At 42.7% G+C, this 72089-nt stretch overlaps 1 protein-coding gene across 1 annotated transcript; it reads right to left on the reverse strand.

The window, feature by feature from the left end:
• Positions 1–4698: 4698 nt before the first annotated feature.
• TNFSF15 (TNF superfamily member 15) lies at positions 4699–59394 on the reverse strand. Its single transcript, XM_075260859.1, has 6 exons — positions 59263–59394; positions 38532–38659; positions 38192–38333; positions 8171–8192; positions 6896–6928; positions 4699–5332 (listed from the first exon to the last, which is right to left on the reverse strand). Exons 1-6 carry the CDS (start codon positions 59392–59394, stop codon positions 4926–4928), a joined length of 864 nt encoding a protein of 287 aa, XP_075116960.1. The 3' UTR covers positions 4699–4925.
• Positions 59395–72089: the final 12695 nt, after the last annotated feature.

Consider the following 72089-nt stretch of genomic DNA (forward strand, 5'->3'; position numbering starts at 1 on the left):
CTTTGGTGATCTCTCCATCCTCTGTCTATTGGTCACATGGCCATGTTGCAGCTCAGTCCGATTCAAATGAATAAGGCTGAATTACATTACCAGCCACTGTAGATTACATAGTACTGTGCTTGGTAAATCAGAGTCTTGGGCACACATGTGACTGTGACTTTCACACTATCGATTCTCTACAGTTATTAATACCTGTGCACCTATACAATAACCTAACCTACAATACAGAATATGTATGACCTGGGCAGGCACAGTTACTGAGGGTCTACCCTGGAGACTAGAAAGTGCCACCCACTCCATTTACAAGTTGGATGACAACACTACAAGGAAATAATGGAGGGACTTTTTTTTTTTTTTTTTTTTTACATTTTGTGCTCCAGTCCTTAAAGGGTTATCCCATAAATCATCATAGCCAAGGAATATTGCTGGTGTCCCAATTTCTCTATAGCAGACACTATAGGTTCTTCTTCAGTCCTCTCAGCTGTACTGTAACAGAGATTATATTATCTGTATGCATGCTGTAGTATATAAAGCATCATTTGTATACACCAGTACACCAGCAGTATGTGATCTTGGGGCTGTGTAATGTTGATACATAACATGTCAAGCATGTCTTGCAATTCCTGTTTCGTTTTCAAGGCCATGACATATCTGTGAGCGTCCGTCCTTATTGTAAAAGAACACAAAACACAAAGAAGTAGAAGTTTTTGTTTTTATTGTGATCCATTGCTAAATATATAACTTGCACTTTCAATGTAATGACTGAAAGCACTATAAGTACAATATGCAGACACGTTTTAATATAAAACAGATTTAACATTAACATTTCTTAAAGGGAACATCTCATGGGCAAAAAGGAATGTCTCCAGAACTGAAGTAAAGCATTTTAAGAATATCCCATCACTCTCAGCATATACAGTATGGCTGGTTGTGTGTGCTTTATGATGGCAGCTGCAATGAATGGAAGTGAAATTGATGCCATAGATTATTACAGTCTCATGTAAGTACAGCCCGCCCCCGAGGAGCAAGGAATGACGGGTGAGTTGTCTACAGACCCTATTGGCATAGTATTAAAGGGTTTATTGGCCCTAAATATAATTGTGTTCGCAGAATAGGAATAAGAATAGCTCCCTCATATAAAGCAGCCATGACGCCAGTGTGTAATGAACCTTATAGGGATTCTTTTGAGACTGAAAAATCCCGAAGAAATACAATAAACGCTCACGCTTTGTAAAGACGGACTAGCGCAGTCACTGTCGCCATAGTCTGTCCTCCAATATCTGCTCTTAAAAACTAATAAATATTTCTTAAAAAAAAAAAAAAAAAAAAGTTGCCGTAGGAACCATTAAATGGAATTTTTTTTCCAGTGTAGGTTGCAAAAATTGACATTATTTTTTGATTGGATTCTATGAGCTATATGTTACAAGGCATACAGTATGTGTGTACAGTGTTTTTCATTACAGCCCTTTGAAATGCTTTAAAGGGGTTATCCCATGAAAAAAACATTCATCACCTACCCACAAAATAGGTGATAAAAGTAAATATCGCCACCATTGATGATGACTACAAATAGGGTAGTCCTTGCCCAAAACCACAGGTCCAAAGATGTTTAGAAGGCGATGTGGTCATACATGCATACTGTTGTTCCATTCACTTGGAGCAGGGCACATGCATGACCACTGTTCCATACAGACTTCTCTGAAAAAAGGAATCTCAAGACCCCCATTTGAGAGATTGTGAGGGTCCAAGTATTAAGGCCTCAAGCAATTAAGGAATGGGGTAGAATAACTCCTTTACAGAGGACCTTTCACCACCCCTACCATCTCCAGTTCATTGCATTGTTCCATAGGCACCACTCCACTGATTCCAGCACAGTTGGAATTTTCTCTCTAGCCCCCACTGTGGTCCCGAGCAATCCTTTCTGTTAGTTTCAGCACAATGATGCTTTCTACTGTCAGGTAGGAGGTCTTAGGGTAAGTTCACATGTTTTTTTTTTGGTCCGGCCACCTCAGGGTCCAGACCAAAATACGGGTAACTGTGATTGGATGCCGGTGAAGTGCACCGGCATCCAGTCGCGCACTCCACCCCGGATTAGGTCCAAATGAAAGGGCTTAGTCGAGAGAGAGTGTCTTCAGGCGGATGTGGCGAGGCGAATCCGCCAAAAAAAAACCTGACTGTCTCCCATTGATTTCAATTTAAGCCGTCTTTTTGGTCAGGATGTTGAGGTGGATACGGCCTCAAAATCCTGACCAAAAAACCCCGTGTGAACCTACCCTTAGGCTGGAACAGAAAGACAGGGACCACCCACCTGACAACAGCGAGTATAATTGGGCTGAAACTAACAGAAATGATTGCTCAGGAAAGGTAAGGGCTAGAGAAAAAATTCTAACTGCACCAGTATCAGTGGAGCGACAACTATTGAAAAATGCAAAGAGTTGGACTTGGTGGAGGTGGCAAAAGGCGCTGTTTAAAAGCAGTAGACAGGTTGATATGTTGTTGACCACTTTAAAACAAGTGCGACATAAATACTTTAACATTTGTTGCTACTAAAGTTTTCCATTCTGTTATCCTTTACACTATGGCAGCTACTCGTATAAAGCCACCTCTCCGCATAAGGTGGGTTGTACAAAAATACTTTGGGCATAAATATAACCATCAATAAAATATTTCTATAAAGCTTTTTTGAAAAACAAAACTTTATAACTTGCATCACAAAACTGATACATTGCGGTTAATTTTGGTTAATTAATATGAATTTAACTTTCAAATGTGAAAAAAAGGAGTAAAATGCTTAACATTCATAAACATTAAAACGTGGCAAAAAATATGTTCAAAATTCAGAAATGTTCACATTGCATAGCCTCTGACTAAGGTTGGAATCACACCTGCACTTGTTGCCATTCGGGGATTCCGTCCATCATCCTGCAGGACTTTTAGGTGGAAACCTGGCGGACCCCATTATCGTTTTTTCGGACCCCACAAACGGAATCTCAAACTCAGGTGTGAACTTAGAGTAAAACTAACACTTAAAGACTCATTTATCATAAGATGTGCGTTGCGACTCTTCATAGAAGAGATTTTATTTGTTTCTTTGGGTCCAGTGATGGTATCACCACCTTCACTTATACTGTGTATCTTACTATACTTACTATCATCTGTTTGATGAGGCTGTAGCACTTGTGTGAGTGCTGTGACCCCTTCACTGTTTACTTTGCATACTGTTTATTTCATAGCGGTTGTGCAATGTAATTACTGCCCTATCCCTTAGAATGAAATGAGATGAGACTATAATTTCACTGAATGGCTACTATGAATGAAATGGTATGATATACAAACAGTGAAGAGGTCATGGGGCTCACATGAGCAACACAGCCTTTCAAAAAACTGATTGGCTGAGGTCCTCGGTGTTAGACCCCACTAATCTTTTATTGATGAACTATCCTGAGCATAGGGTATCAATAAAAATAAAATGGAAAACCCCTTTAACTTATGATACAAATATCTGTACATGTTTAGCCAAATGGACAGCTGAAGGAGGACATATCTGTACTGAAACTTTTGTAATTGACATAAATAGCCTACATAAAAAGTGGAATCATTTTAAAATACATCATTTTACTTGTACTTATCCCTGCTTGGTCTAAAATTTATTTCAGAGCTGAATTCACATTTGTTCAGGCTTCAGAGCTGAAATCTCCTAATGGTTCAGTGTCTACACAGATCTTGTATTGGTGTACTTGTCCTACTGTGTCAGCTCAGATAAACTGATAGGGATAAGTCTGACATGTGGTTGTGCTACCTGATTGGGATAAGTCTGACATGTGGTCATGCTACCTGATAGGGATAAGTCTGACATGTGGTCATGCTACCTGATAGGGATAAGTCTGATGTGTGGTCATGCTATCTGATAGGGATAAGTCTGACATGCTGTCATGCTACCTGATAGGGATAAGTCTGACATGTGGTAATGCTACCTGATAGGGATAAGTCTGACATGTGGTCATGCTACCTGATAGGGATAGGTCTGATGTGTGGTCTTGCTACCTGATAGGGATAAGTCTGGCACGTGGTTTTGCTACCTGATAGGGATAAGTCTGACATGTGGTAATGCTACCTGATAGGGATAAGTCTGACATGTGGTCACGCTACCTGATAGGGATAGGTCTCACATGTGTGGTCATGCTATCTGATAGGGATAAGTCTGATACGTGGTTGTGCTACCTGATAGGGATAAGTCTGACATGTGGTCACGCTATCTGATAGGGATAAGTCTGACATGTGGTCACGCTACCTGATAGGAATAAGTCTGACATGTGGTATTGCTACCTGATAGGGATAAGTCTGACATGTGGTCATGCTACCTGATAGGAATAAGTCTGACATGTGGTATTGCTACCTGATAGGGATAAGTCTGACATGTGGTTGCACTACCTGATAGGGATAAGTCTGACATGTGGTTGCACTACCTGATAGGGATAAGTCTGACATGTGGTCTTGCTACCTGATAGGGATAAGTCTGATATGTGGTCATGCTACCTGATAGGGATAAGTCTGACATGTGGTCTTGCTACCTGATAGGGATAAGTCTGACGTAGTTGTGCTTTTTACTGTGCATTGATAATGCTTTATGATTAGCAAAAAGTGATATACAGCATTGGCAAATGTAATAGTATAAAACTGAAATGTATAATATTCACATATCCTGAAATACTTGTCTTGTGCATAACTGACGTGAAAGGATGATGCACCATTACTTTGGTGACTGGTCATATATAAATAACTGTAATGTGAAATACAAACAATACATAGAAATGTGAGGTCTATAATAACAAATACAGACTTAATAAATTAATACATTGTAAAGATAAGGCTCAGTGATAATGTCTATCAGCAGTCTACTCACATTGGCACATTATTACCCTCTATTACAGCAAGAAAGCACCGAAGAAGCTTTTGTGATCAAACGAGGTGTCCACTTGAGTAACAGGCTTCATATTCACCTTTAGCTTATCGCCTTTCTTCAGCTCAATAAGACCCACCAAGGTAATGGGATGGTATATTTTACTGCCCTTTGAACAAAATGAAATTCCACTGAGAATAATTTCGGGCTCTGGGTAGTTGGCATTGGACCGTATGATGCTCTGTGATATCGAAGTATCGTTACATGTGCTAGCTGCGGGGCGGAAATACAACTGAGAGTAGACAAAATAGTATCCGTCTTTGGGAATGATGAGGGATTTGTTGGAATACGTCATTCCATTTCTGAGAAGCGCCAGACCACGTTCAGGTTCCCACTGGAGCTCCTGAGCACTTGCCTCGGTTTGTTTTGTGGCTGAGAAAAAAAATCAGCAATTAGTCAAATATTACATTAAAATGAAGAAAGTGGAAATGTTATTTCATAAACATCTGCTGTATTGGCCTGATCACATCAGCGTTTGGATTCCGTCCGGCGCAGTCCACATGGAGACCCCGAGATCGGAATACAAATGCAATTACAAGCATTGTGCTGTAAAAGCACACGGACCCCATAGACTATAATGGGGTCCGTGTGCTTGCCGTGCGCTGCCCACATGAATCATGCGGACAGGAAAGTAGATGAACTACTTTCTTGCCCGCATGGTCTGGCGGTGAGCACATGGACCCCATTATAGTCCATGGGGTCCGTGTGCTTTTACAGCATAGCACTGTGTTTGGTATGCCATTCAGGGGGTCCCTATGTGGACTCCCCCGGACAGAATCCAAACGCTGATGTAAACAGGGCATAAGAGAAAAGTCATCTGAACCGGATCCATTTTGGGGGTTTTCAAGAAAAGATCACTAAACTTTCAATAACTTTTGATTTTCTGGCAGTCATAAATGTTGTAATCTACTTTATTAACACATTTTGTCTCCTTTATGTGAAATCCTGCATTTCTTAAAGGGGTTATCCCAGATGAATAAACATGGCTGCTTTTATTAAGAAAGAGCTCCACTTCCTCTTCTCAGGCGGTGACATGACGTCCATTGGTCATGTGGCTATGGTAAATAGTGTTGAGCTGCAGCATGACCATTTGACCAACAGGTGTGATGTCACTGCTTGAGAAGAGGAAGAGGGCAGAGAATATTATCGTGTTTCTCTAATTCAAAGCAACAAGACTTTTGCCAATAATTTTTACACTTATAGTAAAATCTTTTGTAACCGTAAAAAAATAGCATTTCAACAATGTGTCCAAATCCTGGACATGCAATAAGCTACAGAATACACAGAAGAACACTGGTCATACACATACAATAGCTGTACAATTCTGGATATGTTATCTATAATATGTTATCTATAATATAAATGAATAATATATCTATTTTGATATCTATACATATAATAGCTATCGGTGTATTGATAAGAAAGGCAGCCGCTCCAAAGAAATTTCCTAGAGAAAATAGGAAGTCTCAGCATATTATTTGGTTTAGTGGCCAGAATCTAAACTGCAGGACTTTTTTTTTTTTTTAAATATAGATAACAACATCTGGCGTTGTCAGTTATCAGTCTGTGTAAGGACATACCCCCAACTGGTAACACCTAGTTGTCAATATATTCATAAATATCTAGTAGGAATTAACTATTGATGGTACAGAGAGTTATAAAAGATGATGTCCCGGTATAGTTATATATTGGGGTATACAATTTCACTAAAACAGACATGCCGGTCGCCGGAGGGTGACGGGTCCTCTTTAAGAGACGTTAGGTCTATGATATGAGATATTCTATCAAAAGCGAAATTCCAGTAATACGTGCAATAATGTGTTTAAAATAATAATAATTAATAATATTTTGTTTTGTTTTTTAAAAAATATACTCAAAAATTTAAATCCAAAAAGTTAAACTTGTTAATAATTTTAGAATCAACCAATTCATTACCTGGTAGGTGAGCCATGGGTCTTGTATCAGAGCCTGGAACATTGTCAAAATAAAAATAAGAATTATTAATACCAAACTAAGTAGCATAAGACAACTCCAAGATTTAGAAATGACATTAATGTCCTATCTTGTCCATCACTGTGGGTATGTACGCCCTTCACTGTGGTAGCCGATTCAGTACATTTGGCACTGCAGCAATGCACCATTAACTTGCAGGTTACGGGTACAGCAATGAAGGGGTCACAGCAATGGCATTACTATTGTTGTTATACTTGTTACTAGTAACTCGTACCCAATTAAGACATTAAACTAGATCTTCATAAGCTTCATATACGGAAGGGGAGGTTCATACTTGTGCTCGGGTTTCCGTCTTCTGCCCTGGCAAAACTGGACAGGGGACGGAAACCCAGCGGTCAGATTTCAAACCCATTCACTTGAATGAGTTTGTAAAGGTGACCATCTGTGTGCTCCTTTTGCCTGTCTGCTGGGAAACCCAAATCCTGCATGTCTGACTTTGGGTCTGGCTAAAAAAAAATGGTTTCCCCGCGGAAAGGCAGAAGACGCACATAGACGATCACCTTTACAAACTCGTTATAGTGAAAGGGTTTTAAAACTGGGTTTCCGTTCCCTGTCCAGTTGCGCCAGAGCTAATGACGGAAACCCGGCTAAATGCACAAACTGGAGAACGAGCGCAAGTGTGAAAGCCCCCTAAGAGTAGTATATTACACCTATAGAATCATACTGCCAAGAGCTATAACCACCCAATATGATTGGCTACCAGGAGAGTTGAAAGAATACACTGGACACCTAATTTATGAGTCCAGTTTCTTCCTGCCCTTCTTGGCAGTGCCATATATACACAGCTCATTAGCGGACAGAGGTCTGATTAGTGATCTGTGAATGAAATGAGTTGTGCGCCTGTGACCATCACATGGCCATGGACTGTCCATCACATGACCATGGATTGTTCATCACATGACCATGGACTGTCCATCACATGACCAGGGACCAATTATTATCTGCCCTGAGTTCTATAGAAAGTCTACCCCAGCTCTTGCCTAGGATAGATCTCAAATCTGGGACACAGGAGTACATCTAAATTATTAAGAGGTCAGCGATAACCCCCGCAGGCCAATGTATTCCAGTCTTAATACACTCCCCCCTTAACCCTGTAGGTCATGACATTATTAGATTTATACTCTTATCCTGTACTGTCCTGGCTTCCCTCATAATGTGCACATAATGAAGTAGATTTAGAAAGTTCATATAACATACCTTGAAGTCTTCCCATCTGTTCCTGCAAGGAAACATAAAAATAATGTTTAAAAATAATTAAAAAAAAAAAATTCCAACTGGTTTAGAAATCTTTATTTTTTAAGAGACACTAAATACAATAACTTGTTATTCTGCAAAATGAAAATAGTGTGTGCTTGACTTATTGGGTTATTTTTAGGTTATTACTGGGTTATTTTAACCTCAGAGAATCAGAAAAACTGTCCACAAGTCCTGATTTATGGAATAAGGCCAGCGCCGCTGCTCTACACAGCTTTTGTAGTTCCACAGTTCTAGAATCTACCATCTGCTTTGGGTGCTAGTCCCAGCCAGAGGCCTAGGGGTACGGTCACCGGATGTGAGGTCCTGACTTTTTGTTAGGGAGCTGCTGGAGAACCCTGGAGGAAGGGGCACAAGAGACAGTGAGCCCTAAGCTGAAGCCCCCCACTGTCCCTTCCTCTTGCCAGGCCCTATCCTATGTAATAGGTGGCAACTTGGAGATGATTCCTTCCTATATATGTGACACACAAAACGCAGACAAGACAAACAACAACAAGGGAGGTCAGCTAGCCAGGGTTCTGTAACAGTCGAGCAATGCAGTGCCAAATCAAAGTCCAAGAAAATAGTCAATAGGAAAAGCCAAGGTCAGGATAATTAGTATAATTTGCATATTGGTTTTTAGGGTATGAGTTTAAAACGAGAGGGGGGGGGGGTAAAATAAGATTAGCGGTGCCTGAATAGTGCATAGTTTTGCTGATAGAGCCCCTTGAAACCGCAAGTAAATGCTGAAGCTCCTGAACTTCATGGCTGAGAATTACGGGTGGATTGTTGGAGAACCATAAGGGCTATATGCTGAGAAAATGGAACTATTAATGCAAAGGGACCCCCAGCTGCCTGTGTCCACCTCTGACCCTATAAATGCAATTTAACCCACCCCCCAAAAAACCTTTTTTTTTCAGTTTTCAAGTGGTTGACATTATAAGGAATCTTATTTCTAACTATATTAAAATGAAATGATCTTGTGAATAGGAGAACATTTACATGCACCAATAGCTAAATTCACTGACTAGATTATGGAGTTGGAAATTCTGATTAGTTACATTACACACATGAGGGATTCTCCCATAACTGAGTTTTATGACATGTGAAGTGTTCATGTACAAAAGGGCAGATTTGTGGGAAAACTTCTTTCTTATTTTTTTTTAACTCCCCTTGAATTAATGTCTTTATGTAAGTGCACGATCTATCTATCTATCTATCTATCTATCTATCTATCTATCTGTCTGTCTGTCTGTCTGTCTGTCTGTCTGTCTATCTATCTATCTATCTATCTATCTATCTATCTATCTATCTATCTATCTATCTATCTATCTGTCTATCTATTATCTATCATCTATCTATCTATCTATCTATCTATCTATCTATCTATCTCCTATCTATCATCTATCTATCTATCTATCTATCTATCTATCTATCTATCTATCTATCTATCTGTCTATCTATTATCTATCATCTATCTATCTATCTATCTATCTATCTATCTATCTATCTCCTATCTATCTATCTATCTATCTATCTATCTATCTATCTCCTATCTATCTATCTCCTATCTATCTATCTATCTATCTATCTATCTATCTATCTATCTATCTATCTATCTATCTGTCTATCTATTATCTATCATCTATCTATCTATCTATCTATCTATCTCCTATCTATCTATCTATCTATCTATCTATCTATCTATCTGTCTGTCTGTCTGTCTGTCTGTCTGTCTGTCTGTCTGTCTGTCTATCTATCCATCCATCCACCCACCCCATTCATTAGGTGCCATTGCACTGATTTTTTTTTTCTCTAGCCCCCACCATTGCTGTCATCTACCATGACATAACATACACTCACAAATGAACGGCCCTTATCCGGCTATAGGGATGTCATCACTTGGCCCTTCTCCAAACCCTATTAACGGCCTGGGGCTTGTAAAGACAGATAAAGCAGTTCCTCTCGTTTTTGAGGGACTAACATACACTATAAGACAATCCCATAATATAAGACAGAACTGGACAACTCTTTGGGTAAGTTCACATGGAGATTTTTGGTCAGGATTTTGAGGCCGTATCCGCCGCAAAATCCTGACCAAAAAGAGGGCTCCCATTGAAATCAATGGGAGTCGCTCAGGTCTTTTTTCCGGGATATTGATGGATTATCCTAAGGAGAGGCCATTACCTTTTTATTCCTGGGCCACCTCTAAAATAATTTAAGGGCTACCCTATTAGTTATATTTGTCAAATTATATGAGAGACTGGCTGCAGAAAATCCAAGGACCTAAGTGGTACCACCTAGAAGGAGAAAGAGAACAATTGTAGGCTTCTCTTGCCATACTTTGCACACGTCCACACATTGAGGTTTGCAGGTATACCATAATCAGAAAACTATAGCGCTAGTATGCCAAAGTTAAAGACTTCTCTCCAGCCATTTCTATATAGCGGTCACATTCTAGTCAGCAATCTTGAGAGTAGAAATCAGTAGAGATCAGTCATCACAGAGAGGCGCCCAATTCACTATAGACATGGAGGGGCTTATAACTGGTTTGCATACAAACAGGTACATGATATTTTTGCCATGTAGATCATCTGACTTGCCTGTAACAGCAGATCCAGGATCGCATTAGCCCACATGGAAAAAAGTGAGTCTCCCATTGGGCCCCAACCATGGGGGGACCTAGTTGGCCCCTAAGCTTCCAGTTTTTACAAGTGTGGTACATAGTACAATACAGTCACTGTATTATATACTAACGTAAGTTTATCATATAGATGCATTGGGGGGCTGATATGACATCTAGGTATGGCGACAGGTCTACCACTATCCTCCCTCTTGGGTCTTGTCTCTTCACATCTACAATGGGTTGTAAAGTGCAAGAGGTTTCCCAAATTCATAAAAGTTCTCTGCTGAATGTTGCATAGCAGAGGTATAACCATTTGTCGCTGAAGTTGTATGATAGAAAATCGCACCATTACAACACCACAAAAAAACCCATGCAATATATTTCTTTTCTGCAGCCCTAAAAATACTGGATGGAACTTTAAAAACAAATTTTTAAGATGAGAGAATTTCCTGGAAAATAAATACTTAAAAAATTACAGAAACGCGGAATCTCTTGATGTTTCTATAAATTTGATATAATTAACGTAATATTGTAATTTCAGTGCTTTTCAATACCGTCTTATTTTTATAGAACTATCTGTTTGCAACTTTGCCAACAATAACTTTTATCAATAGAACAAGACGTGGTTAGAAAGTTGCAATACAATGATGCATCCATGGGCGCACCATTCATTAGGTAAGGTTAGACATTCACATAAGTCTAGGGTCACAAAAATATATAAAAATAAAGCCTGAGTTGCATTTCCAATGAACAGACAATTCTTCTTGCCCGTTTATACATGAAAGAGGCAGATCGGCGGGCCGTACCATCTGCCATACAGACTAAACTAGTGTGTGTTACAATTTTGACAGTAGTTTATATTACAACATGCGCTACTATGTATCGGTGTACTGCAGTCCATTTTACACGAAGGGCACGTGGACCAAATATGCACCTGATTGAATTTACATCTGCATAGCCCTGTCCAGTTCTGTGATCTGGCACTATGGTGGAGTGATGGTACCAATGATGGAGTGATGTATAGGGTTAAGCCAATCCTGAGATTTCAGGATCGATTTTAAAATCCGATTTCCGATCACTTTCCAGCCGATCCCGATCGTGAAATGTACTCGATCGCCGATCGGGATCCGATCTTTCCCGATCCCAATCGCTCAACCCTATTAATGATATATGCATGAATAGGGTTGAGCCGATCTTGAGATAACCTCTGACCTCGATCCTGCCAGAAAAGATCGGGATCGGAATTCCGATTGCAATCCTGAAATTTACTTGATCGCCCATTGGAATCTGATCTTTTCCGATCCTGATCGCTCAACCCTAGTGATGTACCAATGCTACAGACTTAAAATGGGGTCTGTTGGGTTCCATGATGGTGTTCATTATTTTATCAGAAAAAAAAAAAAACTACATGCATAAATATAATGGGATCTGAGTAGAAGCCTGTGACACACACGTGAACGCCTTCTCTGAATACTTGGGCTGTCGCATTTTGACAGTTATATGTCTACAGCCCATCCATGCAAATTCCCTATTTTTGGCTTGGAACTTATCATATTGTTGGAGGTTTCTAGCCCCCACTACATCACGCTAAATTTTACAAAATCCTTGCATCCTCTAAGTGCAAAAGTTTGAGAAATACAGTTACCAGACCAACAGTGAAAAGCTCAGGGTTGTGCAATACTCCCAAGCGTGAGTGCTAGTGTTAGGACATGGCCATGAGATTACTGACCTTGCGAATTACCTTGTCTTTGTCCATAAAATTTCCTCGTAATAGGCAGACCGTAGACAGTACCAGTGCAGAGATGAGAACGAAACAGAAAGCCACAGCCCACTTCAGACTCCTAATACTCCTATCCTGAGCCCGTTGCAAGTCTGATCTGGAAGTAACACGATAGCTTTCTTGCTGTAGCATTTCAACACGTGCTTCCATCTCTTTACTGAGTTCTGTGCTCTCAGCTTCAGTTCAGGATTGAGAAGGGCCCCTGGAATCATATTGTCAAGTTGCAGCCAGAGCCCTAAATAAAGGCAGCAGCCCCCTCCTTTCCCAATGTCCAGTGATCCCCTCCCTCGAATGGGAGTGTTCCGCCTACATTCGATACTCCTCACAAGTGAACTCTCTGAAGTTTGACAGTACAATGTATTAGGAAAGTCCCTGTACTGTACAGTAGGTGGTGTTAGGATAATGAAGTGGTGTGGGTTGGTCACAATGCAAACAGAAGTGGAGCAGTACACAAGGGATTTAGCACTGAGAGTGAAACACCAGCCAGAGGGAAATAGCTGATATCAAAAACAACTTTAGGGATTTTTGCTGTTACATTTTTAGTTCAAAGACGGGGTGAACACAACTCTCTATCAACCATTAATGTAAATGAAATGTATTAGGGGCTGCAAATAGACTCTCGGTCCTTTCTGGAAAGTCATACCGATAATGCGAGGGGCGCCTATACAAAATGTACGGTATTGTATAAGTTACGCACAATTTTATTCTTTCGATAAGTTTAAAGGGGTATGAAAATCATGTATCTACATACAACTGAGACCCCCCTACTGATGCTGAGAATGGGGGTATTTTACTCACAATGAGAATGTAGCTGCATGGGACACTAATACATCCGTGATCCGTTCATTGCAATGGGAGTGTCGGAAATCGCCATTGTACAGCACTCGGCTATCTCCTGTGCACCCACTGAAATGAATAGAGTGATTTGATGGATTGAGGAAAAACCATTTAAAATAAATATGTATATAAGAAGACATTAAGGGTATATAAGAAGCAGCACAGTAGTTAGCCTTGCAGCACGAGAGTCCTGGGTTCAAATCCTGCCAAGGACAACATCTGCAAAGAGTTTGTATGTTCTCCTCATGTTTGCGTAAGTAGGAAAAGAAAAGCAACATGACCTATCTTCAGGTAGATTCCATCTTGGAAAAGCCTTTAGGGGCAACACGGTGGCTCAGTGGTTAGCACTGCAGCCTTGCAGCACTGGAGTCCTTGGTTTGAGTCCTGCCAGGAACAACATCTGCAAGGAGTCTGTATGTTCTCCCTGTGTTTGTGTGGATTTCCTCCCATTCTGCAAAGACATACTGATAGGAAAAAAAAAAGTACATTGTGATCCCTGTATGGGGCTCACAATTTGAATAAAAAATTTCACAAAACGCATCAAAAGTTGCAAGCGTTTTTATTAAAGGGGCTCTATCAGCAAAATCATGCTGATAGAGCTCCACATATGCGTGCATAGCCTTTAAAAAGGCTATTCAGGCACTGTAAAAGTTAAATTAAACTACCCCCCCCGTTTTAAAATAATAACTTATATAAGAATGTTCTCTACTTACGGAACGTGCACCCTGGGCGGGCATTCAGGGTGCGCTGTCTTCTTCTTCCCTGCCTCTTCTTCCTCTGACGTCTTCGGGTCCCGTCCTCCTCCGGCGCTTGCTCGCGGACACTGATAAAAAAAAATAGCCCAGGCGCATGCGCAGTAGCACGCGGCTTCTACTACGGCTACTGCGCATGCGCCCGGGCTATATTTTTTTATCAGTGTCCGCGAGCAAGCGCCGGAGGAGGAAGGGACCCGAAGACATCGGAGGAAGAAGAGGCGGGGAAGAAGATGAAGACACACCCTGAATGCCCGCCCAGCGTGCACGTTCCGCAAGTAAATCACATTCTTTTTTAAGTTATTATTTTAAAATGGGGGGGTAGTTTAATTTAACATTTACGGTGCCTGAATAGCCTTTTTAAAGGCTATGCACGCATATGTGGGGCTCTATCAGCATGATTTTGCTGATAGAGCCCCTTTAAAGGGAAGTTCCCAGGTCCATACAGTGCTGGAGTAATAAAATAAACAAGAAGAAAACTGACAAAAATCACATAATGTAGAAAAACGCATCAAAAAACTGTTTCCTAACACCTAAGGCCTGGGCTCCACGGAAAGAAAACTCTGCGGGAAAAATAGCAGCATTTTACAGTACACGTAAAGTGGATGGGATTCTAGCGAATCCCATGCCCACTTTGCGGAAAAAACCGCTGTGTGGACATGCCGCAATTTCCAAAACCGGCGCAGTTTTGGAAATCACAGCATGTCAATTATATCTACGGAAACGCCGGAGGTTTCCCCATAGGAATAATCGCAACAGAAAGTCTGAGAACTTTCTGTTTAAAGTGAAGCAGAGCGTTTCTGCCGCGGTTTTTCCCGCAGTGCTTTATTGTCCCGTGGGGCCTTAGCCGGAAGCAAATTTTTTCAGCCTACAAAAAACTTCATGTGAACATACCCTTATTCAATCCAGAATACTACTGAGGTTAGAAAATGATAAAAGGCGCAGTGCGCTCCTACTAAGTCATGTGACACTTCTGATAACAAATCAGATCTAAGACAAAGAACACAATAAATCTTTAATATACCGTATATACTCGTGTATAAGCCAAATTTTTCAGCCCAGTTTTTATGTATAGAATCTCCGATAAAATGTGCAAAAAAAAAAAAAAGATTTAAATAAATGAAAAAATAAAAGTTGTAAATCCCTCCTTTCCCTAGAATACATATAAAAGTAGAAAATGACTGTGAAACACAAACACATTAGGTATCCTGTGTCTGACAGTGCCTGGTCTACTGAATATAGGGGATCTGCAGTGCTCCTGTTCCGTCAGGAAGGGGTTAATAGGAGCACTGCAGATCCCCTATAGTCAGCCAGACTGAATTCCAAGTGGGGGAAGAAAAAACAGTCCTCAAGCTCAGGGAAGGGGCAGACAGACAACCAAAACACCCCCTCCCCTTCCTCAGCACCAGCAACTACTGCACCCAAAAACTCCGACCATTTTAATTTTTGAAATTTTCCAGTAGCTGCTGCATTTCCCCCCCTCGGCTTATACGAGTCAATAAGTTTTCCCACTTTTTTGTGGTAAAATTAGGGGCCTCGGCTTATATTCGGGTCGGCTTATACTCGAGTATATACGGTAGTCTTCTTTTAACTTGGTCATCAGAAATTAGAAATAGTTTTTTAGGCTGAGGCTCCACATTTCAGAAACACAGCTTTTTTGTTGCAGATTTTGTTGCGTTTTTTTGAGCCAAAGCCAAAAGAATGGGAACTATATAGGAAGTTCTTATACTTCTCCTTTCTGCTCAATCCTGGCTTTGGCTAAAACAAAAAACGCAACGTTTCTGCAACATGGAGCCTTAACCTTAGAATTCATTTTTTTGTGAGGACCGTAAGTAAGATTGCTGAATATCGGACCTGTTTACTTTGTAATTTTCCAATACTTATTTTCTTGGTCTCCTCATGTACATTACTTGTAGTGGCGAGTGTTTTTGTAATTGGTCATCTGTAGTACGAGGCTTTGGGACTTTCTGTAATGGTGTTGGTGAACAGCACTAAGAAACTTCTGAATGGGTGAGCAATAAAATATCTCCATTGTAGAGTCTGATCATGTAAGACTGTGCACCCATTGACACCCCTGTACCCTGCGGTCCATTGCACCCTTGTACCCAGCGGTCCATTGCACCCATTGACACCCTTGTACCCTGCGGTCCATTGCACCCATTGACACCCTTGTACCCTGCGGTCCATCCACAATTGGGTATTAGTGCAAAAAAAGAGTGAGTAAGTCATTGTCTTCTATACTCTTCAGTTGAATTATGCAACAACTGGTCAGTTGAACAAGCAAAAAATATGAAACACGACACTAGGAAGTGACTAAAATGCAAGGAAATATTAACTCATCTATTAATGACTCCACAGGATGGTGATAATGATCAGATAATGCGGAACGTACGGATGATGTTAGTGAGATGGTGGAACCAATGGAGAATGGGGAAGGTATGGCGAACAGATGATGATACATATAGACAATAACTGACCCTGACTTGAACTTTCCATGAATCTTTGCCTAAATCTCTCCCTAAATGTTGACCCTGACACTAGACACCACTGATCTTCACCGCCCCTAAAGATAGTACTAATGGAAACTCTGATCTGCAATGAACATGAACAATAAGACAGAACAAAAAAACACCCACCCATATTTGATCATAGGGGGACCACCACTATAATTAGAGGTTGTCCCGCTATCACAGAAGAGCCATTCCTGCCATTGAATTTGATAGCGGCAGTGGCTCTTCTGTGATGATAATAGTGGTGGTGGTCCCGCTTTTATCTATCCCTGTGCTGTGACATTATGATATCATAGAACAGGGGTATTAAAAACCATTGGTGGTAGCAAGTGAAAAAAAAAAAGGTAGAGGAGCTGCTGCCACTGGCGATGTGGCTGCTATGTAGGGACGCTGTGGTTGGTGCTGGATTCTGAAGAGCCGCCATAGAACTTGGCTAATAACCACCAATAACTCTTCCCGGTGGGAGGGACTTTTGTGTCCCCCATATTAGACAACCAGGTCCACGTGATATAAATCGAGTGGTTCTGATTGCGGTAGAACATTTAGTTTATCCCTTGCCAGTACAGGTGGTGGGTGACAGAAGGATACTGTCCATGGTGAGCTCCATGCGGGAGAATAAATCCCCCCCCCATGTATGAGACCTTGATGGCACTTGGCAGCACTGTAAGTGACCGTCTTCATCACCCCAAGTATGAGCTCCCTCCCACAAGGGGAATAGCGAACCAGCAGATTCTTAGGCAATGGCTATATCCATAGCATATACCGTACTATTACCTAATACCACCTGTAAGAAACCAGGAGATCGAAATAAGATAAGCGGTGCCTTGATCAGAGATAGACCTGAATGTTTACACTGTATAAAATAACAGTAATTATAATATTACAGGGCAAGGATATACATAATAGTAATGGATATATACAGTATTACTGGCTGGTGATCATTGGAATCTCGTAGAGCAGGGACACTTCCAACGGAAGCCGGATACCTGTTACGCTTCCTCAACAATTTCTGTGATATTTTCTGTCTGATGCTAAGAATAGCACTTTTAGGGAAAATTCTTTTGTTGGTAGTGTCTCAGAATATCTATTTTTGACTACCTATAAGACTAAGGGAAGTTCAAATGCACTGCCAAAGGCCAACATGGCTGTGTCATTGGAAACGCTAGTGAGAATGTGGCGCGGTCGGTTTCTAATGACTTGCTTTTGTATGAAAAAATTCCAGTAACATTCGTAGTATAATCTAGCTGAGAGTAAAGTAGCCAAGCTCCCATAAGTATGTAGTTATACTATATTGGTATACGCAACTGTAAGACCTGCAGCAGAGACATGTCAGAGATTCCTCTTGCAACACACGTTTACTTCTTCGCCAATCTCTAAGAATAGACCGCGGTATTTCCTAATTCTAATTTGGCACCGCACCACTTTCTGTCAAGCAGGCTTTCCATTGACTGTGTGTAGGTGTATTATTAGATACAAAATGAGTACAAGCCAATTTTTAGTTTGTATGTACAGTGTACTAGTTTCTTCTGAACTCTTTATGTCTGACCTTATCTAAAAGGTTACCTTATTTTTTCAGGTGTAAGTTAGATGCCCCTCATTGGACCCCAAGTAGTATAATGCTCCCCCATGGTCCTTACACAGTATAATGCCCCCTCCACAGTCTAATGCCACCACCATGTATAATGCCACAATAGTGGCCCTCACACAGTAAACCACCACATAGCATAGCGCCCCCTGATTATGAGAACATTTAAGGCATTAGGAAAAAGATGTGGGGCTTATGCCTAGTGATGCCCCCAATAGGCAGGTAACAATAGGAGTAATATAATTTATTGCTAATGTTTCTGTCTTTAATAATATTAGGAAAATTGAATCACAAAACATACAATATAACAATAATAATGCTCCCCGCATAGCATCATGCCCCTTAATGGCTACTACAATGTGTAACACTCCCTCAGTGCCCCCTCCATAGTGTAATGCCACTTTAATGGCTGCCATAACATGTAATGCCACCTTCGAGGTCCCCATATATAATATAGTGCCTCCTGATAATGGGGACATTAGGCAAAAGATGTGTGGCTTATGCCCTGGAGCATTTGTCCTAGTGGTGCCCCTGGTAGGCAGGTAACAATAGGAGTAACACAACATATGGCTACATTATGACTTTTACATGTTTTCCCTCTACAAAATCTATCTCTATCTCTCTATTTTCGGGTTTCCCTGAGCTAGTATATGGAGACTAGCTGCTATGATGTCTCCCATACACTGCACACAGAAAGTAGAGGAAAATGTGTTCACCTCTGTCTCTCAGTCAAAGATATCAGCGGTATCACAAAAGATATATGTAATAAAGCACTTATTATAAGACGGAATCCGCCTATTTAGCTCCATCGATCTCTGACTGTGTTCTCTTCTCTCTTACTCAGCTACTGCCTACACTTTCGTATCCCTCTTCTATGGACTATGTCTTCTGTTTCCACTGTGAGTTGACTCCATCTTTCTCTACAAAGATTCAACAGAAATTTCAGAGTAAATGTCAGTTTAGGAAGGAGGGGAGAGGATGAAAAGAGACTGATAAGTAGAGAAAGCAGCAATTTAGTTAGTATCAGCAAAGTATGGCTTAGTCTCTACTAGCATACTATACCATTCAGTGGCGTAACTAGTAGAGATGAGCGAGTAGTGTTCGATCGAGTAGGTGTTTGATCGAATACTACCGTATTCAAAATACTCGTACTTGATCGAACACTACTAGCTGTTCGAAGTTTAAGATTTGATGCAGAACCAGTGTTGATTGGCAGAATGCTATACATTGCCAATCAACGCTGGTTCTTCTCTTACCTTTCCGAAGTCTTCTCTGCGCTTTGTCCCAGCGTCCTCTTCTGGGTGGAATTCACTCTGCCTAGGCATCCGCGTGCGAATGCGCAGTTGGCTCTGCTCAGGCGTCGGGCCTGGGCAGAGCCGCACGCGCATGCAAAGTCGGCTCTGCCTAGGCTGGATGCCTAGGCAGAGTGAATTCCACCCAGAAGAGGATGCGGGGACCCTGCGCTGGGAGAAGACTTCAAGCAGAATCAAGCCCGACCGTCACTCGTGGATTTGGTAAGTATGATTTTATCGAATGTTGCCTACCCCTGAAACGAGCATTTCCCCCCATAGACTATAATGGGGTTCGAAATCCGTTCGAACAGTCGAACAGTGTGCGGCTTTTCGAATCGGATTTCGAACCTCGGACACTTTAGTGTTTGCTCATCTCTAGTAACTAGGAATGGCGGGGCCCCGTGGTGAACATTGACATGGGCCCTCCCCATGTCAAGGACCTCGACCGATGTCAAATACCTCTACCAACCGACTCCCCCCCCCCCACACATTTCTGTGCATACTATTATGTCCCATAATCGCCCCTGCACACAGTATTATGCTCCATTGTGGACACCCATGAACAAGTATTAGACTTTTATTAGAATTATTAATAATCGGAGACCCAAGGGGGGGGATAAAAACATAAAAAAAACATTGTTACTTACCTATCCCTGGCTTCGCTGTACTCTGCACCGCTATCAGGGGATAATCGTACACATTAGGGAGAGTGTGTGCCTACATAGGCAGTACGGAGACTTACAAGTCATTCCTGCTCCGCTAGGGATTCCGGGTAAAAAATATGCAAATCTATTCTCCAGGATGTAATTAGGAGAACAGTGCACTCTGTACGCCGCCCTCTCCACCGCTGCCAGCCATCTTCAATGATGCCCGGGGCATCATGTGACCAAGGGGCCTGCAGCGAGGTCCGGTCATGTGATGTCAGGGACATCATGCAAGTAGGTAATTATATTCGGGAGTCCAAAAAGACCCCTGAGTATAATAGTTCTTGTGGGGCCAGTGGCCCCCTGCCAGGATCAGTTAAGTAAGTAGGGCCCGTTCCCATCTAGAGTAACTATAGCCGGTAACGGCCTATTAAAAAAAAACAAAAAAAAAAAACGCAGCGGTAGCGGTAGTTGACGGGTCGCTGGGCCCCCTAACGTCCCAGGCCCTGTGGCAGCCTCTACCACTGCTACCCCGGTAGTTACGCTCCTGATACCATTCCATATCTTGTGGCAGTAAAAGCAGATGCTTGTAATAATGCTAAAGAATTCACGTGACAATATTTGTAACAGATAAGATAGATATGAAATGAATATTTACTAATTTAATAAAATGACCTTATGTAAAGCTTTCTCTGGGACATTGATATTAGTGCCCTATCCTTAGCATAGGCTATCAATATAAGAATGATGTGGTCCGCCTTTTGGAATTCCACCCATCAAATGAAGGGTCACCATCATGGCTTATCAGGCACAGCTTTGGACTGCCAGAGTTTGACCAACATCAAACTTAAACACTGGTCAGCAATAGAGATAAGCAAACAGCGTTTGATCAAGTACATGTTCGGTCGGACATCACACTGTTCGCAATGTTTGATTCGATATGAACACCGCGTTAAAAATGCACTTACAGTTCGATTCCCCTGGGACAGGAACTACGACAACGGAGGCATTGAAAAAACTAGGAAAAAGCCATTGGCTGCCGAGGACGTGACCTCAGATTCAAATGAACAGGCGGCATCAGCTCCGATTCATTCTGTGCTTGCACTTAGTTAGAGACAGACATCTGCTGAGGGCTAGTTAGGTTTTAGATTCTGCTAGGCAGGAATATCAAAGAAGAAGAATCACAACAGCTCTTTTATGAGCTACACTAAAGGGAGAAGCTGAAACAAGCAGTGGGATATACATTCTAATTCTCAGGCTATATACGCTTTATCCAGGTTTTCACGGTGTGTACCCACAAAAAATCAGTGGGATATACATTCTAATTATCAGGCTATATACGCTTTATCCAGGTTTTCACGGTGTGTACCCACAAAAAATCAGTGGGATATACATTCTAATTCTCAGGCTAGTTAGAGGCTGAATCCACCCTGATTTCACCAAACTCTGCTGGTTAGAGGCTCAACTCACTCCAAGGGCCTCAATCTCTGCAGGTAGAGGCTGAAGTCACCTGAAGGGCCTCAGTCTCTGCTGGTAGCTCAGCTTAAGGGCCTGTAACTTAATTTGGAAGGGCTCACGTTAAGGGCCAGGAAAGTGAATTTTGGAAGGTCTTACCACATCACACACACACACACACACACACACACACACACATCCACAGTTCAATGACAGTTCAGGGTGGGTACTGTTGGATTTCCCATTGCCTATTCCATCTGTGGTTGTAATGGGCAACGTTATTTAAAGGGGCGCTTGTTAAGGTTTCATTAGAGTAAAATTTGGGTTTCTGTCATCCAACTGGGGAGGAAGAAAGGTTTCCAGGTATTTTTCCACTTTCGTAGTGGTTTTCTTGAGTGTGGAAAGTGTGTAGTTGTTAGGCTGTGATGTTGGGGTAATACAGTGACTTGGGCATGTTAGATGCCCCCAGACATGCTTCCCCTGCTGTCCCAGTTGCATTCCAGAGGTGTTGGCATCATTTCCTGGGGTGTCTTAGTGGACTTGATGACCCTCCTGAGTCGAACATTGGTTTCCCCCTAAACGAGTATTTTTCCCCATAGACTATAATGGGGTTCGATGTTCGATCGAACAGTCGGGTATTGAGCGGCTACTCGATTCGAACTTTGAACTTTGAACATTTCACTGCTCGCTCATCTCTAGTCAGCAAGTTTCTCTGTTAAGGCTCAGTCTACATGATAATGTTCAACTTTTTTGTGACCAGAAGTCACAGCCGTAATCCTCTCTGGGTCACAATGTGACTCCATTTACTAAGAAGAGGGACGCAACAATTTTTGGTAGTGTGTCAGGATAGGCCAGCATCACCGTGTAGACCTAGCCTATAAACCAGCCTGCCACCATATGTTAGAAGATATGGCCTGAAGATAAAAAATTCTTCACATGCCACAGAGAAGGACAGCCATATTGGTATAGACATCCCAAACTCCAAGTAGCCACTCAAAAGAGAAACATGACTGTGATAGAGGTGACCTTTAAATCCTGTTTTGTCTCTATGGCCTTAAGATGTGGTAATCTTTCTTAAGAGGAAGGAGTTTGTTTGCCAAGTGCGTTTTACTGAGGGGAAGGTGCGGTTAAGGATTAAATGTAACTTCTTGCCTTATCCCTCTCTTCCTCTTTTATTAATAACTGTGCGATATCTGGTATTAAGTGCGTGGTATGGTATTTGAATGTCTTGCACCATGTAAAAATGTGCTGCTTCCTTAGTGCTTTCTTCCACAGGGGAATTTCCTGTAGGAAATTTTGGGGCAAGAATATTTTCTTCAATTTTTCATAGCTATTTCCCGAGCTTCTAGTTTAAAGCTATAGATTTGAGACATGAAACCTAGGTGTTACAAGCAGCATTACGAGCGCTCCCATTTAAGTGAATGGGAAGTGTTTGGGAGCCGTCTGCTGCACTCGCGTGTACGGCTGTGAATGAGTATTTTTACAAGCCTGGCGTAACTCCGTGTGCATGCACCCTTAGAAATGCCCCCCCCCCCCTTTTGAATACAGGGGTGGTCACTCATATGTGCACTCCATTCAACCTATGGGGCTGTCGGAGATAGTTGAGTGCTGTGCTGTCAATCTCTAAGTGACTGAATAGAGCAGTAGTGAGCATGTTTGTTCTTATCATCACCCAGGGTCCCAGTGGTTGGACCCTCAGCCCAAACATTTATTAACCCTCATGTTCCTCATGGGTCTATTCCAGGGGTGAACCATGGGTTTCTGCCGCCTGAGGTGGACGTCAGAAAGCCGCCCCCCCCCCCCCCCCCCCCCGAGGAGGGAGCGGAGCTGAGCAGAAGGGGCGGGGCCACACGGAGGGGACGGGGCCGAGCGGAGCGAGCGTCTTTAGCAGGCAGAGAACAGGCAGGGAGAGGACCTGCTCTCTGCCTGAGCGTGATGGGCGGCCGCTCCCCAATCCACCGCTCAGTGACGGTGACCCTAAGCCAGTCCAGGACAGCTTGTCCTGGACTGGCTTAGGTCAGCAAAAATGCCGCCCTCCCCGGGGCCCTGGCATAGCGCCGCCTGAAGCGGTCACTTCAGGTCGCCTCATGGGAGGTGCGGCGCTGGTCTATTCCTCTAAGTCTAAGTGGAATAATACACATACCATCTGCACCATATCATCCAACCGACAATAGATAAGCAGAATGATTTGTCTAAAGCTGGAAGAATTATTGACAGACCATATCTGAGGAAGGTTGTTGCCTGGTTTGTAAATATTTACTTCTTGCAAAGTTATTTCTAAATGTTTCATCCTAGGATAGAGGGTAAGGCTGAGTTCACACGGGGTATATTGATCAGGATTTTGAGGCGGAATCCGCCTCAAAATCCTAAGCACGAAAACGGACTCCCCCGGACGGAATACCAACACAGATCTGAACAAGGGGTAATATGTTAAAGTATTTCAGAACCATACCAATCCATTTAGGAACAATAACACCATACAATGTAAAAGGATGAATTTTGCTGTTCAAAAGAAAAAACGAATGGACGGTCCCATTGGGTCAGAGGGGAAGGAAAACTAATAATGACGATGAATAAAGTAAGACTAAAATAAAAAATCTGTAGGCAACCTTAATAATGGACCAATACCTAAATGGTGTGTCTGTCCTCCCTGGTTGCACGGCAGTATATCAATCTCCTTATTAGTTACTAGAGGGAGGACCCGGCTTCGCACGGGTATATTACATTTTATGTTTGTGTAGTGGCCCCATAAGAATTGTCCAATTTTGCACTGGTGTATTTTGTATGTTGTTTCTGTGTATGTCCATAAGCGTCATGTGATTATGTGTATCTCATTTTGGATGTCAGTGAAAAACCTGTGATCAGTTGTTATGGATACCTGGAGTAAAGCTGTATCTAATCCTTCCCCATGTAGTACTGTGTTTAGACCCAAGTATCTAATCCTTGTTGGTGTGGTACTTTGTGCAGATGCACATATCTAATCCTCCCCGTGTGGTATTGTGTGAAGAGGCGCATATCTAATCCTCCAGTAAGTGAAACTGTGTGCAGACGCGCATATCTAATGACTCTGGTGTGCGGTACTGTGTGCAGATGCGCGTATCTAATACTCTGGCGTGTGGTACTGTGTGCAGATGCACGTATCTAATCCTACGGCATGTGGAACTGTGTGTAGACGTGGGTATCTAATCCTACGGCATGTGATACTGTGTGCAGACGTGCGTATCTAATACTACGGAATTTGGTACTGTGTGCAGACGCGCTTATCTTATCCTCTGGCGTGTGGTACTGTGTGCAGACGCACGTATTTAATCCTCCCCTGTGTGATATTGTGTGAAGAGGCGCGTATCTAATCCTACGGCGTGTGGAACTGTGTGTAGACGCACGTATCTAATCCTACGGCATGTGGTACTGTGTGCAGACACGTGTATCTAATCCTACGGCATGTGGTACTGTGTGTAGACGTGCGTATCTAATCCTACGGCATGTGGTACTGTGTGTAGACGCGCGTATCTAATCCTACGGCATGTGGTACTGTGTGAAGACACGTGTATCTAATCCTCCCCTGTGTGGTATTGTGTGAAGAGGCGCATATCTAATCCTACGGCGTGTGGAACTGTGTGTAGAGGCGTGTATCCAATCCCCCGGCATGTAGTACTGTGTGCAGATGCGCATATCTAATCCTATGGCATGTGGTACTGTGTGTAGACGCGCGTATCTAATCCTCTCCGTGTGGTACTGTGTGTAAACACGCGTATCTAATCCTCCACCGTGTGATACTGTGTGCTGAGACGCGTATCTAATTCTCTGGCTTGTGGTACTGTGTGCAGAGACATGTATCTAATCCTCCAAAGTGTGGTACTGTGTGCACACACATGTATCTAATCCTCCCCTGTGTGGTATTGTGTGAAGATGCGCGTATCTAATCCTTTGGCGTGTGGAAATATGTGTAGACGCGCGTATCTAATCCTACTGCATGTGGTACTGTATGCAGACGCGTGTATCTAATCCTATGGCGTGTACAACTGTGTGCAGACGCGCGTATCTAATCCTCTGGGATGCGGAACTGTGTGTAGACGCGTGTATCTAATTCTACGGCATGTGGTACTCTGTGCAGACGCGTGTATCTAATCCTATGGCGTGTACAAATGTGTGCAGACGCACGTATCTAATCCTCTGGAGTGTGGAACTGTGTGTAGACGCCTGTATCTAATCCTTCGGCATGTGGAACCGTGTGCAGACGCGTGTATCAAATCCTTCAGTGTGTGGAACTGTGTGCAGGAATGCGTATTTAATCCTCTGGTGTGTGGGACTGTGTGGAGACCCGGGTATCTAATCCTCTGGCGTGTGATACTGTGTGCTGATCTGTGTATCTAATCCTCTGGAGTGTGGAACTGTGTAGACGCCTGTATCTAATCCTTCGGCATGTGGAACCGTGTGCAGGCGCACGTATCTAATCCTATGGCATGTGGTATTGTGTGCAGAAGTGCGTATTTAATCCTCTGGTGTGTGGGACTGTGTGCAGACCCGTGTATCTAATCCTATGGCGTGTACAACTGTATGAAGACACGTGTATCTAATCCTCCCCTGTATGGTATTGTGTGAAGAGGCTCGTATCTAATCCTACGGCGTGTGGAACTGTGTGTAGACGCGCGTATCCAATCCCCCGGCATGTGGTGCTGTGTGCAGATGCGCGTATCTAATCCTATGGCATGTGGTACTGTGTGTAGACGCGCATATCTAATCCTCCCCCGTGTGGTACTGTGGGCAGACGCGCATATCTAATCCTCCCCCGTGTGATACTGTGTGCTGAGACGCGTATCTAATTCTCTGGCTTGTGGTACTGTGTGCAGAGGCATGTATCTAATCCTCCAAAGTGTGGTACTGTGTGCACACACACGTATCTAATCCTCCCCTGTGTGGTATTGTGTGAAGAGGCGTGTATCTAATCCTTCGGCATGAGGAACTTTGTGTAGATGCACGTATCTAATCCTACTGCATGTGGTACTGTGTGCAGACGCGTGTATCTAATCCTATGGCGTGTACAACTGTGTGCAGACGCATACATCTAATCCCCCGGCATGTGGTACTGTGTGTAGACACGTGTATCTAATTCTACAGCATGTGGTACTGTGTGTAGATGCGCGTATCTAATCCTATGGCATGTGGTACTGTGTGCAGACACGTGTATCTAATCCTATGGCATGTACAACTGTGTGAAGACACGTGTATCTAATCCTCCCCTGTGTGGTATTGTGTGAAGAGGCACGTATCTAATCCTACGGCGTGTGGAACTGTGTGTAGACGCGTGTATCCAATCCCCCGGCATGTGGTACTGTGTGCAGATGCGCGTATCTAATCCTATGGCATGTGGTACTGTGTGCAGACGTGCATATCTAATCCTTTGGCGTGTGGAACTATGTGTAGACGTGCGTATCTAATCCTACTGCATGTGGTACTGTGTGCAGATGCGTGTATCTAATCCTATGGCATGTACAACTGTGTGCAGACGCGCGTATCTAATCCTCTGGAATGTGGAACTGTGTGCAGACGCGCATATCTAATCCTCTGGAATGTGGAACTGTGTGCAGACGCGTGTATCTAATCCTATGGCGTGTACAAATGTGTGCAGACGCACGTATCTAATCCTCTGGAGTGTGGAACTGTGTGTAGACGCCTGTATCTAATCCTTCGGCATGTGAAATCGTGTGCAGATGCACGTATCAAATCCTTCAGTGTGTGGAACTGTGTGCAGAAATGCGTATTTAATCCTCTGGTGTGTGGGACTGTGTGCAGACCCGTGTATCTAATCCTCTGGCATGTGATACTGTGTGCTGATCTGTGTATCTAATCCTCTGATGCGTGTATCTCAGTTTGGATATCAGTGTTGTATTGTGCATGTGGAGTGACCGTGTGTATTGTAGTTGGAATATGAGTGAAAGACTTGCAGGTTTGTATTGGCTAAGGGGGGGGGGGGGCACTGTGTTTGGAATGCTGTATCTCAGCAACGGTACGTCCGAGCGAGTTGGAGTCTCGTCTTAAACCTTCCCTGATATCAGAAGTATGTCTGTACCAAATTTGGTGAAGATCGGTCCAGTCGTTTGGTTCGCATTAGAGTACAGACAGACAGACGGACGGACGGACGGACAGACAGACAGACAAGAATTCATTTTTATAAGATAGAGAGATAAGAAGATAAAAGTCTGCTAACATCTTGACCTTCCATAGAATAATTTATCAGATCAAGAACTTACCACATATCGGACCACACCTGAGAAAGGCTTGTGTCTGGGCTGATATGTGGAGTTTTTTGGCTACCATAAAACTCCATTGAAGATGCTGGTGTAATATGGAAAGTATTTGGTTTACACAATGGGGAATATTTCTCTTGTACAGTAGTGTTCTAGCAAATAGCAGCCCAAATCATTAACCTGATCAGTCAAGGTATTTGGTAAATTTAGCAAATAATTTACTTGTAAGTGCAGTGGGGAAGTAGAAAAATACCAGTGCCAACAATACAGACCTGCAAGCCACTCATTGCAAGAAACTGAATCATTGATGGAAAGGGGCTTGTCCAGAATAGTAGCAGTGAGGCATTACATTGGTGGTCATTCAATCTGTAGAATAAAAAGTGACAGTTTTGGCCTTTCTTTAAGGTAGGAAGTTGACAAATTTTGCACATCGGTGGAATGGGCCATTTCATACATTGTTTTGATGAAAAACGTACTTTTTTATTAAAAAGTTGGTCGGTGAGGGAGACCTATATACAGAAGTGCAGCAAGTGCTCGGCTTCTCAGCTAAAATTGTCTGACCACTGTATAAGCAATGCCGCCCCTGCTACCTGTACCTCATAGATTGTAAGCTCTTGTGAGCAGGGCCCTCAGTCCCATTGTGTGAAATGACTATTTCTTTTGTAATGTATCTTTTTGTCTGTACGGGAACCCTGCAAATTGAAAATGTTGGTGCTATATAAATAAAATATATTATTATTATTATTATTATTATTATTATTATTATTATTATTATTATTTGTCCTACATAAATTTTAGAACGCAAGGCAAAAAAAAATTTTTTGTTCTACAATTGATATATTGTTTTACTCTAAATACTCTGTTGTAAACTGGATTTAGAAAAGTATCTCCTACTTTTATAAACTGGCAGATGTTACGATTCCTGCATGGCCAAGTTCCCCTCACTGTTTTATCTCACATAGGTTTGTGATGGGGCATGTGGCTCTGAATGAATTTGTCTTTCAAGTTGGGAGCTACAGTGGGGAAAAAAAGTATTTAGTTGGCCACCAATCGTGCAAGTTCTCCCACTTAAAATGATGAGGCCGGCCTCTATTTGACATCATAGGTGACCTCAACTATGAGAGACAAAATGAGTAAACAAAACCAGAAAATCACATTGTCTGATTTGGAAAGAATTATTTGCAAATTATGGTGGAAAATAAGTATTTGGTCAATGACAAAAGTTCATCTCAATACTTTGTTCTATATCCTTTGTTGGCAATGACAAGGTCATTCTTCACATGGTCAAGTCTTCACAAGGTTGACACACACTGTTGTTGGTATGTTGGCCCATTCCTCCATGCAGGTGATGTTTTGGGGCTGTCACTGGGTAACAGACTTTCAACTCCCTCCAAAGGTTTTCCATAGGATTGAGATCTGGAGACTGGCTAGGCCACTCCAGGACCTTGAAATGGTTCTTACGAAGCCACTCTGTCGTTGCCCTGGCGGTGTGCTTGGGATCATTGTCATGCTGAAAGACCCAGCCATGTTTCTTCTTCAATGCCCTTGCTGATGGAAGGAGGTTTTCACCCACAATCTCACGATACATGGTCCCATTCATTCTTTCATATACAGTACATGGATCAAAAGTTCTGGTCCCTTTGCAGAGAAACCGCCCCAAAGCATGATGTTTCCACCCCCATGCTTCACAGTAGGTATGGTGTTTGATGGATGCAACTCAGTATTCTTTCTCCTCCAAACATGAAAAGTTGTGTTTCTACCAAACAGTTCTACTTTGGTTTCATCTGACCATAGGACATTCTGCCAAAACTCTTCTGGATCATTGAAATGCTCTCTAGCAAACTTCAGATGGGCCCGGACATGTACTGGCTTAAGCAGGGGGATACGTCTGGCACTGCAGGATCTGAGTCCCTGGCAGCGTAGTGTGTTACTGATGGTAGCTTTTGTTACGTTGGTCCCGGCTCTCTGCAGTTCATTCACTAGGTCCCCCCATCTGGTTCTGGGATTTTTGCTCACTGTTCTTGTGATCATTTTGACTGCTAAGGGTGTGATCTTACGTGGAGCCCCAGATCGCAGGAGATTATCAGTGGTCTTGTATGTCTTCTATTTTCTTATTTGCTCCTACAGGTGATTTCTTCACGACAAGCTGCTTGCCTATTTCAGATTCAGTCTTCCCAGCCTGGTGCAGGGCTACAATTTGGTTTCTGGTGTCCTCCAACAGCTCTTTGGTCTTCACCATAGTGGAGTTTGGAGTGTGACTGTTTGAGGTTGTGGACAGGTGTCTTTTATAGTGATAACAAGTTCAAAGAGGAGCCATTACTTACAGGTAATGAGTGGAGGTCAGAGAAACCTCTTAAAGGAGAAGTTACAGGTCTGTGAGAGCCAAAAATATTGCTTTGTAGGTGACGAAACGCTTATTTTCCACCATAATTTGTAAATAAATTCTTTCCAAATCAGACAATGTGATTTAGTGGATTTGTTTACTCATTTTGTCTCTCATAGTTTCTATGATGTCACTTACAGGCTGACCTCATCTTTTTAAGTAGGAGAACTTGCAGAATTGGTGGCTGACTAAATATCCCCCCCCCCCCCATTGTATTTAGCTGTCAAAGATGGTCTATGAGGAATTATCATCCTGATTTTTCTATCTGTGGTCAAAATTGGTCAATAGGTCTTCAAAATTGTTTGTATTTCTTGACATTGGTTACTGTAGTTAATGATGAATCTGACTCCAGAGTCTTGATCACGTTCTCTGGGTGGTAGAATTTCTGTTCTTGAAACAAATTTTAGATAATCTCTTACGATACCCTCTTTGACAGAATCTTTCAGTCATCTGCGATAGTTAGATTATAAAATCATTTTTATCTGAGCAGATTAACTTGAGGCATACAAACTGACATTTTGGCAGTGGTGTAACTAGGAATGGCGGGGCCCCAAGGCAAACATTTGACATGGCCTCTGCGGACAACCCTCCAGACCAACCCCCTGAAGATCCTGACCAACCGACCTATCCCCTCCCCTGCATTCCTGCACATACTATTATGCCCCATAGTGGCTCCTGCCCACAGTATTATGCCCCATAGCGGCCCCTGCACAAAGTATTATGCACCATAGTGGCCCCTGCACAAAGTATTATGCCGCATAGTGGCCCCTGCACAAACTATTATGCCCCATAGTGGACTCTACACACAGTATTATGCCTAATAGACCACCCATAAACAATTATACTCTGGGGTCTCAAAAAAACTCCAGAGTATAATAATCAGAGACACAGGGGAGGATACAAACATAAAAAACAATGTTACTTACCTCTCCTGGTCTCCAGCACATTCCCTGCTGATGTCGTCCATCTTCAATGATGAAAGAGACGTCACTTGAGCTGGACTTGCACCACATCACATAAGGACGCAAGCTGGGCCCATGTGATGTCTGTGACATCACCAAGTAGGACCAAAGCCTGCCATAGCTCAGGAGAGGTAGTTAACGGAGTTTTTTAATGTTCCCTCACCTCTCCTAGCCCTCCAATCATTATACTCGGGGGTCTGAAATTTTTGAAGTTAATGGTATATGAAAGTCATTGTGATTCAGTTTGTTAATGAAATCAACACAAGTTACGTCATCGGCTTTCCATAGTATCACGTAGTATCACATAGTATCTCAGAAAGGAGATACTTCAACACCACAATGACACCCATATACATGGTTTTCTAAAAATAAATTCTCTGCTTTGTGACTTCTTCAGGGCTGTAACACACGGTCTGATCATACCCCTATTGCCATAGATCTTACTGCCTCTAGATCCGGCTCTGAACTCTTAGTACTTAGCTTAGATGCAGAGAAGGCCTTTGACTGTCTTGGCCTTTTATATTTGCTTCACTGAGGACCTTTGGTCTTCAGGGTCCTTTTTTTACTGCGATTCAGGGTTTCTACTAGACCACCTCAACCACCGTTAAACTTCCCCATGCCTTTTGTTCTTCCTTTCCCCTACATAATGGAACACGCAAGGGATGTCTGCTTTCTCCTCTCCTATTTGCCCTTTGCATTGAACACCCGCCTGCAGCCATTCGTTTAAGGGAGTTTAAGGTATCCCTGTTGCTAATGACAAACCCCTCACGCTTACAAACCTCCATGTCACCCTTCCTAATCTACATGCTCAGTTGCAACACTTTGGTTGCCTCTCAAGCTATAAAATCCATCCATCCAAGACTGACGCCCATTCCAATCTCTCAGGCCCATGTGTTACAACTAAAATTAACTTTTCAGTATATCTGGCAGGACTTGGGTATTAGGTCATGTGTTCTTTTCTCTCATTGTACCAGGCCAATTTCTAAGCAAATTAGGGCCCTCCTTACTAAATGGTTCCTCCCTTATTCTATTTTCATTTGGATCTCCACAGAAAACATTACCATCTTGCCTAAACTTCTTCATTTTCTGAGACCCTACTGATTCCTGTTATCTTGAGGGAGCTTCGGTCCTTACAGAGCTTTATCCCGCAGTTTATCTGATCCGGAAAGAGACACTGACTATCTAGATAATTGCAGATGGCTCTGAAAGCTAAAGGAGCTTTTGCCTCTCCCAACCTAGTCTTATATTACTGGACTGGCCAATTGCGGAGACTGCTGGTGTAGTGTACACTCTTGGCTTATTCTAAATGAATGGAAATTGAAGTTATGGTTAGTTCCTTACCATCCTATATCCCTCCTCTGGACAAACTTTTATGTTTTCTCATCTGGCTTGCCCCGGGGTTCTATGTTGCTTACCGGAGATGTGGGGCACACATGCATTGCTTCTCCTTGCCCTCCCCCTCCTCCTCTATGTCAGCCTTTTTGCTCCATCCACAATTTCTTCCAGGATTGACAGCAGGAACAACAGGCCCATGGCTACAGATGGGCTTGTTCCACTTTTCTGGCATTACGGATCATCGTACCTGTTCCCTGCTTTCATTTGCCAACTTGCAGTCTAGGTTTTCTCTGCCTCTCTCTAGTGAATTCACCTATATTCAAATCAACCATTTGGCAAACTCTATTTTCCAAGGCCTCCAAGTCTGATTGCTCCACTGCAAGTCTATTATCTGATACATATTTCCCTGATCCAAAACCTAAGATTTTACTTGCTCATCCCTACATGCGTAAATGGGATAATTATTTGGCAGAATCCATTTCTGATCCATCGTGGACCATCATCTGGAAGTAAGCAGCTAAGACCTCCCATCATGTCATGTTCAAAAAAAACTTTTGCAAAATGCTCATGCAATGGTATCACAACCCAATCTTACTCCTCTCCTTCCCACTTGCTATGTCAGATAACTGCTGGAGGTATGGTGTCTGTCCAGCTGACATATTCCATTTGTTTTGGTCGTGCATAGTTCTTCAGCCAGATTCAGACCCTGATTGGGCGGGTGTTGGGGGTATGTCTTCCCCTTCTACCCAATACATTCATTTTTTTTTTTTTTTTGTAGATTGTGAGCCCCATATAGGGGTCACAATGTAAATTTATTTTCCTATCAGTATGTCTTTGGAGTATGGGAGTAAATCCACACAAACATAGGGAGAACGTACAAACTCCTTGCAGATGTTGTTCCTGGTGAGATTCAAACCCAGGACTCCAGCGCTGCAAGGTTACAGTGCTAACCACTGAGCCACCGTGTTGCCCCCTCCCCAAGACAATCCTACTGAAATTGTCATTTGAATGTTTTATTAAAACTTCTTTCCCACTCCACCTCTATAGTCTTCTCTTTGTTGACTCATTGCTAAATATTGGAGGCATTAATCTCCCCAATCCCTAGATGATCTTTGCTCACAGATATAGGAGACTAATATTCTTGAGAACCTGACAGCTCTTATGCATAACAGGAGGAGAAGTCTGATAAGATCTGGAGGCCATGGGATATTTTTTGCACCCTTCATGATCCTTAGACCTTAGATTAGGGTCCTACACTTCCCTGGCTCTATTTTTGTCTTTGACTGTGATTTTGAGACAAGCCCTTCCGTCCCCTCCCTTTTCTTCCCTCCCCTCCCTTTCCTTCCCTCATTTCCCTTTCCTCTCTTCCCGCCCCTTCCCTCCCCTCCCTTTGCTTCCCACATCTTCATTTCCTTCCCTCCCCTCCCCTCCCTTTCTTTCCTCCTGGTTCCAGTCATGTGTCTCCCCCCTTTTTCATTATTGTCCCTTTCTTTGTATCTTCTTATATGTGATTTGTGTCTCCCTTGCCATGGACCTGCTAAACTTCATATGACTTTCTGATCGTACTTTTCCCGTCAAAAAAGAGGAAGCCACACACGTCAACTTGTAGGTGGTTGGCACAAAAAAAGGAACTGCCTGCAAAAGTGATCTTCAACACACTGTTTCTGTAGGAAGAGATGAGCAGTGTCCTGACACTTGCTATATACTGTATGATTATTAGGTTCTCACATCAGAAATATTATTGGCAGACACATCAAGGGAAAAAATTAATTGGAATGTAGTATATTATTATACCATATTTTGACATAATGTCATAGTTCTATGATACATTTCCTGCAGCGCTGTCATATACAGTAGGTTAATGGTTATTCTGCCTAGATGATAGTGCTCATTCCTATATAAGAAAACACCTCCCTGCTTTATTTCTTCATAAGAATAGGTTCTGGGGATAATATCACTCCTTAAGGAGAAATCACCTTCACAGGCATATGGTGACTTACAAAAAGTCTTTTTAGCTCCACTGGGGGAATTATGGGAAAAAAATTGCAAATCTGTTTTCCAAGAATAGTGATATTTATACATCCTTTCTATATTGCACAGTGTAAATGTATCATTGTAGTGTATATTTGGGACAGATAAAGGGATAATTTCCTCTGTTTTCTTGAATTTAGAAACAATTATTTATATGGACAGAAAATCAAAAGTACAAAATCTAATTCAGCAACTATTACTGGCCACAATCCAAAGAGTGATCAAACTAAAACGTAACCTTTATAAAAGTATAATCAGAAAGAATCTTAGGTTAAATAGCGGCCGCAAAGGATCATAAAAATGGTAACTTGGTAACACATTGGTAACACAAACCAGTCCTTAAATAACCAGTTATATGGAATGGAAAATCTGGTTCTGACCATTTGCATGTTCCTAAGAAGTGTCCTCCGACAAGGAGAGGTCTGTTAAATTGTTGCCAATGCTAACATATTTGAGTGGAACGGTCTAAAAACAACCTATAGTATGGATTCAGGGATAGGTGTGGACCATTCTTCCCCATTACACCCTACCAGAGGTCTATCCCACCCTAAAGAACCTCGCTTTGGAGCCAAGCCCTAAACAACTGAAGACCCTAATGCGATAGACCCTGTAATGTCCCTGTAAACACACCCTGATGAAGGCATTCATGTGCTGATATGCGCGTCAGATCCGACCTGCGTTCACTAGACCACCATGAACTCTTTCACTTGTCACATCATGGGTAAGCCCTCATGCTAATTCCTATTCACTTTGATCTGTTAGCTAGTTTGCTTCAGTAGTTGCACACATAGGATAACAGTTTGGTCTGTATGCCGCATTTACTTTCATGCTGGCATTGTTAGCATCCGACCCTACATTGCTCTGTTCTTCACTTTCAGTCCTGCAGTATACTGCTTGTTACTATATAGATTTTCATGACTGAAATACTGCTATCTTTATTACCATTTTTGCTGTGTGGGTCGTGCATGCATTTTGGCATCCATGTTTGTGTCATTTTGACTGCATATATGTTTTGTCACGCTGTCAGCACTTTGCTAGTGCAATACAGTGGTCTTCCCATTTTTTGCCACATTATGTGTTGTACTATCATCATTTTTCCAGGGATGACCTCTGAGTGGTGGCTGTGATACTACAGGTCTTTTATATGGTTGTGTTTATTGTCCTCATTGTGCCTTGGTGTTTTTAATCTTTATTAGTGTTTTTCAAATAAAATGATTTTGTATTTTCCCATTTCAATGATGTGTCTTTGGATTTTTTCCATTTCAGTGTTATACTTACCTGACCTTCTGGGTTCTTGTTTTATTTCCTGTAGTGTCCCTACCTATACAAGGAGGTTCCAATCTCACAAGTCACATTAATTAAGAAGACAATAGAATATAAATGTAACCAATTACCAAGTAGGTGTAGACAAAGTATCCAATACCCAACCTCTGGTCAAAATGCATATGACAGATTACACTTGAAAGCAAAAAATCAGAGTATGCACCAAGTACCAACGGTAAAAGGAATGGACACATATAACTAAAGGTTAGGGTTGAGCCGATCTTGAGATTTTAGGTTCATTTTTAAAATCCGATTTTCGATAATTTTACAGCCGATCGCAAAATTTGGCCGATCGAGATCCGATCTTTCCTGACCACGATCATTCAACCCTAGTTAATTTATGTTTATGGAGTAGGGTTGAGCTTATCTTGAGATTTCCGATCATTCTCCAGCCGATCCCGATCGTGAAATTTGCTCTATCGCCGATCGGGATCTTTCCCGATCCCGATCACTCAACCCCACTGAAGGTCATACAACAACTAAGTACAGCCAAGGTATAGTCAGAACCCCAGCAAAGCTATTGCTCAGGAGGGCAAAGAAGGGGCAGTCAACTAAATTCCTAGTGTGAGGAATTACTCACATGTTCAGGGTCTGTGGTTGAAGCCTGATGGGGACATCTTGGTCCAGAGTACTAATACTGCATTGTTACCAGTTCTGGTTGGAGGAGCTCACTGTAACTAGTTCCAATGTGAATGAATAACATGACATGCCCCTAGCACCAGTCTGAGTGGAAGTTAATAAGTATGAAACAATTAGCAAATATAAAAGGCAAAGGTTACGCAATGGTAGCGGAATCCTCATATATTTATATGGTAATAAAGCCATATAACCATTAGTTGGAAGCAGCAATATTAAAAGTAATGGTCAATAGATCAATACATTCAAAACTGAGAGTAAGGGAGAAGGAAAAGGATAAAAATGACAATATGTGTCTTATAGAAATGGAGAAGGTGGTGGTGGTGGAGGGTCAAATGAAACAAGCAAAATGAAGCTACTCAGTGAGCACTAGGGGAGTTGTGGATTTTAAGTGAGCACTGAACTTTTCTTTCCAATACTGAAATTCCACAATGATTGGTGAATGTGTCTTGCCAGTGGGCTGTCTCGATTAGTTGAATATCCCCTAAATGTTCATCCACCATCCTCTGAAACTGTATGGTAGTCTTCCCAACATATTCCAAATTAAAGGTGCAGGTGATCCCTCTAGTGCGACAGCTGAAAAAATCTCTGATCTTGTATTGTAGGTCCATGTTATAACCTACAAAGGATTTTCCCTCCCACCTTCCCCATCTTCCTGGCTAACCTATTCTACCACCAAACAACTAACAGGCAGGAAGATAGGGAGGAGCCGTCCCCGAACACAGGATGGCTTAGTTAGTATCGATGGGGATAGGGGAGGAGGAAGAGTGACGGTGACGTTCCATTTGGGAAGTGGTGAAACGGAACATCACCAGATTATCAGAAACAGTCCCCGGAACGGTCACATGACCACTCTAGGGATATGGATAATTATAGATTTTATTTAATTGAAGTAAATTAGAAGTTAGGTAGGGGGAGGGTGTTTAGTTTAGGGGTAAATTAACAGTTTATCCTGGACAATCCCTTTAAGTGTTTCAACCAGAATCCCAGAGTTTCTATAAGACCCTTCCCAAATGACCATAACATTGTCAATGTGCTTTGCCATTAGGTGAATATGCTCCTTACCTAGGGCCTCCATCCTAACCAAATACAAATGATCTCTTGAAACCAAGCCAGTAAAAGGTATGTGTAGGTGGGTGCATATGGACTCCCCATGGCACATCCTCTTAGCTGGTGTTAGATCCTTCCATTGAAGGTGAAGTAATTGGGCGTTAGGCAGAATTCAAGGAGCTGAAGGACAAGAGCATTACGGGACTGGTACTTAGTCCCCTCATGTTCATAAAGCACTCCACTGCCTTAAGTCCATGCTGGTGGGGGATGGATGAATAAAGTGCCTCGACATCAACATAAGCCAAAATACAATTATCTCCCACAAGGATCCCCTCAGGCTTTTTAAGGAGATCCATGGTGTTCCGGGTGTATGAGGGTAACAATTGGACAATGTGGTGGTCAAAATTTGATCAAGGTAGATGGCTATGTTTTAGCAAAGGAACTAAACTCATGAAACTATAGGTCTGCCTCTTAGTGGGATTGTGCCCTTGTTAACTCCCCGACCTAGCAGGTGGCACAGCCAGTGTCATTACTACTTCCATCCTCTGGTCTCCTCCTTTGGGTTGCAGCAGTAGAACTATCATAACAAAATCATGTTGCTTTTTAGAAAAGCTTCTTAGCTTGTGATACATATAGTTAGACATGTCTAGACAAGAGGACGGATAAGGAAGGACACATCTGTAAGGAAGAAATGATGAAGACCACATGGAATACCCTCTGGCCTATGTCTGTGGGGTGGGATGCATATCATAGTTTTAAGCTGGTCTCCAAAAATCTCTGTATTTCTAATGTTTTAATTGATGGATGTATCTGTATTTGCTAATCTCGCTGTGAGTAGTCTTTTTATTGCCTGTTCATACCTGACAAGTAGATTACTTGGCGTAGATTTCTGTGGTATTCCCCATTCCACAGTTTAAGGCTCCATGCACAAGACCATGTACTTTGTCGGTGTGCCAGCCACATTTTAGAAGTTCCTCATACGGGTGAATTAAAAGCATTTCCCTCTGATAAGATAAGATATATTAAGATGCCAAATAACTGTCTGTACTATTGATTTATGCAAAGTTTGTTGGAATAGAAGTGACCATTTAAGATGTGTACTCTACTTTTTGGAGGCCAATTTGGATCGATGCTTTTAGATGTTGGTATTATATCCATGCACAGCTCTAGTCTGTGTGCCCCCTCAATTAATAATTCACCTTGTGATCTTTGAATTAATAGTGCAACTAAATTAATAATAACCGCTAATTAATAATGCCCACGTGCCATCTTAAATCAATGCTGCCCAGTGGTTAGTACTCTCGAATGCCGCCTTATATTATGTTCGTGGTGCCACCCTGCATACATACTGCTCCCTCATGCTCCCCTTATGTTAAATGGTTTGTCCAGGATTTAATGTATGCTGTGCGGATACACTGCACCGATCCTGCTAGAGCCGCTCCGTATACAAACAGAGCAGCAGAGGAGGTGGAGTGGAGGCGAGGATACAAGTAAGTAATAATGCAGGGCTATCTTTTCATTACCCTACGGCCTGCATACATTTTTTGATTTAAATTTTGGACAACCCCTTTAAAGTGGACTTTTCATGTCCTCAGGTCTCCTCTTTAGCCAATCCGGCAGGTTTCTGTCTTCTGCTCCGAGAAACTGGACAGGGGACGGAAACCCGGCAGTCAGTTTTCAAACCCATTCACTTGAATGGGTTTACAAAGTGACCGCCCGTGTACATCTTCTGCCTCTCCTTGGCAAAACCGTTTTTTTTTAACTGGACACAAAGTCCTGCATGTGTGATTTTGTGTCCGGTTAAAAAAAAACGGTTTTGCCGCGAAGAGGCAGAAGAGGCACATGGGCGGTCACTTTGCAAACCCATTCAAGTTTATGCAGCTTCAATTTGAACTGGCTGCAACCAAGACTGCCAGGGGTTAAGTGTCACCCCTGGTCAGAAATACAAAGGGCTCCGCAGCAGCTTTGGAGCTACAACAGTACTAGACAGAAGCAACAGGCTCTACAGTTCCCTACCAGCAGTACCCAGGCATCCTACCCTAGAATACCTGTATTGGCAACCTGGCATTGACAGGAACCTATCCCTGAACCTTTCTGTCTAAACCTAATAGTCAAAGTTTGAGCACTCGGCGGGCGTCGGCTCACACCATATAAAGGCAAATCCCCGCCCACAGGGCAGTGGCCATAACCTCACTGGGCATGCCCAGTACGGGTGGAATGGGACTTAGCCTCAGAACGTCTCCAAAAAGTCTGAGCATGCTCAGTAGGGTGAGAATGAGACAGCCTCAGAGCGACTCCAAAAAGTCTGAGCATGCTCAGTAGGCCAAATGCTGGACTTAGGCTCCACAAACCTCACCGTCCGATGCCAAGGGCGAGAACTGGATTGACCCGCAGGTGGCGCTGTGCGCCGGAAGGAAAACCTGCGGGACCCCACCCTAACATTGTCTTTGCTGGGCAATGAGGAGCACCCCCTGACGGTACACTCCTATAGTCTTGTAGTTTCAGGGAATTTTCCTTACATTTCAGTGATGACGCTGAGCGGTAAGACCGGCCCCTCTAACAGTGGTGGGATAGCTCTGCAACTAAGGCACATACTGGAAAAACTGAAGTGCACTGAAATCCACATACCCGAATAGTTCTCCCCTAGGTATTAGTCCCCCCACAGGTTATAGTCATCCCCACATATTGTAGAGGGTATCCATCTCACACACAGAACTTTATGGAGAGGGGAGCGGGGAGGAGACTGTTGCTAGGTAGATAATTTATTTATTGTCTCACTCGTTGCACTGTAGTGCCTTATCTGGAAGATATAGCAATGTCAAAAGAGCTAACCCTCGCTCGCAAAGTAGTAGAGTGTAGCAGCAGCAGCAATTATTTGAGTGTCTTTTCTAGCAGCCTTCTCCTCTCCTCTCCCCTCTCTATAGACTTTTATGTCGAAAGTAACTCAGACATATTACAAAGTTTCTTATATCTGCCTGCACTATTCATTTACATAAAGTTGTTTGTAACCGGAGGTAGGCTTTAACAAACCTACACCATATTCAGAGATACAGACACAGTGCTGTAATCTGACTTAATGCTGCTCTTAGACAGGGCAGGATAATAGTGATAACAAATTCCCTTTAAGATGTTTTGATTGTTGTAGGATATCATAGTTAGATTTTACATGTGACGGATTTGTGGTTCATTATCATATATTCCAGTTTTACTCATTTATGGCAATTGGTTTGTAAAGTCACCAATACCAATTATTGAAAAAAAGCTCTTAGCTCTTGAGCCATCCAGACAAGCAATCGTGCACTTGAGAAAGGACCATTAGTGGTCCGAAACGCGTTGTGCCATGACCTCATTCCAATAATAAAGAAGTTTCTGGTATGTCCGGGTGAGCGCTGTCCTTCGGCCAGGTTGGTCCATCCATTGCATCCATGTATTACGTTCTTGTGACGTCACTGCAGCTGCTGCCCATTGAACTGTCCTGCACTACCAGCATTGACTTGTGTCTAAAGGCTCCGTCAGGCTGTTGTGACTTCATCACAACCCAACTAGGTGAGCAGACACTAGCCTCTCTGTGTTTCCATTTGACCCTGTGATAATACACGAGGATCGGCTCGGTGTCTCTCCTTGTTTTCCAATCATTGAAAAAGTCTTTGTAAAACAGGTATCTGCCATAGATCTTATTATACTTTGGACAATTAGATCTAAACGCGTAGGTTCATATGATCATGTCCTGCAAGGCTATTTGGAAAGAAGGAACTTCTATGCACACCTATGAGTCTCGGTATTGTGTAGGCGGCTGGAAAACCCAACATGATTGCTTAATGTGATGCAGATAAGTCACAGCAGGAGTAAATAGAACTGTTGCCACTTACTGTGATTTCCAAGTTGATTCCAGGGGATTAACTTTGCAGATTTTCCAGATTTTAGATAAAGGAGGCTGGAAATTGAAGTTACAGTACTGTACTGGAGACTGATATGTGAAAATCCTTTAGATGAGATATAGGTCCTATTTGTGGCCCCTAAACCAGTAGCATGTCCATATGATAAAAAGGTTTTAGGACCTCGCAAGACCATCTGTCACTCCATTTACACAGTCCAGTCACATTAATGTGATCATCTGTCAAAATCCAGAATAACCACCTTTGGCAGAGCGGACCGCTGCGAGACGTGCAGGAAGAGAGGGGATGTTGTGATGATGTCACTGGGATGTTGAGCCATGCCAACTCCAGTGCCGTGTCCAGCTGCACTAGGTTACGCGGTTGAGCATCCATGGCGTGAACAACCCGATCGAGGTGGTCCCATAGATTCTCAATTGGGTTCAAATCTGGGGAATTTGCTGCTCAAGGGAGTACGGTAAACTCATCCTGGTACTCCTCGAACCACGCACGTACACTGCGAGCTTTATGACACGTCACATTGTCCTGCTGGTAGATGCCATCATCCTGAGGAAAAACTATTTGCATGTAGGGGTGAACATGGTCCGCAAGGATAGACGCATACTTGTGTTGATCCATCGTGCCTTCCACAATGATGAGTGCACCAGATGCCTGATGACACGTGCCTTCTGCGATTGATTATTTAACATTGACGTCAAAAGTAGGCGGTGGTCACATTAATACGACTGGACTGTGTATAAGGTTGATAACCTTTGGATTATGAGTCCTATACTCATATCCTGAACTGAAATTGCCAGGTTGAGGCTCTAAATAGACATATTGGTGGTTTAGGGACCCCAAATCTTGTCAAAGGTTCCCTTTAATCAATGTTATTTATTATCATGAAAATTCCATTTGAAAATAATTTTCAATTTTTAAAATATTTGGATTAAAAAAAAAACAAAAAAAAAAACAACAACAAAAACCTAAAGCTATAAGTGTGAGAATTCAGTAAAATGGATGAAATGAGACTGAGCGCAACCTTACATGGACCAGCCCCGAGGATTCTCTGATGAAATTATAAAACCAGAGCAGAGACATTACATAATTGATGATGCCTGGGAGGAAATCACATAGAACAGTTATTAGTAATATCTCTTACAAGTTTGAAAACCATCAGAGAGAAAAAATGATATTTCAACGTATTCTCACATTGAGATTGTTCCACATTAATATTTCAGCGATCTTCATTTGACTCAAAGTAATGAATGCAAAAGTTTTAGATAAAACGGGTCCTTTGTGTGACCTCGATGGAAATGTGAACCAGAAGCCGATGAGTTTGATGTAACCGTACCGTATTTGACGGCTGGGTAAAATATTTATTTCTTTTATAATTTTATAATTTATGGTTTCGGTTTAATTCACATCAATTGTTGCTGTAGTCAATGCCGTCTCTAAGTTCTGCACTAAAAACAGGGGTCTCCGTTTTTTTCTCGAAACAGCGCCACTCCTATCCATATACTGTGTCTGCTATTACATAATCCTACAAATTGAAATTCCGAAATCCCACAATCTATTAGTTTGGTATTCCTCAGTTAAGTGCTACTGATGTAGAGAAAGATACTAGCTTTGTCTTAAATGTGTTCACATCTGCATTTGGGGATTCCGTTCCCCTCTCCGCACAAAAAACATGGAGAGAAAAGTGGTGCAAACACCACTTTTCTCTCTGCATTTTTCGAGTGGAAACCACACAGATCCCATTATAGTCTATGGGGTCCGTGGGTTTCCTAAGGTAACTGCTTTTTTATATGGATTAGGTTTCTGTTCGGGGGGTCCCCAACGGAACGGAAGCCCGAACGCAGATGTGAACCTAGCCTAATAGATTGACCAGTACTTTTTCCTGCACTGGTCAAGCTTTATTACTAATGGTCATTCCAATTCCCTGGAGCTCTTATTCATTACTTTTGGGAAGGGCAGTGGACTACGGTTCTCTTCAGTTGTCAAGTCTGTGACTCCCCATAGAATGGGGCTGTAGTTTCATTCAGTAGAACACTTATGTGACCCAGAGTTGGGGATCCTTCAAGGCAGACGTGAACCATATTTCTGGCTCACCCCGCACCCCTCCATAAAGGTGATTGATGGACTTTTGCGGGACTGGGGTGTACATTATTAATAGAACTTAACCGGTGCAACGGAATGGTAAGCTTTATTACGCGCCTTTGAAATATACCTATAAAGGGATTGCCATTTTCCAGGAGTTTGATCCTTAGACTAGGTCATTAGTAATATGATCAGTGGGATCTGATACCTGAGACCTCCACAGATAAGATTTTTACATTAGCAGCTCATCTTACTCATTTCTTGCCCGGGTTCTTTATATGCCAACCCTCAGGTATTTGGGCTAGTTCCGACACCAGGTCAAGAGATTGGCATCTGAATTCAATACCCTTCTCTATGTGTTCAATGGTGTTACATGACTGGCAGACAAGTTCATTGTAATAGTGCAACCCACACAGTACCTGCCACACCAATGAGCACAGGGAAAAAGCAGAAGAAAGATGGAGGAACATTCCAGGTCCTGGCTCCAATCGTCGTCCCTGCATCGGAACTAGAGATGGGTGAAGCTCAAAAAATTAATTTAGTTTTGGGTTTGGGTTGATAGGATCCCTGATTTGTTTTGGGTCGAAAAAGGTTTGAATAGAACCAGAAGTGAAATTATTATACTCTACAGACCACAGACTATAATAGGCGGAGGCCAAGGATAGGTGTAAAAAAAAATTCAAAGAATATTTACACTCCCCTCACCTCTTTGGGGCCTCCTTGCAGGTGCTCTTTCATGATGCTCGGCCTGCCCAAGTGACTGCTGTGGTCCAGCAGTGACCCCGGGCACATAACATCACCAGGAAAGCACCAGATGCCTCTCCTGGGTCTACACCAATTATAGAAGAGACCCCAGAGTATAATAATTTACCCCAAGGTATGTTGTGGTAGTCATTTTAGTTTGCCCAAGACAAATTGCCAGTTGCTCATTTTAGTTAAAAACCAGCTATTTGGAATATTTGCGTTGAACCCATCTTTAACTGGAACCTGCCTGGGTTCTTTATGTGTAAACTGAGTAAGAAGAGTTCCCAAGTAATCCATTATCATAAGGCAAAGCACTTTCTAATGTGTTCTGTACACTTAGGGATTATCTATTATATTACCTGAACCCCCTCCCTTGCGTATGGATTAATAAAAGCAGTGATATAACAAGGAATGGTGGGGCCCTGTGGCAAACTTTTGACATGCCCCCCCCCACCCCTTACCGATGCCGAAGACCCTGACCACCTGCCTGACCACCCCGCATTCCTGTGTGCTCTATTATGCCCCATAGTGGCCCCTGCACACAGTATTATGCCCCATAGTGGCCCCTGAACACAGTATTATGCCCCATAGTGGCCCCTGCACACAGTATTACATCCCATAGTGGCCCCTGCACACAGTATTACGCCCCATAGTGGCCCCTGCGCACAGTGTTATGCCCCATAGTGGTCCCTGCACACAGTATTATGCCCCATAGTGGCCCCTGCACACAGTATTATGCCCCATAGTGGCCCCTGCACACAGTATTATGCCCCATAGTGGCCCCTGCACACAGTATTATACCCCATAGTGACCCCTGCACACAGTATTATGCCCCATAGTGGCCCCTGCACACAGTGTTATGCCCCATAGTGGTCCCTGCACACAGTATTACACCCCATAGTGGCCCCTGCACACAGTATTACGCCCCATAGTGGCCCCTGCGCACAGTGTTATGCCCCATAGTGGTCCCTGCACACAGTATTATGCCCCATAGTGGCCCCTGCACACAGTATTATGCCCCATAGTGACCCCTGAACACAGTAGTATGCCCCATAGTGACCTCTGCACACAGTATTATGCCCCATAGTGGCCCCTGCACACAGTGTTACGCCCCATAGTGGCCCCTGCACACAGTATTATGCCCCATAGTGGCCCCTGCACACAGTATTATACCCCATAGTGACCCCTGCACACAGTATTATGCCCCATAGTGGCCCCTGCACACAGTGTTATGCCCCATAGTGGCCCCTGCACACAGTATTATACCCCATAGTGACCCCTGCACACAGTGTTATGCCCCATAGTGGCCCCTGCACACAGTATTATGCCCCATAGTGGCCCCTGCACACAGTGTTGCGCCCCATATTGGCCCCTGCATACAGTATTATGCCCCATAGTGGCCCCTGCGCACAGTGTTATGCCCCATAGTGGTCTCTGCACACAGTATTACGCCCCATAGTGGCCCCTGCGCACAGTGTTATGCCCCATAGTGGCCCCTGCACACAGTGTTATGGCCCATAGTGGCCCCTGCACACAGTATTATACCCCATAGTGACCCCTGCACACAGTGTTATGCCCCATAGTGGCCCCTGCATACAGTATTATGCCCCATAGTGGCCCCTGCGCACAGTGTTATGCCCCATAGTGGTCCCTGCACACAGTATTACGCCCCATAGTGGTCCCTGCACATAGTATTATGCCCCATAGTGACCCCTGCACACAGTATTATGCGCCATACTGGTCCATGCACACAGTATTATGCCCCACTGTGAACACCCATGAACAATTACTATACTCTGGGATCTTTTCAGACCCCAGAGTATAATAATCAGAGCCCGAGGGGGGATACCAACATTAAAAAAAAACACTGTTACTTACTTATCCCCGGCTCCGCTGCACTCCTCGGTGGTGTCGGCCATCTTCAATGAATTCCGGGATGTCACATGACCCGGGACACAGGCGCCGGTCATGTGACATCAAGGACATCACACAACTAGGCTCGATGCCTGTAAGGAGCGCGGAAAGGTAAGTAACAGTGTTTTTTATGTTCTCTTCCTCTCCTGGGCCTCCTTTCATTATACTTGGGGGTCTGAAAAGACCCCCGAGTATATAATAATAGTGTATGTGGGGCACGGTGTCACTTACCAATCCCTGCCAGGATCGGTAAGTAAATAGGGCCCGTTACCGTCTGGAGTAACTCTATTAAGAAAAAAGAAAAAAACAAAAAAACGCAACAGTAGCGGGTGTCGTCGGGCCCCTAATGTCCCGGGCCCTGTGGCAGCTGTTACTGATGCTACCCCAGTAGTTAGGCCCCTGCATAAAAGATATTGACCCCTGACATAATGAGCCAACCTAGGCAACATGTGATATTCTTTTAATCCATTGGTAATATATATTAAATGGTAACTGAGGAAGTTTCATAAATTGGGTAGCTTGATATTAGGAAATGTAGGGAACGGAGAAAATTTCTTCAATGTGTGTTATGGACAGTAGACCATAGGAACATACTTTCATCCAGTATTTTTGTTCATCTAGGAGTTCCTGGAGAAAATATACAGCACTTCATTCTTCTCTTGTGGGGAAATCTGTGGGTTTTTCTAATGGAAAATCCTTTTAAACACAAACCTCTGTGCAAATAGATGAAGATCTTTGACGGCGAAGAGGCATGCAAACTTAGAGAGCAAATGGAAAGTGAAACCTGATTCTAAAACCTCAACTTCAGATGGTGGTAATGCTCTGCCATAGAGGTTTATTAGTATTACCTTCTGCAAGGAGCGGCCTGGTCCTTCACTTCTTTATGCTTCATCAATGTTCTAAAGCTTCCAATATTTCTCTTGTTTTCTCTTTGTCTCTCTAATCTGGTATCTCTCTCGTTTTAAAGGACATGTTTGATTCACCACCAATAGATTTCACACATAGATGCCACTGCAAGCTGCTATTTGTAGACCCCGTTGTTCTGGGCATTCATAAGGTCCCATTTATATTTCTTTGATTTGACTGCCTTAAAGGAATCCTATCTGTCCAACACATTTTTTTCTAACTAGGCTATAATGTCTGGGAATCCATTACACTTTTTGCCTCAAAAATGCTACGTGCAGTGGTGTAACTACCGTGGTAGCAGTGCTAGCAGCTGCCGCAGGGCCTGGGACATTAGGGGCCCGGTGACAGATGCTACTGCTGCGGGGCTTTTTTTCCTTAATAGATTCCTTAATATCCCCACACCCTCAAGGGCCCCATACCCTTAAGTAGAAGATCGGCAGTAGATGCAGGGCTGCAGATGCTTCTTGTAAAAGCTTCCGCACACAGCAGCTTCCTGTTCCGCCCCTCCCCCTCCTCAGTATCGGGGTGTGAGGGGAGACATCCTGTGCGATGTATCTGCTCTCTTCACTGCTAGACAGAGCCACATGTAAGTATATTTTTGGATAAAATATGTATAGATGTTTATATGTGTTTACATTATGTGTCTTATATACTGTGTGAGTCCTGTATGTGTGTAGATAGGTGTGTGTATACGTTGTATATGAATGTATGTGTGTGAGTAGATGTGTATATGTGTAAGTATATACAGCATGTAAATGTCTGTCTATCTATCTCCTATCTATCTATCTATCTATCTATCTATCTCTCTCTATCTATCTATCTATCTATCTATCTATCTATCTATCTATCTATCTATCTATCCCATATCTATCTATCTATCTATCTATCTATCTATCTATCTATCTATCTATCTATCTATCTATCTCCTATCTATCTATCTATCTATCTATCTATCTATCTATCTATCTATCTATCTATCTATCTATCTATCTATCTGTATTTTCTTCTATACATGTCTACCATTATATGTTCAGGTTTCCATTCGTGGAATCTGCTTGGGACCCCCCAAAACCCCCAAACAGAACCTACACGCATTAAAAAGCTGTTACTTTCAGGGTCTCCAATTTTTATACTCTGGGGTCTGAAAAGACCCCAGAGTATAATAACTGTTCATGGGTGTTCATTATGGGGCATAATAGTGTGTGTAGGGGCCACTAAGGGGGATAATAGAGTTCGCAGGAATGCGGCGAAGGTCAGTCGAGGTCTTTAGTGTCAGTCGGGGGGAGGGGGGGGGGGGGTGCCATGTCAAACGTTCGCCATGGGCCCCTGCCATTCCTAGTTACGCCACTGGCTATGTGCAGCCCTGAGTAAAAGTGGTGGAAAATACCACTCCTATTTCACAGATGTCACAGCAACATGAGATGTCATTTTCCGGTCTAAAAGGAATAGTTCTAAATGCTATCAAAGTTCAAAACCTGTAAAACCTGACAGTAGAAAAACACCAGAAGACAGTAGAAAACAGGCTAAGCCATAACATAAATTAAAAAGTATTAAGCAACACAGTAACAGACTCGTGTCCTGCACCAACTCATCCAAGGCCCTGGAGTTATACTCAATTGCATAAACATTTTGTTACTCTTATTGCAGACTTCTGTAATATCGTTTGCATTATTCTCTCTTCTTCGATCGCTGTCTGTGCATTGTATGTGCTTTTTGTAGTTCCATATGTAAAATTTTATTTCATCTTAATGATCGTATTGGAGCAACACATTTATACTGACCTTCTGTATTTCTTCTCCAATTTCCTAATGTGAATTATAGTAAATGCGTTGTGCCGAGATGTCCCTGCCCTCATCTTTCTTTGGTTTCCTCTCTGCTCCATACACCCAATGTGGTGCATCTTTGGAAAAAACGGCACCACTCCCCAAACACAAATGATAGATTGTGGGATCTTAGTCCATGGCGCCTTCCTGGCAAGTCACAAGCTTGGCTGCTTAGCTTCACCTTCTTGTTGAGCAAGGCAAAAGAAAAAAAAAAAAATCATATACTTGTTTAACTTTGGCACAACCCATTGCACATAATATAAATATAACAATACAAATATATGTATTCAGTGCTGACTAGTGATTGTTGAACTTCATGAGATATGATTTGACAAATATTCATAAGGTTTGGCCCTCCGTTTCGTTTTGGCGCCAATTGGAAGTGCTCTGGAGTATCTTCAGACCCCAGGGTATAATAAGTAGTATAGAGTATAGTGTAGGGTAAGGGTATAATAAGTAGTATAGAGTATAGTGTAGGGTAAGGGTATAATAAGTAATAGTATAATAAGTAGAGGCCCTTGTCTCTCTGATCATGGGCATCGTTGCAAAGTCCGGTGGTTCACCAAAGTGTCATGTCAGGGCAACAATGTGATCTCTGAGGTCCAATCAAAGGCCACAGCAATGACAATGCAGCACCTGACATCAGCCAGAGGTCACAAGAGATTGCCAGGGGACTGCCAGATGCCACTAGACATTGCGAGGATGCACAATATTGAGGTAGAATGAGTATAATTGTTATGTTGTTGCTTTATGCTATAATGTTTTTTCGATGCACCTTTTTATGGCAAATTTGGGTTGAATAAGTTTCACTCATTTCCAGTACTGACCTCCACTTAAGCAGAGACTCACCTCTACGGTGGTCCAGTCGATTCCATGGACAATTAGCCATTTCCTGTTTATGACCTTTCATACCTGAGGAAGGACACTGCTTTGTATGAAAAATTGACAAACATGTAGAGCACAACAGCAAATAAACTCATCTTCTTCTAATTCTTTTCTAACTGGGTTCATTGTTAAAACAAGTTGCATTCTCCTATCAGTTTTTTTTTTCCATATAAAATGACAAATAAATTTTGTACTTTTACAGACTATTTGTAGGTTCTACATAATCCATTCATAGCTGTATGTATTGTTTCATAGTTCATCCGAACTATGAAACAATACATACAGCTATGAATGGATTATGTAGAACCTACAAATAGTCTGTAAAAGTACAAAATTTATTTGTCATTTTATATGAGAAAAAAAAACTGATAGGAGAATGCAACTTGTTTTAACAATGAACCCAGTTAGAAAAGAATTAGAAGAAGAGACAATTAATGAACATCTACAGTACCAGGATATCTGTACCATCATAACAACCAATGGTGGACCCAATAGTGGACATAATATTATAAAAAGTCACAGTATTCATTGAACAGTTCTGTATCATACCAGTTTAACTATCAAACCACCCACCAACATACACCAAGGAAGTAACAAGGATTATTGCAAAATAGGGTAACCATCTACAGCAGGCATGTCAAACTCAGGGTACCCCGAGGGCCACATGAGTAACAAGAGGTTGTTGCGAGGGCCACACACAGCAGCTAATGGCTAGGGCCTAGGGGACTGATCACTAATACCATGAATTGCAAAAATCCGGCATTTCTATTTCAGGATACATAGAGTAGCCTACAATAGAAAGTATAGAATGACAAGCTGGAGCCTCACAAGGCTCCCGGCTGCCATAGAAATGCATGCAGGCCCTGAATCTTGCTCCGGGTGCCTGCGATTGCTGGTAAAATGGCACCTCAGTTAAAGCTGGTAGACACCATTATTGTGTTGGAGTGCTGGGGAAGGGTTGGAGTGCTGGGGGGGGGGGGGAGGCTGTTGAAGGGGGGGGGCTGGGGGGCTTCTGGATGTCTGGCCCTTCCTTGGGCCTGAGGACTGTTTTTTCCCACCCACTTGCAATTCTTGCCCTTGGGGGTTAATAGGAGCGCTACAGACTGTAATGCTCCAATTAACCCCCAAGTGAAAGAATTACAAGATGGGTGGGAAAAAAAACAGTCCTCAAGCCCAAGGAAGGGCCAGACAGACATCAAAAAGCTCCCCTCCCCCAGCACCCCCTCCCCCAGCACCCCAACCCTTCCCCAGCACTACAACCCCCTCATCATCATAAAGCTAGTATTTATCTACCATCCGTAGGATAGGGGTTGAATAATTGAAAAATCACAATTTCTTCTGCAGAAGCTTACCTGCTTCTGCTCTTCAGCCTGCGCAGCGGTCTTGTGAGACCGCGTAGGACGCAGGCACACGTCGGGTGCGGGCCTGATTACGTGGCCACGTCACCCGGCGTGTGGGAAGGAGGGGGCGGAGAGGAGGGAGGAGGGGGCGGAGCAGGCAGAGAGCAAGCAGGGAGACCTGCTGTCTGCGAAGGGTGAGAGGCGGCCGCTGGAGCAGCGCTGCATCCAGCAGGGCCGCCCCAATCCACCGCTCACTTTCCAAGTGCTGATCGTGAGTTTTGTACATCTGCGGCCCACACAAAAGTCTCAAACTTTGTCTTTAAAGTTAAAGTTGAAAGTTTAGAGACAAAGTTTGAGACTTTTGTGCGGGCCACAGAGATGCCTGTAAAGGGTCGCATGTTTGACATGCCTGATCTACAGAGTAGCATTCCCACTAACCGTCTCATGGCAGAGCTGCATTGCCAGTAGCCCTGATGCTCACATGGCCGCTCAGCAGTCACTAGAGTCATTCACATATGTCACCAGATAGCGCCCTGACTGAGCCACGTGAGTATCAAGGATTCTGGCAACGCAGCTCTGGTGCAAGACGGAAAGGAGACCGGGGGAAGACAATGGAGCTAAGGGTCAGGTGAGTATGCTTTTTTTTTTTTTTTTACATTTTTTTTTATTTGACTCCTGTTCCGGTTACCCCACAGTTTTCTCTAAATTGTAGACAACCTGATTAAAGAATATAGTTAAGATATTTGATAACGGCAGTGCCACACATTCCAGTATTTTGCGGTGATTCTACAGTCCAGAGTCCACGCTGATGCAAATTCAAGTAGTGTTACATTAAGGGGTCATTCACACAGCAGAAAATGAAGAGGAACTTTCATGGCACCCGTGGCAAGGTCGAGCAGGGCACATATTTTTTTCAGCGTCCTGCTCAAGCCCTGCCTCCTATTGAAAACAATATGAGGCAGAATCTGGGCAGAATCTGCTGCTGATCTGGGGACAGAATCCACCCCCCAAATCAGCATCATATTCCTACTTGTGAACACCCCCTTGGATCTGAAGCTTACTACCTCTCTATACCTGTGTATGATATAATGGTAGACCATTGTATTGTACTCGGAATTAACGCAGCTGAAAAGATGAATAAAACACAACTTGAAATAGCATTGACATTATCATGTTTTTTGCTCTTTGGAAAATTACTTAGTTAAGAGATATTTTTAACGTTCATATCGTAAGGCTATAAAAAAAAAAAACTCACAACACCAAAGCAAGAGCAAAAATTCCACCTTGTTTCTTTATAGTTTCAAAATTGCAAAGGACTTACAAAAGGGAAGTAAAACATAGTTAGCCAACCCAAGGATGAGGTCAGAACATTTGGAATTGTGTATTGAACCAGCGGTAACAGATATAGAACCTGGGCCTACTTGAGGTTACCCAAGACCAGAAATAGCAGGACAAGAAATCGGCTTAGCTCAATTCTATTGGAGGTTCAACTTTGGACCATTCCTGAGGGTGCTATCTGAGTGATCCCCTGGTACTCACCAAATATGGTTACCTGGACATTGCTGCAGAGGACCACCAGCTTGCTACCTCTAGTAGTGTTAGCTATTAGTGACAGGTCAAGAGACACCAGTGGCACTGAAGGGACAGGCAGGGTAAGCAAATATCAGGGTCGGCAGAGTTAATGAAAAATGTATCAAGTAAACGCTCAGGTAGGCAGAAAATGTTCAGAGTCGGGCATATAAACTGAGATCAAACATAGGTAATAATGATACACAGTAGTAGGAGTACAACATACTTTCAAAGGAACTAGTAACCTGGAAAACTTCTTCTTGAAGGGGTAAATGCCTTACATAGCCTTTGTGCAAGGGAGTGGCTAGAAAAAAAAACAATCCGGGAATTTTTTTTTTAAAGCACCATTACACAAACATTACTCAAAAATTTTATTGGCAGGAGCACAGTGTCCATGACCTGGAAGGTTAGGATGGCAGCCAAAGGGAGAAAGCCAGTGACTTTAGCAAGGTAGACCTTGCTAAAGTCCTACACCTCCTCTTTTTAGGTCCAGACTATAGATGGAATATTTGTAAGATAGTTGGCACATTGTGTCCTGGGAAGGTTCCAAAGAAACCAAAGCAGCAAGTGGATTGTGTAGATGTTGTCCATATATGATGTAGAATGGAGAACTGCTGGTAGACACAACAGAGTGGTTGTTATAAGAGAACCCAGTCCGGGGAAGCAAAGACACCAAGTTATCATAGCGAGCAGAGATTAAATGGTGTAGGACCTGGTTAGCAAGCTCCACTTGTCTATTGGACTGAGGATTCTTTCCACAAGAAAAGTCTAACTTGACATTCAGAAATTGGCAGAAGGACGTCAAGAACTGGGATGTACAGTTCATATAACCTTATCGAATTTTCATTTCACTATCTTTTAATGGCTGCTACTTATGTAAAATGGATTCCTCGATATGTGCTTGAGAAAAAGGTTGGCAATGTGGACAACACAAGGCAGACCTGACAGGAGCAGGGAGAAACGGCCCACAATGACCTGGATGAACAATGCAGGATGGAGGCAAGTCTGTAATAAAGTCCATTGTTTCCACAGACCTGGTACAGTGAGGGTAAGATGACCTGCACATTTTGTCAGGATGAACTTTTACATGCAAGAAGTAGAGAAGGTAACATTCACACACATGCCAGGAAAGTATAGACTACCAAAAGTGTCAGAAAATTAGTTTTAAAGTCTTATGGACACCAGGATAACCAACAAATTTAGATTCATATCTCTAAGCAAAAATGTATTCCATTTTGACAGAAGTAACAAATGTCAGTCCTGGAGGAATGTCCTTAACCCAAAATGGGTCAACAGTAGATAAGGAAACTGGTTTGAAACCAACTGGAATTGTCCCAAATTTTTCAAAAGCTTTGCTTTCTAATGAAACCAAAACTTTGCAAGTTTTACTCAAACAAACATTAAATTTATCACCAAGACATATAATGTGAGGTTGAGGAACATAGATGAAGAGGATCACGTGACCTAGGTAGACTTATGACATTGTCACCTGACAATTTTTTGGAATCCACTTTTCAAACTTCATATATTGCCCGTTCGATTTCTCAAATTGACTTTATGTGGCATTCTTGGAAACCTAACTTATTTGGGTTGCCAATCCAATTATGTCATTAAATGAAGTGGATAGATGATGACCTGTCAGTTCATCTATAATTCAGATAACTGGACCCTACCAGAAGGCTGTCACCAGGGCTTTGTTATCTCAGGATAACTCAGAAGACAAGATGTGGAATTGGATGGCATACTAAGTCACAGTCAGTTTGTTCCGGTAGAAACTTAGAGAGGTGATGCAGCAGATGCAGTCCAGACTGATTTCCCCAAAAATACAGAAAATGGATGAGAATTCTTGAAGGATATGAGTGTTCCCAGACCAATGTTCGTAAGTCAGGGCTTTGCTAGAGAATAGAGACACAATAAAAGCTACCTTGGCATGATCATTTATTGGTGAGCTTACAAAGTAGATTGTGCAAAGGATAAGGAAGGATGGTGCCAAAGATAAGAAAGGATGGTGCGGAGGATAAGGAAGGATGGTGCAGAGGATAAGGAAAGATGGTGCGGAGGATAAGGAAGGATGGTGCGGAGGATAAGGAAGGATGGTGCGGAGGATAAGGAAGGATGGTGCAGAGGATAAGGAAAGATGGTGCGGAGGATAAGGAAGGATGGTGCGGAGGATAAGGAAGGATGGTGCAGAGGATAAGGAAGGATGGTGCGGAGGATAAGGAAGGATGGTGCAGAGGATAAGAAAGGATGGTGCGGAGGATAAGGAAGGATGGTGCAGAGGATAAGGAAAGATGGTGCGGAGGATAAGGAAGGATGGTGCCAAAGATAAGAAAGGATGGTGCGGAGGATAAGGAAGGATGGTGCTGAGGATAAGGAAGGATGGTGCAGAGGATAAAGAAGGATGGTGCAGAGGATAAAGAAGGATGGTGCAGAGGATAAGGAAAGATGGTGCGGAGGATAAGGAAGGATGGTGCAGAGGATAAGGAAAGATGGTGCGGAGGATAAGGAAGGATGGTGCGGAGGATAAGGAAGGATGGTGCAGAGGATAAGGAAGGATGGTGCAGAGGATAAGGAAGGATGGTGCGGAGGATAAGGAAGGATGGTGCAGAGGATAAGGAAGGATGGTGCAGAGGATAAGGAAGGATGGTGCAGAGGATAAAGAAGGATGGTGCGGAGGATAAGGAAGGATGGTGCGGAGGATAAGGAAGGATGGTGCCAAAGATAAGAAAGAATGGTGCGGAGGATAAGGAAGGATGGTGCAGAGGATAAGGAAAGATGGTGCGGAGGATAAGGAAAGATAGTGTCAAAGATAAGAAAGGATTGTGCGGAGGATAAGGAAGGATGGTGCCGAAGATAAGAAAGGATGGTGTGGAGGATAAGGAAGGATGGTGCAAGAGATAAAGAAGGATGGTGCGGAGGATAAGGAAAGATGGTGCGGAGGATAAGGAAGGATGGTGCCAAAGATAAGGAAGGATGGTGCAAGGGATAAGGAAGGATGGTTCAAGAGGTAAAGAAGGATGGTGCGGAGGATAAGGAAGGATGGTGCCAAAGATAAGGAAGGATTGTGCGAAGGATAAGGAAGGATGGTCCAAGAGATAAGGAAGGATGGTGCAGAGGAAAAGGAAGGATGGTGCAGAGGATAAGGAAGGATGGTGCCAAAGATAAGGAAGGATTGTGCGAAGGATAAGGAAAGATGGTCCAAGAGATAAGGAAGAATGGTGCAGAGGATAAGGAAGGATGGTGCAGAGGATAAGGAAGGAAGTCACAGCATTGGTGAAGTTAAGACACATAATTTGTTCTTCTATAACAAGCTCTCATATCTCATAGTCTGTAGGCTTACATGAGCAGGGCCCTCACTCCTATTGTTTGATATGTTAAAGAGATCCTAAATTTCAAACACTTTTTTTTTCTGACTACCACATTGGAATAGCCTTAAGAAAAGCTATTCTTCTCCTACCTTTTGTTGTCTTCTCTGCACCGCCGTTCGCCTGTAATCCCGGTTTTTGTCGGTATGCAAATTAGTTCTCTCGCAGCACTAGGAACGGGCCTCAGCACTCAAACAGCAGTGGGGGCATCCCCAATGCTGCGAGAGAACTCTCTCCAGCGATGCCTCCATCTTCTTCAGCAACCGCCTCTTCATGTCTTCTTCCGGCTGGGGTCACATGCATGCACAGTCAGCTCTACCATCGGGCCTCAGGCAGAGCTGACTACATATGCCAGAGGCCATTGTTTTATGGCCGCTTATGCGAGCATGCGCAGTATGCTCCTGTAGTTCAACGGAGTAAAGAGCGTACTGCGCATGCTCACGTGTGACCCCAGCCGGAAGAAGACATGAAGAGGCAGTTGCTGAAGAAGATGGAGGCGTCGCTGGAGAGAGTTCTTTCGCAGCATTGGGGACACTCATTTGCATACCGACAAAAAACGGGATTTATAGCGAACAGTGGAGCGGAGAAGACAACGAAAGGTAGGAGAAGAATAGCCTTTCTTAAGTCTATTCCAACGTGGTAGTCAGAAAAAAAGGGTTTGAATGATAGGATCTCTAATTATTTTGTCACATTGTAATGAGTAATATTGTCTGTTCATGTACTCTCTCATTTGTAAAGTTCTGCAGATATTATTATATATTTGTATGTATATAATTATTATTTCTAACAAAATTATTATTACGGTATATGATTATGAAAAATAAAAAAGTTATGACTTTTCATAGGTGGGAAGAAAAAAATTAAGAAAAATTGAAAGTTCACTAGGCAGGAAGTGGTTCATAAGGGAATTCCCTTTTTAAACCTAGTCTTAAACCGACATGTAAGTTTTTTTTGTCCGCTTGAAAAGTCGACATCTTTAGGAACGGACACTTCAGGACAGGCACGGAGTGTAAAACAACGCACCCGATCGCCATTTAAATGAATGAAAAATGTCACGGACACAGCTAGTGTCCGCTGCTAATGTCCGTGCAAGATTTTGAACGGACATTAGCAGCAGACACTACCTGTCGGACACTGACGGTAGTGTGAACGCTCCCTAATAGAGAACATCAGGTACGGCAACAGGTAATCCCAGTCACGACCATCTTTTTCTACCACCTTTTTAAGTAGAGTTTTATTTTCACTCCAAAAACAACAGTGCAGCAATAAAAGAAAATAATACAAAAATAATACCTGCCCGGCTAGGCTCTAACTCAACATAGGTTACCTATAATAGCAGACTCAACAGTAGGTTGCATCAACCAAGACAGCTCCAACAGTCTGACCTCTGTCCAAAGTCTTGCTGCTGGAGCTGATCTTTTAAACCTCACTGATGAGGACAATTCACAGCAGCTGACACACTGCAGAAACATCCACAATATGTGGACTGGAGAGGGTTGGAATGACAGGTCCCACTACCAACCTACCTTCCATTCCTAAAAATCCAGCCCAATAGAGAGAACTTGAAATAACGCTCAACAGACAATAGTTATCTGCTGAGAACCAGTCTTTCTGGAGTTTTTCATCTCACCCACCTTAATAGTCTGGGTGAGATTTATACCCCCTCCATTATATGACCAGCCATCGGCTTACACCCCCCATAATGAATAATATCTCTAAGTGCATCTTTAAATTAATAACTTCCCTGTGCACCCCCTGTAAATAGTACCCTATATTAATAATTATAATGTCCCAGGTGTTCCCTAATTAAAAGGTTAAAAAAAAAATTCTTAAAAAAATTGTGGGGTTCCAATACCCGGGATCCCCAGGATCAGCTGTGTAAATGAACCATGGTATCTGTGTAAGCGCCCTGTCCCTTCTCTGCTCACAGTGTCATTCATCTCATAGTGGCCATGTAACGTAACTATAGCTTCGTCCTATACACGTCTATGTGACAAGGCTGGAATTATATCACACGGTCACTATATACAGACAGCGTAGCCCCTTCATACAGCTGGTTTGTTAACAAATATAACACTTAAGGTGCATAGTGGGACAAGCTGTAAGCCATCCGGGATGGTGGGACAGCAGTATAAAATCGGGACAGTCCTGCCGGATCCCGGACAGTTGGGTGCTACTATCTATCTATCTATCTATCTATCTATCTATCTATCTATCTATCTATCTATCTATCATCGGATTCTTCATAAATCTGTCTTATGTCTCTGCAGGAACTGGTACAGATTTCAATAATAATTCACTCCAGAACATTGGCATGAGTTATATGAATATTTTGGGTTGTCCCGTTCTGTCACATTCGCACAATGTTTGTGACCAGATGCAGAAAACTGGCATAAGAGACAATGATCATTGATCTCCTGCAATGCTTTTATTGCAGAGGTCATATTGCACTGATTCATTGTACATATTTGTACTACCGTACTTTACTATTGCATTAGGGGGTTTATATCTCCACCTGCTGGTGGGTGAGGTTACTGCTGCCTATAACGTCAACTTGTTCTGACAACATTTTGTTGAAACATTTCTTTGCACCTTCAATCTCCTCTATTTATATTCATGATTTACAATTTTGGCAGACAGAGGAGAGACGACCAAGTGTATAGAGCATGGATTTATTCTTAAGTCATGTTGAATCTCTTCCTCTTAAAAATAAGACACAGTAAGTACAGGAAAATATTGTATTTTTCGATTAGAAGACTTGTCTGACTATAAGATATGCTCCGGGTTTAGGCAAGAAAAATTAAAAAAAGATATTTCATATTAATTTAGTTTTCGCTGGTGGTCAAATAGAGGAGAGGGGTCAATGTCGCTAACTGGTATACTAGGGCAGATATAGGGAGTTGTTAACTAACAGTCATATATACACAAAACCCCCATTAGTGGGCGCCACATGGTATAAAGTGTTATGGGTGCCTCCCTATAATATAATGGGGGGGGGGCACTAAAGAGCATTACACTGTGTGGGAGCTACTAATTAGGCATTTGTCCAATATCAAGCAACTGCACATCTGCCCTCATTATAATCCAACCTCGTAATCGGCATCCCGAAGTTTACTGCAGGTATTTATTGGGTGAACCTCGTGAGATTCATCTTGTGAATATTTGCAAGGTTCACTAAGTAGTTTAGTCCAGACTGAACATGTCCAAATGGGACCAGCCATGATTATACTCTGGGGTCTATTCAGACACTAGAGTATAATATGCTGAGGCCCAGGGGAGGTGAGTGAATATAAAAATCAGTGTTACTCACCTCCCCTGGGCTCTGATGTGTCCTGTTTGAGGACTGTGATTTTTTTTTCTCCTTTTTTTCATTTTTGTCAAAAAAAAATTAAAAAAAATGTCTGAGTATTTTAAATGCTTTTTCCATCCAGTTTGTGTCTTTCCATCTCACTTGCTGTTTTATATGTTACTCCTCATATCTCTATACCTGGTTAACCCCTTCCCGACATCTTTTGTACTAGTACAATGGATGCCGGGTGTTTAACAATGGTGGCCGCTCGAGAGTCGGGTGGCTGCCATAGCTGCTGGGTGTCTGCTGTTTTATACAGCAGAGACCCGGCACTATTTCCCACAATCAGTGTCCGAATTGATCGTGGGCATTAACCCCTCTGGCGTCTTGGTCAAAGCTGACCGAAGCGCCCTGTTACTGGAAAAGCATGGGTGCCACCATTTTTCTGGGGATCGCTGGCACCTGGAGCAAGCTTCAGGGCTAGCCTCCCATTGGTATAACAGCTGGGAACCTTGTGATGGCTCCCAGGCCTGTCTGTAATGATTTTCTTTTGCAGGCTGCTCTACGTAGCCTGCAAAAGAAATGAAGGTGTTGTTTTTGCAACGCATTGCATTAGTGATCAGACCCCCTGAGGTTCAAGACCTCGAGGGGGTCTAATAAATGACACCACATGACCATGGACTGATTTTTATCAACTGGAAGTAAGCAGAATGAATGACAGCAAGCAGAGATCTAGATAACCATGAAGACTTGATACAGAAAGTATATTGGAAAACTGTACAACTTTTTTCAAAGGTGGACAAGTGCTGACTCCCTGCATGCACAGTACTTTGTCCTCAATGTCAAGCTGCGGGCGACATTGTGTGTTGCTTTAATTGTGTGTAAGCCGCATTGTGTATATTGCTTACACACAGACGTGGCGATCAATTCCTCCGGTGCCTGTGCATATAGGGTGGTGTTCTCGCCATCTTATCCTTCCATCTGGCAGCTCTGATCTCTTTGGACCTCCTGTTACAGGTAAATCCCTTCCCTCTGTGTTTTTATTGCTGCATTTCATCTTGTTTCCTTGCACTTTTCCTTCCCTTTCTTCTTCATCTGACTCTGCCTATCACTCCCATAGTTGTGCATCATATTGTCATCATTATTTTCTATTACGTCCTATTTCCAGCTCTAATTCGGTTACTCATTTATACTACTTAAGAAAGGTCAAAATTGACCAAAACGTTGTGTAGAATTGATCTGCATTAGGGATTGCTGCTTACCTATTACTGCAATGGATGGATTTCTTTATGGATTGTATGACATGTGATGTTCAGCTTTATACGGGAATGCACATGAAGCAATATTAATATTAACATGTGCTTTGACCTCCGTGATCCCTGACGTGATTTCGGAGGTTGGAAGTGGTTTGAAGAGGATGCACACCAGAGCTAGGAAAGGTGTGTAACAATGTTTATTGGGTTAAGTCACCTGCCCTTGGCCTCCATTTGATATACTCTGAGATCTGAGTATAATAGTAGTACATGGGTGGTAAACCCCAAAACTTTTGTGTTCAGCCAAAAGTGAAATTTTCTGGAAAATTCGCAATGAGAACCAGTTTGGTCAACCCTGTGGATGAGTTGCCATGGCCCATTATATTTGATGGAGGGGCCACTGTAGGACATTATTGTGCATGGAAGACTATTATGGGCCATTATTCTGATGTGAATGGGAGGGCTAGAGCTTTCTTAATAGTCCGGAGACCATGGTATCCTTAATCCACCCCCTGTCTTGGTTCTCAATAATGGACATAACACTTACCAGACCTTCCACAGCTATATATATTCATAGAACATATGATTCATCTGCTGCAATAGATATTCTGGACTTGGTGTCTATTCTAACCAATGGTCTTGACATTCACCAGACCTTCTGCAGTTAAAGGTTTGCACAAAACAAGTGAGTTACAGGCTAGGTCTCTGTTCTTAATAATAGATGTGACATTTACAGTGTCAGACTTTCCGTATCATCATCAGTACCACATTTTAGACTATTGCCCTGACTTGCTCTGATGGGAATGTCTACTTTTGACACCTGCAATAAAGAAGCCAAATAGGAAACAAGTAACAAGTAGAAGTGTTTCCGAGTCTTTTAAGGATCTTCTCAGTACTTAATACAGAAAAGGTTGTCAACCCAACACATTATTTTAGGTATCTATCTATTCACCATACTGAAAAAAAATAATAAAAAATTGTAGACCGGGCGTTTTCAGACCCAGGGATACCTCATGTGTATGTGTTTGCATTGCAAAATATTAGTATATGTATTGCAGGTTGTATAGAGCAGTCTGCAATAGAATGTAAAGACAGACAGGCCCTAAAATATAATAATTCCACATCCAGTTCTATCCAAACAAGTTCGAAACGAACCAAACCGGACGAAAGGAATCTTCAGAGATATGGCTATCCTTAATTGTTATGTGACCATGTATTCAATTGGTCAATTAAAAAAATGAGGCAACCTATACAAAGTCGTGTGATCTGGGTTTTGGATCAGATGGTCTAGTGCCCTCTTTTCTGTGTGGGACACTCTCCCTGGATGGGGATGCAGTCCCGTTTTCTGATTTTAGACAAATGCTTTATATAAATCATGGACATGATATATCTAATAGTAATGGAGCCATGTAATCTCGTACAATGCATATTGAATAACTATGCATTGAAGCACAAGTGTAAATCTTTTCCAATATGGCGACGATGGGTATTGCTGAGGTCAATGTGCATGCCCCTTCTCTCGTGCAATGGATTGATGAGCACATGTGCAAAACATTACCCATATGGTGACGAGGAGTATCACTGAGGTTAGTGCGCATGCACCTTTCCCATGCATTGATATGAGCTCATATTGATATTCTGATTCTCGCGCAAGTACGACTGATTTTGAGAGCAGCTGAGTGCACTTATAAGCGCTGATCGTATCTTCTGAATCCTCTAAGGTGATTAACGTATTGACACATTGTTTGTATGTCTAATTAACTGTAATTAGTATCATAGAACATGGTATAAATATTGTTAGGTTTTTTTTACACTTTTTTGTCACGTTTTGCTTATGCATGTATACAGTATATGTGATATGGATAAGATTTTGTCATAATGTGTTATTTATATGATTGTTGGACACGTTGTACATCAATTACATGATGAAGGCTTTGTACATTGTGTTCACTTACCATCTCATTGCTTCAGGCTCAAGCATCTTGATATATTGCTTGTATGAGATAATAAAAGCACCCTCAATATTTTCATCTTATTTTTTTGGAGTGTTGTGTATTTTTGCAAAGTTTATCTATGTAGCTATAGGATATGCAGTGGTTTCAGTCGCTACTGTGCCATAAAACCTGAGGGGGCCCAAAATCCTCTCTACAACCTAAGAAGACACCAGTATTATAGGCAGCACAATTATGGAGGCCCCATTACTAGGGTTGAGCAATCGGGATTGGAAAAGATCAGATCCCGATCGGCGATCAAGTAAATTTCATGATCGCGATCAGGTTCCGATCCCACCTAAAAAAGATCGGGAAAGGAATTCCGATCCCGATCGCTCAACTTACCTGCACAGAAATGTTGCTGCTGCCGCTCCCCATTCTTCTCTCTCCTCTTCTTTCTCCTTCACATGTCTTCAGACCGCCTCCCTAGACTAGTGTTAGAGATGCTAGGAGAAGGCGGGTCTTGTGGCTTAGGAGAGTGTGGGCAGGTAGTGGGAGGGGAAACGAGAGTGATGCACTCCCGTATCCCTGCCCACACTCTCCTAAGCCACAACAAGCCCCGCCTACTCCCATCATCTCTAACACTAGCCTAGGGAGGTGGGGGCATGCACGGCGCTCTGAAGGCATGTCAATGAGAGAGGACCGGACCGAGAAGAACGGGGAACGGCAGCGGATCTGTGAAGGTAAGTGAACACCAGGGGGGCTAAGTAGCCGGATAATTTTTCTTTAATCACTACACAGCGTGGAATCCAAAAATTTAAACAATTTTTGGACTCGATGCTGTGTAGTGAATAGGATCGTTTTTAAAATCCGATCTTCAATCATTTAAAAAAATCCCATTGACTTGCATTAGGATCGGAATTGGATCGGGATCGGGTTCAGATGGAAAATGATCGGAAATCGGATTTTAAAAACAATCCTGAAATTTCAAGATCGGCTCAACCCTACCCATTAACAATTTCTTTTTGGGGCCATATGACTATTCCAGTCATATTACCTACAAACATCATATTAGTTCTTACTAGCTTCCTCCATGGGAAGAATATGCAAATCTGACTTCTATGATGTAATTAGGAAGTCAGTGCCTCAGTCATGCACACAAGACATCACATGCACCTATAGAGGTCATTGCAGACCTTAAAGAGGACCTTTCATGTCCTCGGGCACATGTGGCTTTATATACTGCTAGAAAGCAGACAGTGCGCTGAATTCAACAGTGTTTGGACCGTGGACCGTGTTTCATGGATGGAATACAGTCATGTGAATAAGCCCTAAGGGTTTTAACATACTTCTGTAGCCACAAGCTGGATTATATGAGATGCTGAAGCTGATCCATCAGGAAACAGCAGCCGATCCTTTTGATGCTGCTTGTTCCACCTGCCATTATTCCAGGATTTCCAGTGGTTAGCAGGGCCTTTGTGGAGGCAGCAGGTGTCTAGAAAAGGCAGTATATGGGGTGGGGTATGCTGTGTATAGCAGTGGCTCTGGGTGATAAGGGAAGGTAGCAGGTGAGCTGGGGGCAAATGGTGGGTAACAGGGACTCCGGGGGTATAGGGGAGGCAGTATGTTAGCTAGGGAAACAGAGAGTAGCAGGGACTTGGCGGGGCGGGGGGGTCAAAGGTAAGGCAGTAGGTGGTCTAGGGGGCAAAGAGTGAGTAGCAGTGGTTCAGGGGGAACAAGTGGAGGAAGTAGGTTGACTGAGGGGATACGTGGGTGCAGGAATTCTGGGGGAAAGGGGAGGCAGTAGGTGGACTAGAGAATTCAATGAGTAACAGTGTCTCTCTGAGAAGGGTAATGGAGGGGCAACAACACAAGAAACATTTCACTGATGCCTCTTTCTGTAATGCACACAGGGAAGCAGCAGCTTCTGACCCTGTTACATAGTCAGTAAACGTAGAGAATGGTCCCAGGCCTGTCCTGGGCTACGGAGGACTCCCTCAGGCACTTCTTCTGGTTGTAGGGATGACAGGACAAATGCCAACCTCCCTCCGCCTCTGTCACTCCATCCTTCAGTAGTCAGGTTTTCAAAAGCAACAGGATCAAATTCACTTTTGTGATGCTGCCACCTACTGGCCAGAAGCATCTAGCTCAACGGAACAAAAATTTACGCTTGAAAAATGGCGTGTGCGCGCCCGAATGGCGTTGTGTGACCATTGCCAATAAAAATTCCATTTTTTTCGACTATACTGTGGAAGCGCAATTCTCAATCTTCCCACCTAGATAGGGTTTGGTCCTTGTCCATGCCACTTTAAGAAGCAGAATATTGTTAGGGTAAATATAACCTTTGATTATTCTGTTTTTCTGAAATTGTTCATACCGTGTAAATGTCTCGGTAAGCAATGAAAATATTTCTTGACATAGAGCGGCATATAAAAGAAAAATACACACAAATGCTCCATTCAATAACACCGTATCAGATGTTATATATGATTTGTTGTTTGACAGACGAAAGAAGAATTGAACAGACGTCTATTATCAGGAGCTGCTAGAAAGAGCTTTAAGAAGGCAGAGTAAAATTATAGGAACATTTCGAAACAAAAAAAACCCTACAAAAACATTCAAAACAATTTGAAATATATTTATTGCAAAATAAATATCTTTTTATAACAAAGAATTTAGAATCGCACTCACAAAGTAGACATGTCTATAATATAACCAATGAAATAGATACAGAAATGATCAGAATAACTTATGATTGACGAAACCTTTGTAATATTAACAAGTCATTAAATATGATGTAAGCCATTAAATATCATTTGCTCAAAAATAAAGTTAGAGGTATTGTGTGGAATTGTTATATATATTAGCATTTTTAATAAGCCTTTTTTACCCTATATAAAATCACTGACATTGAAGCGATGTACGGACTCCCTGTTGGACTGGTGAGCCAAGGCTCTAACACTATGACCCCCATAGATCCAGCAGAAGACAACATAATATGGCGGCTATTACGGTTGATGGAGATTGGGCGTCCAGACTTATGTGTTGGGCCCAAGTAACCCCAGTCCAATCCCAATATTAATAAATTTGATCAAAAACCCGCTTAATATTATATATATATGTAGTTGCACCACTTCTCTGGAATGCTCTACCCCGGACAATCAGATTAACTCCCAATTTCTACAGTTTCAAACGCAAACTAAAGACGCATCTTTTCAGACAGGCCTATCACAATGTCTAACGTAAACCCTTAACCCTCCTCTGTCCCCGCTCCCACATTTCCCCACATTATATGATGTCATCTCAGGCTAACTTTATAGGTCCAAGCTCCATTCACATGTTACAGGACACGTCTGGTGACGGCTCATACAGTTTTATGTTTGTGTAATGACAGTAACCTCTATTACAAAAGTGTCTGACCTCTGTATAAGTAATGCCGCCCCTGCTACCTCTTGTGTCACCCCCTCTACCTCATAGATTGTAAGCTCTTGCGAGCAGGGCCCTCAGTCCCATTGTGTGAAATGACTTTCTTTGTAATGTATCTATCTGTATTTGAACCCTACAAATTGTACAGCGCTGCGGAATATGTTGGTGCTATACAAATAAAATGTAATATATATATATATATATATATATATATATATATATATATATATATATATATATATATATATATATATAGGTCTACAGTGATAGTGGAAAGCTGGGCATTCAGATTCATTTTATTGGACCCAAGGAATTCCAGTCTGACATTACACTCCACATTGTGCTGTATATCAACACCATCAATATCTATTAGAGCACGGTAAACTGTCTATATGGTAGATAGAAATATCAGGGAATTTTTTATTGCTATGTAGTTCACGCCTACAGTGACAATGGTTCCTGTAAGAAAAATTATATCGATAGAGATAATCTCAATGACCAATCTCAATGACCAACATATCAAAATCCAAAAGTGCGTTTTCACATGACTACAAACAAAAACTATATAGAATAATAATAAAAAAAAGAAAAAAATATACCAAATAATAAAAATAAAGAAAATAATAAAAAGCCTTCTGTGTTTTCAACCAATTTTGCATATGGCAATCCACACCTTCACTGTCAGGCTTTACCATCATACATGGTCTTCAGGGTGTCCTATTAGCTTCTAAGGTCTGTTTGCTGATGGAGCCTGTTGTATTAGAGGACCTTGAGCATAAGACTTTACTCTATGCACAAAAGTAGTGGGATAAGATGGGATTCCCGATTTTGTAAATCGCAGCATGTCAATTATACTTATGGAAACGCAGGTATAACTGAAACAAGAAGCCGCGAGGAATCCTTCCCACATCGCTTTTTGGCTGCAGCTTGCTACATCGGGCCTTAGCTTCAAAGACATTGGAGATCAATATGATAAAAACTGTGATATGGAAATAACATGGAGCTGATAAATGTTCATGCTTAGTGGGAATGTCCAGGATAAAATAAAAATTAACCCCTAAACTAAATCCCCTCCCCCTCCACTTAAAGAGGACCTTTCATCAGATTGGGCACAGGCAGTTCTATATACTGCTGGAAAGCCGACAGTGCGCTGAATTCAGTGCACTGTTGGCTTTTCCAATCTGTGTCCCGGGTAAAGAGCTAGCGGTGCGGTACTGTAGCTCTTTACAGTCAGAAGGGCGTTCCTGACGTTCTCCACAGCAGCGCCTATCGCGATATACAGTGTGAGCGGGGAGGAACGCCCCCTCCCCTCCTGATAGTGCTCGTCTATGGACCAGTACTGTGAGCAGAGGGAGGGGGCGTTCCTCCCCGCTCATACTGTACAGTGCCATAGGCGCTACTGTGGAGAAGGATGTTCCTGACAGACTGTTAGGAACGCCCTTCTGACTGTAAAGAGCTACGGCACCGGGACCGATAGCTCTTTATCCGTGGCACAGATCAGGAAAGCCGTCAGTGTGCTGAATTCAGTGCACTGTCGGCTTTCCAGTTATATATAGAACTGCCTGTGCCAAAACCCATGAAAGGTCCACTTTAACTTCTAATTTACTTAGTTAAAAAAAAAAATGTATAGCTACCAAGAACGCCAGGGAGGTGACGTGACTGCCCCAAGCACACTTTCTGAAGGATCCTGCCTACCACGCATGCGCAAGAAGTCCACAGAAGAAGAAGACGGCAGAACAGAAGAAATCGAACTTCAGAACACAGAAGACAGGTAAGTATGATGGGGTGGGGTGGGGTGGGGTGGGGGGCTGAGCTAGTAAGTTAGTTGGGTATGACTAGGGAAACAGGGAGGGGGTGTGAGAGAGGGAGGGGGAGGGAGTAAGAGGGGGCTAAAACAGCAGGAAGCTACCCATGTAAATAAATGGAGAAGATGCTAGAAGCTCCAAGAAATTACTGAAAATACTAAAGGTACTTTATTGCACTTATTAAACCATTAATAGCGCTAAAGTACATTTTTTTTTTAAAAAAAGGGGGGGTCCTGGAAAACCTGCTTAAGGATGGGACCTACTAAAAAAAAAAAATGACCAGGCCCTGTCTTTCTTTGTCGCATCCTTATTAATAAGATGACTATATTAGGCTTTCTTTCCTTTTCATCCGCCGCACAGTGTTAAAGGGTCATCACTCTATAGATAAAGAGGCCGCTTTGTTTTTTTTTATCTTTTCTAGATTTCCTTTTAGCCTTAAATTAATTTTGCCACTATGCTAAAATGTCAGACACAAAACTACCTCAGCAAAGGTCAATGGAGCGGCGTCCCCGAGGAAGCGACCTGACAATCAGTCAGCGCGCTGAGCTCCTAATCAAAGCTTTAGTGGCAAATGGTGTAGATAGTGGTAACCATGACAACCTCGAGAGCAACCTTGATTGTATTCTGGAAAAAAACACTATTCAGATTGACCCTTGTGGCTGCCAAGAGGACGCGCTTAATCACAGTCAGCTGTCAAGACCCCATCATTAATGAGAACTTGCTATTCTATCGCTCGGCTTTTCCTCTCAGGTGCAGATATTTTTTTTGAAGAAATACGGAAACATTAAATAATCGGACAACACAAATCTGGATCCAGTTCTAGATATTCTCCTATTCGCCATGCCAAGACGAATAACTTTATGGTACCAGAGGACTAAACAATGAGCCAACATGGAACACCCTGTGCTACATATTCCTATCCATGAGCCCATTAACTATTAATATGCAGAATATTTACAATAGTCATAGTCGAAGCTCCAAATGCGGAAACGCAGCTTTTTTTGTTGCAGATTTTGTTGCATTTTGTTTTGAGCCAAAGCCAAGAATGACTACAAAAGGAATGGGAAATATATAGGAAGTAGAGATGAGCGAGTAGTATTCGATTGAATACTACAGTATTCGAAATACTCGTACTCAATCTAATACTACTCGCTATTCGAATGGAAAAATTTGATGCAGAACCAGCATTGATTGGCCGAATGCTATATAGTCGGCCAATCAACACTGGTTCTTCTCCTACCTTTAGAAAATGGCCGCTTTGACTGTAAGCGGCCATTTTCTTGTAGTGCGGGCATGCGCAGTCGGCTCTGCCCAGGCCCGATGCCTGGCAGAGTGAATTCAGAGCCGGAAGACGCCGCGGGGACGCTGCACGGAGAAGACTTCTCGGAGTATCCAGCCCGATCCTCACTCGTGGACTTGGTAAGTATAATTTGATCGAACGTTGCCTACCCCTGAAACAAGCATTTTTCCCCCATAGACTATAATAGGATTCGATATTCGATTCGAGTAGTCGAATATTGAGGGGCTACTCGAAACGAATATTGAATATTGAACATTTTACTGTTCATTCATCTCTAATAGGAAGCTCTTATACTTCTGCCTTCTGCTCAATTCACTCCCGTCTTTGGCTCAAAAAAACGCAACACAATAACTTCTATGGGGCTGCCGGAACTGTCATGAAAGTGAATGGAGTGGTGCTGATGGAAGCCCAGGACTTTAGGGTTTAAGGGGGCTTTCAGTCCCCCGTTGTCCTATCCAGCATTCAGGACCTAACAATTGGGCACCGTTCTCCTGTCCTTTAAACATTCGTCATTGTAACCTATGATTCATTCCTATGAAACCATTTTCCAACTGAAGGTTGGGGAGCGCAATATATATTGTGAAATCCTTTCATAATAAATCATTTTTCATCTCCATAGAAAATATTTTGAAATTGTTCAGCGACAAAAAAGCAAAATTTGTTTCTTGGCAGGTTGCGGTGACATTCCTCTACATTGTCTGGCAAGCCACTTCACAAGCACATTGTTGATTCATTTCTGAATGCATACCAGGGCTGAGAATCGTTGTTCAGGTACGAATGAGTAAACCAGGAGTCTTGTTCATTTTTAGGGATGAGATTAAGTGTCAGGCGTGAATCAGCCAGACTGTTGTCATGTTAGCCTCATAAGAATTTTGTAGGAAATTATTTTGCATTGACAACAACCTTATAATTCAGCTTTCTGCAATGGCAGGACGTCTTGATGGTTATTCCTCCACAGATTGATTGGTTACATTCATGACCCGTCCAGTCCACCATATAGTGGTGGTTCCAGGGAACTGCACCCCCGCTCCTATTACTTTAATAGGAGAGCCTGAGTTACTGAAGCCCCACAAATTGTGTAGTGAAGATCTATCCTATGGACAGGTCATAAGTGTGAAAAATTGATTTGGATCTGAACAACCTCTTTAAGATAGGACATGGTGGGGCAGATTAATTAATTTCATGGTCAGTCTTCATATACCCTGCACCAGTGGAGAGTGCTCCACGGCCGAGGTCCAGGCCGTGTGCCTGCTGAAATCTAGGGATCAGTACACCAGTATTATAAATCTCGTGAGGCTTGTAGCCAATCCCTGTGTTACGCCCCTTTCCTGAAAGACTCAAAGCAGAAAAACTCACTTTGCATAACAATTGTATCCTAAGGCCTGGTTCACATCTACGATCGGTATTCCGTTCGCGGAGTCCACTTGGGGAACGGAATACTGAACACATTAAAAGCGGTGAGCAATGAAAGCACATGGACCCCCTTGACTATAATGGGGTCTGTGTATTTTTCGCATGGTGTTGGCATAGAGAAGTAGTGCTTGAACAATGAAAGCACATGGACCCCCTTGACTATAATGGGGTCTGTGTATTTTTCGCATGGTGTTGGCATAGAGAAGTAGTGCTTGAAGTACTACGCATGACTCGTGCGGACACTGCACGGAAAACACACGGACCCCATTATAGTCTATGGGGTCCATATGCTTTCATTGCTTACAGCTTTTTAATGCGCTCAGTATTCTGTTCGGGGGGGTCCCCAAGTGGACTCCCCAAATGGAATACCGAATGCAGATGTGAACCAGGCCTAATATCTTGGGTTTGGAAACAACAACCAAACAAAGATATGATAAGACAGAGCCTTTTAATTTTGATTTTTATATCTACAATTAGAAACCCCTATATCTTCAATGGCAGTCATGTAGGTAATCTAACCCTTCCTGGGACATATAGGATCACGTGTTTGGGACTGTACAAAAATATGTAAGAAAAATACTGCAATTTCAAAAGCGCTCTTAATTTTAGCCGCGGAATGGCGAGCATTTTCCCAATATATTTACTAAGAGATGGAAAATAGCCAAGAAAAACATGGCAAAAACTCAATGTAAAAGGCCGTGGCAAAAAAACATAACACGTTTCCAATGGGGAAAAAACCTCAGTTGGGCACTACATGGGGCCTTAGCCTAAATGTGTCCTGAAACTTGGCGCTTTTTAACTGAATACTAATTGGATTTATTTTCCAGATCCTCCATATACAGAAGTCATCATTCAATCAAAGAAGTCCTAAAAACATATTGTATCCTGACATCAACACACATTCAGTCCCACGTTCATATCTTAGAATACATTTTTAGAATTTTTATTATTTTTTATACTGTGTGTCTACTTACATACAAATAATGGAAGATTAGTGTTGGATATTTTGCTATGTCTGTAAATCCACATCCTTCAACCTATTAGACATCCTTTTTCTAAAAAATAGAAGAGTGGTACAAAGGCTTTAGGGTGGGTTCACATCTGTGCCCAGTCTTTGGTTTATCCAATCCGTCCGGTTTCCGTATTCTGCCCCGCGAAACTGGACAGGAGACGGAAACGCGGAGGTCAGCTTTCAAACCCATTGGGTTTGTAAAGGTGACCACCCGTGAACGTCTTCTGCATCTCTGCAGGGAAACCAGGTGTTTTTTAACTGGACACAAAGTCCTGCATGCCCGACTTGTGTCCGGCTAAAAAAAACGGTTTCCCCGCAGAGAGGCAGAAGATGCACACGGGTGGTCACCTTTGCAAACCCATGCAAGTGAATGGGTTTGAAAGCTGACCATCGAGTTTCTGTCTCCTCTCCAGTTTCGCGGGGCAGAAGACGGAAACTGCCCGTATTGGCTAAACCGGAGACCGGGCGCAGATGTGGACCCGCCCTT

The sequence above is a fragment of the Leptodactylus fuscus genome, chromosome 11 (assembly GCF_031893055.1).
Source record: "Leptodactylus fuscus isolate aLepFus1 chromosome 11, aLepFus1.hap2, whole genome shotgun sequence".
Taxonomy (NCBI): Eukaryota; Metazoa; Chordata; class Amphibia; order Anura; family Leptodactylidae; genus Leptodactylus; species Leptodactylus fuscus.

What these genes read in the sequence shown, in the direction of transcription:
- TNFSF15 (XM_075260859.1), bottom strand. Translation starts at nt 59,394, where the DNA reads ATGGCTGGTCCCATTTGGACATGTTCAGTCTGGACTAAACTACTTAGT. An exon ending in GAGGAGACCAGAGGATGGAA is followed by an intron (nt 8,193 to 38,191) that starts GTAGTAATGACA and finishes GTTTCCTTGCAG; the next exon opens with GAACAGATGGGAAGACTTCA. An exon ending in ACAGATGGGAAGACTTCAAG is followed by an intron (nt 6,929 to 8,170) that starts GTATGTTATATG and finishes ACAATGTTCCAG; the next exon opens with GCTCTGATACAAGACCCATG.